This window comes from Hevea brasiliensis, chromosome 4 (assembly GCF_030052815.1).
Source record: "Hevea brasiliensis isolate MT/VB/25A 57/8 chromosome 4, ASM3005281v1, whole genome shotgun sequence".
Lineage (NCBI taxonomy): Eukaryota > Viridiplantae > Streptophyta > Magnoliopsida > Malpighiales > Euphorbiaceae > Hevea > Hevea brasiliensis.
This window is the reverse complement of record NC_079496.1, coordinates 112,386,978-112,445,385: the sequence shown is the minus strand read 5'-3', so window position 1 is coordinate 112,445,385 and position 58,408 is coordinate 112,386,978. Positions and strand designations below refer to the sequence as shown.

The 58,408-nt window shown below is 37.4% G+C and overlaps 5 protein-coding genes across 5 annotated transcripts; 2 read left to right on the top strand and 3 right to left on the bottom strand.

Moving 5' to 3' along the window:
- The first annotated feature begins 35,219 nt into the window (after positions 1-35,219).
- Positions 35,220-36,448, top strand: LOC110639602 (1-aminocyclopropane-1-carboxylate oxidase 1). Its single transcript, XM_021790620.2, has 3 exons — positions 35,220-35,370; positions 35,447-35,670; positions 35,750-36,448. Exons 1-3 carry the CDS (start codon positions 35,269-35,271, stop codon positions 36,342-36,344), a joined length of 921 nt encoding a protein of 306 aa, XP_021646312.2. The 5' UTR covers positions 35,220-35,268; the 3' UTR covers positions 36,345-36,448.
- Positions 36,449-38,991: 2,543 nt separating this feature from the next.
- Positions 38,992-41,150, top strand: LOC110639598 (tetraspanin-2). The gene is made up of 2 exons (XM_058145993.1): positions 38,992-39,698; positions 40,611-41,150. The coding sequence occupies exons 1-2, from the start codon at positions 39,201-39,203 to the stop codon at positions 40,920-40,922; spliced, it is 810 nt and encodes a 269-aa protein (XP_058001976.1). The 5' UTR covers positions 38,992-39,200; the 3' UTR covers positions 40,923-41,150.
- A 134-nt stretch (positions 41,151-41,284) lies between these two features.
- Positions 41,285-45,392, bottom strand: LOC110639597 (uncharacterized). Its single transcript, XM_021790611.2, has 8 exons — positions 45,119-45,392; positions 44,379-44,446; positions 43,744-43,891; positions 43,578-43,658; positions 43,036-43,122; positions 42,824-42,909; positions 42,297-42,417; positions 41,285-41,527 (listed from the first exon to the last, which is right to left on the bottom strand). Exons 1-8 carry the CDS (start codon positions 45,356-45,358, stop codon positions 41,450-41,452), a joined length of 909 nt encoding a protein of 302 aa, XP_021646303.2. The 5' UTR covers positions 45,359-45,392; the 3' UTR covers positions 41,285-41,449.
- A 1,938-nt stretch (positions 45,393-47,330) lies between these two features.
- LOC110639599 (uncharacterized protein At4g29660) lies at positions 47,331-48,667 on the bottom strand. Its single transcript, XM_021790616.2, has 2 exons — positions 48,378-48,667; positions 47,331-47,722 (listed from the first exon to the last, which is right to left on the bottom strand). Exons 1-2 carry the CDS (start codon positions 48,558-48,560, stop codon positions 47,612-47,614), a joined length of 294 nt encoding a protein of 97 aa, XP_021646308.2. The 5' UTR covers positions 48,561-48,667; the 3' UTR covers positions 47,331-47,611.
- A 448-nt stretch (positions 48,668-49,115) lies between these two features.
- LOC110639600 (thioredoxin-like 2, chloroplastic) lies at positions 49,116-57,326 on the bottom strand. Its single transcript, XM_021790618.2, has 4 exons — positions 56,825-57,326; positions 51,510-51,692; positions 50,051-50,215; positions 49,116-49,489 (listed from the first exon to the last, which is right to left on the bottom strand). The coding sequence occupies exons 1-4, from the start codon at positions 57,041-57,043 to the stop codon at positions 49,358-49,360; spliced, it is 699 nt and encodes a 232-aa protein (XP_021646310.2). The 5' UTR covers positions 57,044-57,326; the 3' UTR covers positions 49,116-49,357.
- Between the last annotated feature and the right edge of the window lie 1,082 nt (positions 57,327-58,408).

Here is a 58,408-nt window from a genome sequence, read left to right as displayed (position 1 = left end):
GCAACATTTACATTTTACTATTACATGCAGAGCTTTGGTGTGCTTTAAGCTTGTCGTGTAATGGCTCGACCCACTAGTGATATTGTCCACTTTGGGTCGAAGCCCTCACGGTTTTAAAATGCGTCACTAGGGGTTACGAACCATCAACTTATAAACCCAGCATCTCTCCCGTGTTTTGTCGATGTGGGATTTGCCTAGGGTGTTACAATCCACCCCCCTTATGGGACTCAGCGTCCTCGCTGAGGTTTGCCCCACCATCGCTCAAGGTTGCACGCGGAGCAGCTCTGATACCACAAATGTAACGGCCTGGCCCACTAGTGATATTGTCCGCTCTGGACTGAAGCCCTCACAGTTTTAAAACGTGTTACTAATAGTTACGAACAACCAACTTATAAACCCAGCATCTCTCCCGTGTTTTGCCGATGTGGGATTTGCCTAGGGTGTTGCAATAGCGTCCTCACTGAGGTTTGCCCCACCATCGTTCAAGGTTGCACACGAAGCGACTCTGATACCACAAATGTAATGGCTCGGCCCACTAGTGATATTGTTCGCTCTGGGTCGAAGCCCTCACGGTTTTAAAACGTGTCACTAGGGGTTACGAACCATCAACTTATAAACCCAGCATCTCTCCCGTGTTTTGTCGATGTGGGATTTGCCTAGGGTGTTACATGCCGGGTCTATCTCTTCTTCTGAGAAAGTGATAAAACTGGATGCCTGAATTTGTCCCACTATCTTCTCGAATTGCCCCGGTGTGATGTTGAGGTTTACGAAGGCCTGATCCAGAATTTTCTACAGGGCTTGACGGTGCACCTCTGAGCTTAGAATCATTGACAATAGTGAAATTTGAGCAGGTGTCTTCCTTAACTGTTCGACCACATCGTACTCACTTTGCTTCACTATTTGAAGCAACAGTTGTTCCTGTTCTTTTGGTTCCATAGGTTTTTCTTTCTCCGCTTTCTCAACCTCCTCTTCTGTATTCTCTCATGGCTCTCCCATTTTTACTTTCCCTCTCTTCTTTTCCTTCTCTTCACTTCCGTAACATCTCCCATTTCGGGTTATAAACTCAACTTCTTGCTCAAGTGGGGAGGATTTTGTGGTAGTGACAGGCTGGGGGTTTGATTGGGGAGTAGCATTGCTAGAAGGTCCGGCATAAGTCATCTTGAAGTGTTCATGAGGAGTGAAGCACGGTTTAGGAGGTGCTGAGGGTGAAGCAAGGCTAGGAGCCAGTGTATTGCTCAATGCTCCTTGGGTGAAAACTTGGAAATTATAGTTCCAAGGTACAACATGGGTGTTTGTGACTGGGAGCTGGGGCGGGATTCGGATAATTGTTACTAGTGGTGATGATGCTGGGGTGGAGAAGGTCATTCGGTGATTAGAAGTGGAGGCATTCTGGCCGAATCGGGCTGTATTTACTCCGCCCTCCATTTTCGACCTTGCTTGGCATCTTAAGACTTTGAGGGATAGTAAGTTCTGGACCTCTTGTTTGAACTCTTCACAATTTTACAGCTCGTGGTTAGCTGCTCTTCCATGATAGGGGCATCCCGCATTGTCTTCAGGTTCTAGCGTTTGAGGGTAGAGATAACCTTCCCTTACTGCCGTTGTAAAAATTTCTCCAAAGTGAGGAATCAGTTGATCTACCTCCAGGGTTAACCCTTTTCCTTCCGAATCTATCATATTCACGCTATTGCCCGTACTATGATTGGGCAATGGGTTTGAGGTGACATTGGGGAGGGAGCCATTCCCTTCGATTTTCAATCACCCGTTTCTAATTAGAGCGTGCACCCTTCCCCTGAGTGCCCCACAATTATCAGTAGAGTGCCCCTGTGCCCCTCCATTATACTCACACCGGGCACTGGCATCATACCACTTGGGGTATGGCGGCTGAATTGGGTCAAGGGGAATTGGCACTATTTGATTTATACCGACGAGGTATCGGTATATTTCACTAAGTGGCAGGGGAAGAGGTGGATCAGGATTTCTTTGTGGTCTCGGGTTATTTTGAGGTGGTCTGGGTTGAGTAGGTTGAGGAGGTGGTCTGGGCTGGTAGTTTGTCGATGGTGGATACTATGGGCGTGGATGAGGATAATTTGGGAAAGGGGGTGGAATGTTGGCAATTGTTGGGCCATGAGAAGGTGGATATGGCCAGTAGTTGTTCTGAGGAAGTGGGGAGTGATTGTTCTGCCGGGTGATGGAATGCACATCACCCTCTTTCTTTTTGCCAAAGCTGGCATTTTTCTTCGCAGGATTCTCAGTCATTTCCTACAATCGTCCTAACCGGAGATTAGCTTCAATCCTCTCTCTAGCTTGAATAATGTCTGAGAAGCTGTTGGAGGTGTTCCCAATCATCAGATTGAAATAAGGAGCCTTCAACGTCTCAATGAACAAAGAGCATAGTTTATTGTCAGTCACTGGAGGATACACTTTTGCGGCTTTCTCTCTCCTCCTCCGGGCATATTCTTTTAAACTTTCTCTGTCTCTCTGCACCAGGTTTTGGAGGTCTCTCCTTTTGGGGGCAACGTCGTAGTTGAACTTGTACTGTTTCAGGAAAGCGTCGGCCAAATCTTTCCAGGAGCGCAATTTGCTCCTGTCGAACTGAATACACCATCTCAGGGCTGCCCCGGAGAGACTCTCGTGAAAGAAGTGAACCAGGAGTCTATCGTCTTCCATCAGGGCGGACATTTTGGAAATGTAAGTAGCTAGATGGATGCGAGGATCTGAATTCCCGGTGTATTTGTTGAAGTCCGGGACCTTGAACTTAGGCGGCACCACCACATCTGGCACCAATCTTAATGATGCTACATCAACTGAACCATACATGTTTAGGCCCTCTATCGCTCTTAATCTTTTTTCTAGAGCGGACAGTTTCTCATTTTCTCTTGTTTTATTTTCTCCTCCCACTGCAAGAGATACTCCCCCGGTTGGGAAATGAGGGACAGAATGAACCGGAGGGATCAGGATTGACGGGTATGGTTCGCCATTCGGGACAGCCGGGTAATAGGAGAAGGGTGGGTCATTATTCAGGGGAGCCGGATTAATGGTGATTGTCGGATCCGGGATTGGTGGCTGGAAGGTGAAAGAAGTTGAAGCATGATGAGAATCAACCATTGTAGGAGGTGGGGGAGGTAGTGGTAAGTTGGGCTCTGATGCAAGCTTATTTTGGGACATCTCCCTCATTAGTCTCATGAGCTCTGAGACCTGGTCTTTCAACTCGGACACTTGTCCTTGTAGGTTCTGGACTTGTTCCTGGTCTTCCATTAGCCTTCTTGTTCATGACCTTGTTAAGTACACTTGTTTGGGTTGAACTGCGTGTGTGGTCAGGCTTACTTTGCTTAAAGCAATGTTGATTTTCTGTGGGGAGTAAAAAGGAAGTCTTTTAGTGAATTTTGAATTTTGTTAAAAATTAAAAGGGTCCTGGTTTGGACAAAGGATACGGTGGCATCTAAGAGCCAAAATGAAATCTATAGAAGAATAATTGCATCAATTTTATCATGGCATTGTTTGATAGTCCGACAGTGAATGACTGGATTGAATGCGCATCTATGATACCTGTCCATATGGCGCATCCAATTTTTCGCATAACCCTAGCGAGGGGGTTCCTACGGGAGTCATATTATTCATTCACAATTTTGCTAAACAATGGCCCAAAGTTGTTCCATTAATCGAATAATTCATACATGGCATTCTTTACATTGGCCTAGGCTCAGGGAGACTCTTTATAATGTAATGACATTTCTGAGATATTCATAAAGCCTTTCTTCTTGTCTGGCGGGGTTGAATATCCTCAGGGCATACTCAGATTCAGGTAAGAGTTCTTGTTTCCCCTATGCTATCATTCTCTCCAGCTGGTCAACATTTTCTTTTAGCTGTTGATAGAGAGCGGCTTGTCTTTCTTTTTCCTTCCTTTCTTAGCACATTCTCTCAGGATATCATTGATAAGCTGTGCCTGCTCCTTCAGTTCAAGCTTCTTCTTTTTGCTTTCTTATTTATACTCTTCCTTGAGTATCTCCTGGTATTTCATTTTCTCCTGAAGCTTGCCATCCTGTACTTCTGCTTCTTTTATTGTAGCTTGGAGAGAGATCTTTTCCTTTTCCCACCGCATTTCTTGTTTCTCAAACTCTGTCTTTTTGGCGATTGCTTCTTTCCTTAGCCTTTTTACTTCTCTTCTGAGGATGTGCTATTGGTCCCCCAACTATTTTATTTGTTCTTGTAATTGCCGATTTTCGGTATCCGCCTTTTGTAGAGAGTCGGCCAAACGAGCACTAGCTTCTTCTGAAAGGATGTTTCGACAGGGGTCGCTACCTTCAAATTTGGTTAGATCTGCAGTTAGGTATTCTTGATCCCTGCCGACCCTCCATTTAAGATAATCGCCCGTGACATTTGGACTTTTAGGCGACCTTTCCATCATAGTGATGTTTTCCCAGGATTTGCGAGCTATTTTCAATTCTTCTTCATTATCGAGCTCATGATAGAAATGACCTTGTTGGTATTCTTCAATACCGATTGCAGACTGGGTCGAGCCGAACTGTCTCATTACTAATGCTGGGATGTAACTCGTGTGTCCGGTCACTCCAATTAGAGACACTGAACAATTACCCCCTGTGCTGAACAAAATGGGTTGACGCGATGTCCACAATTTCTTCCAACAGTAGTCATGGCTGTTGAAGCTCAAAATCCGTTCTTACCATTGTAGCTCATCTTTTGGGCTGATTACTAATCTGGTCATCTTCTTGATAAGAGGCTGGTCAAGATACCAAGTTAACCCCTTTGTCTCTACAGGACACATGTGACTGATGATCCAGAGGTGCAACAATTGAGAACAACACTTGATGGACCCCTTGCCTTGTTGTTGACAGTAAGTAAGAGTCAATAAAGTCTCTGCAAGAATTGCCAGTATTGGGTTGACCTTATGTTTTTCTACTGCCCAGAATATCTCCGCAACGCTGCAGGTTATAATTCCCGAAGGCCCAAGAAACAAGATCAGGCCATAGATCCCCAAAGCAAGTGCCAATGAAGCCTGCTCCCATTGTTCATCCTGGATGTATCGATCCAACCACTTCTTGAGGTAAGTCCAATACCAACCATGTGTGTTTCCTTTGACAGTCTCCCTCGCTTTTGCCTCTTCCGGGGGAATCCCCAACATGTGTGTGAACCGTTTCCAGGTCTGCCTATGCTCAAGGTGTAAGTAGATCCGATTCTGTGCCGCATAAGGAATTTCTAACAATGCCTGATATTCTTCCATAGTGGGGGTAGTATCGATATCGTTAAAGGAGAACACCCCATACTTGGGATTCTAAACTGACAGCATGGCCTTTAATGCCAAACCTTGGACTTTGACTCATATCAGGATCGCAATCCTTCCATATTTTTCTTCAAATTGTGCCTTGACATGATCGGGAAGCAACCTCCAACTACTGGATAAGCCCTCGAGACAAGCGCTTTTGACTTCGACTTTGCTTAGGTCCAACGAAGGTAACAAGTTGGCATCTGCCCTGGTACATCACTTCGTGGGGGTACTGAACCATGAGGCGATTTGGACCACGGTTTAGCATGCTGTTCCAGTCTAGGAATTTCTTCTACCGACTGACTCGAGGATGCCATGTTAAAAATGATATTTATTCTTTTACAGACCTTAATTCGGGGATGCCTGCAGGAAAAACTTGTTAGTAGGATAAATTCAGGGAATTTTGAATTATACTATTGGCAGGGTGACACCTATACATTTATCAAAGTAGGAAAGTGTGTAGGTCCCCCTAACAGTATGATCCAAGATTACCCTCAGAATAAGAACATAAGAAAACACAAACAGAATAGGGCGAGAGCAAGTATGTCCCTTTTGTCCTAAAATAAGGAGAGTCCTGGTACCGGATGGGTGCTATCCAATTGGATCCCTTTGATAAAAAGGAATATTTAATTTTTCACTAATTCGGGTTACCTAGGTACATAAGTAAATGAGACAGCCCTTAGTGAGTTGCGTATCAGTTTTTGTTTAGGGGGTTATTTCGCGTACTATGCTATTTTAGTTTGGATTTGAAAGAATCCGGGTAAGAGCTTTTCCCGATCTCTGGGGATAATCTGTTTAAAGTTTAAGTAAAGAATCTCGAATAAGAACTCTCCTTCGATCTTCGCATTAAAATTTGACTGAGAATCGGATAAGAACTCTCCTCCGACCTCTTTAAATAATTATTAAAAAAATTTGGATTGAGAATCGGATAAGAACTCTCCTCCAATCTCTTTAGATTATTATTAAAATTTTGGATTGAGAATTGGATAAGAACTCTCCTCCGACCTCTTTAAATATTAAAAATTTGGATTGAGAATCGGATAAGAACTCTCCTCCGATCTCTTTAGATATTTATTAAAGTTTTGGATTGAAAATCGGATAAGAACTCTCTTCCTATCTCTTTAAGTAATTATTAAAATTTTGGATTGAGAATCGGATAAGAACTCTCCTCCGATCTCTTTTAAATAAGCAATTTTAGAATTTTAATGAAGGATCTCGGATAAGAACTCTCCTTCAATCTCCTTTTGTTTGAATGAGAGTTGGGTAAGGACTTTTCCCGTCCTCTTAAAATTTGATTACAATTACTTATCATAAGAACCTAAGACTAAGGGTTCCAGCATCTGAAGACACCGGGGACCCGAACAAGGCTTTCTCTTAACCCATTGGTACCTTATAGCTAAGGAAAGGATGCTAGACTAAATTTTTCCGATCTCCTTTGTGATCGCCTTACTAGTACTTTTGGCGGCTGATGTCCGATCTCTCTTCGCCTTCTAGCCCAGATCCAATCTTATCTCAATCCTCCATCATACCAGGCTAAATCCTAAGCTTGTTTAACAGTTCGACTACATGACCTTTCCTCCGATTTATTATCCAAACTTTTATTATTCTAAAGAAACTCTCATATCAAAATACGGCTATCAATCTTTATTAAACTACCTCAAAAGAATAACCACCCTCGTGAAACTCTTTAACATGAAAACAAATAAAGAAGCTTGATAGAGCAACGGTTCAGACACTCACCTGTGGGGAGTTGAATCTATCGAGCTAACTATGGAGTCACAAATATGGTAGAGCTGCTCGCTAATAGCCTGGGGACTAATGCTTGCCTTGAAATAAAGGATACCAGGTCAAAATGTAGTCGAACCGAAGTAACAATAACTGGGCTCGAATGAGATTGAGCTTGTAAAATAAGAGTGGATATAAAGATGATGAAAGCAGAACTGAAACTAAGAGAGGGTATCGCAGAGCAATGAACAAACTGAAAATAAAGAGTTTCAGTGTCCAACACTCCTTCAAAGAAAATACTTTAGAAAACTGGATTCTGAAGTTTTTTTCTATTTTGAAAGCTTAAAAATAGTAGAGTGGCAAAACTGAATTAATTTGCAGAGCCTTTCCACTATAATCACCACCCTTTTTTCCGTTGTCGCAATGGGGTTTTGCGGTCGCCTGGACGATCACTCACCGAAGTGGGAAAAAGTGAGGAGTCGCCACCTTAGTTTTGAGGGAAACTAAAGAAAACTATTTGAGAAGTTAAATTAAAAATGAAACCACTTCAAAACAGAGATTCTAAGTTCGGGGTCCGTAAACGGGTGGGGAAGGTGTTAGGCACCCCACCTCGTCCCTTAATAAGGGTAAGTAGATTTAATTCTGCGTCCTTTATAAATTAGTTAGGAGGGCTTAGGCGGCAATGTTAATCCTTTTGGTAGAAGGAATATTTGATTTTTCACTAAATTTGGATCACCCAGATACATAAGTAAATGAGACAACCTTAGTGAACGGGTGTGAGAATCGGATAAGAACTCTCCTCCAATCTCTTTTAAGTTATTTATTAAAATTTTGAGGGGAGACCGGATAAGAACCCTCCTCCGATCTCTTTTAAGTTATTTATTAAATTTTTGAGGAGAGGATAAGAACCCTCCTCCGATCTCCTTTAGAGTTATTTATTAATGTTCCGAGTTGAGACCGGATAAGAACTCTCCTCCGATCCCTATTTAATGTTTATTAGAATTTTGAGTTGAGACCGGATAAGAACTCTCCTCCGATCTCTTTTAAATTAGAATTTTGAGTTGAGACCGGATAAGAACTCTCCTCCGATCTCTTTTAAATTAGAAAGGAGCCTTTACGGGATTTTTCAGATCTCCCGATTTTTGGTGTCCCAAGAACCTAAGGATAAGGATCCTTAAATTTAAAGAGGTTGGGGATAAGATTTCTCGATACCTTTTGGCTAGATGGGGAAAACTAGACTTGATTTACCGACCTTCCATGTATTCATTTTACCAATATCTATTAACATCCGATCTATTCTGTTATGTTTACTTTGGTTCTATTTCGCTTTGTGACATCTTGCCGAATTGCTGTTTACGTCAGCCTAATAGTTTGGCTATCTTCCTGACGTGTTATTCATGTTCTCTCTTTTAAAAGAGACCCCTAAGTTGCAGCTACCTACGTTTACCCAACCATTTACATACTACTAGGAGTTAGAAAAACTTGTTTTTAGAAATGACGGAGATCAATAAAATGAACTGATCACTGAAAAGATGATTTGAGATTGACTTTCTTTGGGATTGCTTGTGCAGAAATGATCTTGAAGAAAATCGCAGATGTGAGAAGAACAAGGAAAATGCGGGAAATAAACGTAGACACTTAATAAAACAGTAGCATGAACTCTTACAACAACATTTTCTTGGGTTCTATTGTACAATATAATCTTGAAGAAAGTTGCAGATTTATTAAGAAAAAAAGTAGTGCGGATAATAAACGTATATATCAGTATGAACTCTTACCTGTGAGGAGCAGGGTCTACTAAAATAGTTACTGGGGTGGCAAATAGGGATAAGACCGTGGTGATTAGCTTTGAGAGTGGTGTTCTTCAGAACTGGAGGGTGCTTAGCTAAAATGCGACCAGATCAAGATGAAAAGAACCGAATAGAATGAAGTTGAGCTTGGACAGAAATGATAAAATGGCAGAAAGTGAGAGTGTGACCAGATAATGAACAAACTGGAAATGTAGAGTTCCAGTATTCAGAATCTTTTCAAGAAAAACACTTCAGAAAACTTGTTTCAAAAGTCTTTTTGATTGACACTTCTAAGTAGCAGAGTAGTAAACCAAATGAAATTTCAGAGTTCCTCTGCTATAATAACAGCCTCTTGTCTATTTTTTCTTGCCCGTCCCTTCCTTGAACAGTTTTTATGCAGGTATTTATAGGAATCGGGTGCTCTTCGTGAAGGGTCAGGATTTATTTTGAGGGAGATGGAGGGTCAAGATTTCGAAGGACATGATCGGAGGTTCAGGAATTAAAGAGAATCAAAATGAATGGTTGAGATCACTCTTCATAATATTTGTCATTTTCTTCTTTCCATCTGACGGTCCAAATTTCCTTGTCCGGAACGATCCGAGGGCTAAGAGCGAAAGACGCTGGTATTGTCGTCTTCTCTCTTGATCTAAGGGTTCCGGGTTTGTCCTTACAAGTGGGATCAACGCCCTGGCACCTGTCAGCATTGCGGGCGATTCTTAGGCGTGCGGTGGAGATCTCGTCTGCAACGCCTTAACTACCTCGGCTCTGATTCTGACGACGGTTATTGGAATTTGTCTTATTCCTTTTGCCTACCGATCCCTCCTCTTTCTGATCTCCTTCACATGTTCTTTCCGACCTTTCATGCTGGTCTCCCACCTTCCGATCTATTATTCCGATCTTTTCCCTTCTTCAGGTCCGGTCTTGTCAAAGTATTAATTGTCCCTCGATTCCCGAAGCGTTCGCTTCGTTTTCTGCTCAGCAATAAATGCTCATTTTCCCCTATATATACTCCTGTTGACAGAGACATTTCTTTCATCTGATTTTCCTCTCTTCCTTTCTTACTTTCCCTGTTCTAGCTGCTCCGGTGGAAGTTCTGGCTATAACTGTGGCTTTGATCTTTTTCCGATGAACTTCTTTACTCACCGACTGAAAATTCACGATCCCGGTGATCGAATGACCTTAACTGACGATGGTGAGAGGCGGATTTGACCGATCTGTATTGCGGACCTTAGTTGTAGCGATCTCGAGTCGCTCAACCGAGTTCATTCGGTTTCTCATCACATTGAGTGTTAACACGGTTTTCCTCCACATTGGGTGTTCGGCAATGGTCGGTTTCGGTGGTATCATCTGTGACGATGTCTCTCATCTTCTTGGGATTCATAGTCACCCCATCCGATTGCACATCTATCCGATGCCAGCAGTAGGTCTCTGGTCAAACACATCTTTTGATTCACCACAAGACTAGGCTTTGACATAGGCTTTTTAGATAGGATGTTCCACCGGTCTCTAGAGATCGCCCAAATGATGTAATCTGAAATGTAATCAGAACTATAGAGATCGCCCAAATGATGTAGTTAGATCTTTATTGTAGTCCGATCCCTAGAGATCGCCCAAATGATGTATTTTATTTTCAATGCAATCCGATCTCTAGAGATCACAGAAATGATGTGATCCAATGTTAGTATAATCCGATCCCTAGAGATCGCCCAAATGATGTAATCCGATCTTTTGAAAATAAAGACTTTATTTTATCGGTTATCATCTTATTATTTTTGCATTGATTATTTTTCCGATCTCTAATGTGGTTATCCGATCTGGTTCTTTACCTGAATGACACTTAACTGATCCTTTATTCAAAATATTTAACTCATTATGCCGATCTCTAATTAACCGATCTCTGAACATTCAGATATTTGAGAGAAGTGTCAGAACAGCTGTCGAGTTCCACCAATCGGTGCGCTGCCTAGAACCTCGCGAGCATTAAATGCTCGGACTAGTATAAATAGGGGTGGGAGGGTTAGCCAGTTGTTCTCTCATTCCATTTTCAATCCCCTGCTCACAACTTCGAAGTTCTCTCGTTTTCTCAAGTTCTTCCGACGCCGATCAGACTCCGGTAAGGGCTTTGATCCTCTTTTTAATTTAAATTCTTTGTTTCTTTTGAAAATGAACGGTGCCGAAGGTCAGAGAGCGGCGAGCCCTCCTTCGATTCAGTTCGTGGTCATCGTCGAAGAAGAGGCGATCGGGCCAAGCGTTCAACAAGAACCTCCTGTGGTCTCCGCTCCAACTCGGGCGGGTCATACCATCGAGGCTCGCACCTTCTTCAAGGAGAGACCCTTCCTATAAACGAGCTTCGTCGGTTCTTCGAGAATCCGATCTGCAATCGTTTGTTCAAGAATACAATATTTGTCTGATTCATATGGTGATCAAGTGCCATGGCGATCTTCGTGTCGATCACTCTTTTGAAGAGAATGACATGGTCATGGTGTACGAGGAACGATTAAAGGCCGGTCCGAGGTTCCTCTAGCCGATTTCTATAAGGAGGTCCTAAAACTTCACCGAGCATCCATTGTTCAAATTCACCCCAACTCGTGGCGGATCTTGGTAGCTTTCCGAGGTCTATGCCGAGCTAAGGGAATCAGACCTACGGCTAAGGTGTTCGCCGAGCTGCACAGACTAACTCGCCGAAAGGATGACGAACATTGGTTCTTTCAGTGAAGCCTCATTGCGGACTCTTTTCCGATCTGCCCTCATCCCTTAAGAATTGGAAGAACCAGGTTCTTCATTACGAGGAGTAAAGATCCGAAATGCTTTGAGGACTTTCCTCGTATTTGGTGGTACCAGGGCCGCTCAAAGCACATTACCACGAGTCAAGAGGAAAGCTTAAGAGTGATGGAGTGAAAAGTCGGGCCGCCAGTCTAAAATTTTCCTGTCCAAATGCGGTGACTGCCGTAATGCACCATTGGACCATGCAATGATCACCGGCCAAGATCGCTAACTTAGCTCTCGACCTCGGCATTGGTATTTTCTATATCTCGGTTCTCGGGACCTTAGCGATCTCACTAACCTCTTTTACGTGCGGTATGGCGGGTGGTGAAGGTTCTAGGAAGCGAAAGAAAGAAAGAGAGATCTCGGAAGATAAAGGAGATGAAGCGTTGAACGACTTCAAACACCAGTCACGAACACAGGGAGATACAAAGAGACCCGCCTCAACCTTTGGATCTGCCGACCAGAAGGCTGTCCGATCACCTCCTAGATCGGAAGAGCAGCCTCCACCTCTCCCAATTGTTCCAGAAATGCAGGGTCCTTCTCAATCTTACGGGAGGACCTCTTCTCGTGGCGCTCGAATCTTGATCGATTCCTTGAAGGATAACCGGATCATAGGGAGAACCCCGATTTTGCCAAAGTCACGGGTCTACCATCTTCTTTCAGGAGGATCAGGACAGGCTATCCCGGAATGGTCTCGATGATATCTTGACTCGATCAATGAGCTTGAATGTGGAGTGTCTGGTGAACCAGACCATGGTTCGGGAAAAGATTCAACGTGCAGGTAAGGAGGTCGGGAAGAAAAATCAGGAATTGGCTTCCCTCCGATCCCAACTCTCATCCGCCGGGATTATATATCTCAAGTCGAGGGACGGGCGAAGTACCATGAAGACAAGCTGGCAGAAAAGTCTCGCGACCTGGCTGAAAGAGAACGGGCTCTCAGAGAAGTCCGGGCACTTGAGGCCAACGGCCGCTCAGTCGCTCAACTTATAGAGGAGCTTAACGCGAAGGATAAGGAGCTTCTGAGAGAGAAAGACAAAGAGCTTAAGGAAAAGATGAAGAGATGGTGTCGGGAATAGCGGAGCCTATGTGAATGCTCATAAGGATCTCTTGGCCGAACTCCAAAGCGCTACCACGAAAGGACTTCTCTGGATGGATGACACGGCTCCGAGGGCGGCAGCGAAGATAGTGAGGAGGAAGCCGAAGGTGAGGGAGAGAGGAGAGTGATCCAAATGTAGATCGGTGGGGTGATCCCCAGAATAACTTGTCTGATTATGACATGAAATGGAATGCCTCTTTGTTCAATGAATGATTGTGATCGGAAAATTTTAAACCATTGTTTGTCTGAGTATTTGATTGTATGAGCACAGTAAAACAAAAACTAAACGTGATTATTAATCTAAGTATGAGAGATCGGAAAGCACTTTAAGCATGAGATCGATAGGGAAGAAATGCTGAACGGAACTTGATTGAAAATTTAACTCGAACACTTAAGATCGGAATCCTCATTAAATCGAACCAAAACTTTAGCTCTTAAACCTTCGGAAAGGAGGTCGGCAATAAAACTGGTAGGAAAAGATCTAGTGCCAGTTCATTTTATTTATCAACAGAGATCAGGAATATACTTGACAGTGTCCTAAATTCGACAACGGGTTTGAGAGGTCGGTAAATGATTTGAGAGATCGGCGAGGCTTTAATGAATGTGAGGACTTAGCATTGATTCAATCCTTTGTGAGGAGAGATCGGAAATGTGACCGCCTATCAAAGAGGGATCGGAAACGTGATTAGCTGTTCAAAGAAGAATTTTTATTGATTCTAGGGGTCGGCCAAAATATGGTGTCGACATCCGTCCTCCCCTTCAACAGTTTTCATGCAGGTATTTATAGGAAACGGGTGCTCCCAATGAAGGGTCAGGATTTTCTTTGAGGGAGATGGAAGGTTTGGATTTTAAAGGACATGATCTGATGCTTGAGAATTAAAGAGAATCAAAATAAACGGCTGAGATCCTTTTCAGAATATTTGTCCTTTCTCTTTTCTAATCTAACGGCTCAAAATTTTCTTTTCAAGGGAGATCCGAGGGCTGGGAATAAAAAGCGCCGGTCTTGTCGTCTTCTTCTTTGATCCAAGGGCTTCGGACTTGTCCTTACAAGTAAGATCAACGGTGGAGATCGAGATGTATAGGACTGCCATGACACATCCTGGCGCCTGTCAGTAATGTGGGCGATTCTGCAAATGAGGGGTACGGTGGAGATTTGATCTCGTCTGCAACGCTTTAACTACCGCGGCTCTGATTATTACGACAGTTATTGGAAGTTGTCTTATTCTCTTTGCTTTCCAATCTCCCATCCGTTCCAATCTTTCGAATACGATCCCTTTTAGATCTCTCATGCCGGGCTCCTCTCCCGATCTCTCCCATTCCAGGCTCTTCCACTCTACCCAGGCTGGTTCAGTCAAAGCATTTATTCCTTCGATTACCGAGGCATCCGCTTCATTTTTTGCTAGCAATAAATGCTCAGACCCCCCTATATATATGCCTCAATCGGGGAATTTCTTTCACATTTCATTCCTTCCTCCTTCCATTTCTCTCTTCTTTCGTTAAAATTCCTCCGGTGACATTCTGGCCATGGTGACTGTTTTTGATCTTTTTTCGACTATTCTCTTAGCTCCCCGGCAGAAAATCTATGACCCCGGTGATCGAAAAATTAAGATAACCATATTTGATGACAGTGAGAGAATCAGACTAATTTACCAATCCAGATTGAGAATATCGATCGTGTCGATCTCGAGTCGGTCGATCGATATAACCGGCGAACCAATTTCGGGCAAGAAGACTGCTAATTTCCCTCTTATCATTGGTGATTGCCCTTCGACATTTACTTGGCTCCTCACCACATCTAGTGTCCCGACAGCGACTCGGTTCCGAGCGATAACATTGACAATGACCTCTCCTATCACCATGAGAGTCATAGTCACCCCATCTGAGCTGTACATCTATCCGATGTCGATGGTTGGTTTCCTGATCAAACACATCTTTTGATTCAGCCACGAGACTAGGCTTTGACATAGGCCTTTGCTAGGTAGGATGTTCTGTCGATCTCTAGAGATCGCCCAAATGATGTAATCTGACCTTTAATGTAATCCGATCTCTTGAGATCGCCCAAATGATGTAATCTGACCTTTAATGTAATCTGATCTCTTGAGATCGCCCCAAATGATGTAATATGACCTTTTGGAAATGAAATCTTATTTTGTCAATTTTCATTTTATTATTATTGCATTGGTTATTTTCCGATCTCTCATGTGTTTATCCGATCCGATTCCTAACTGAATAGCCCTTAGACGATCTGTAATTCTAAACACCTGCCTTAATTCGCCGATCTTTAACTAGCCGATCTTCCCTTATTTAATTATGGGGTTTCTAGAATATTCGTGCGACGTGTCAGAAAAGTTGGCGAATCCCGCTAATCGATGCGCCGCTTGGGACACCGTGAGCATTAAATGCTCAGACGGGTATAAATAGGGGATGGGTCAGCCAGTTGCTTCCTTATGTCATTTTCAGCATCTCGCGAGCGATTCCAAAATTCTCTCATTTTTTCCAAGTTCTTCCGACACCGATCACACTCCGGTAAGGGTTTTAATCATTCTTTTAGTTAAATTTTCTCTTTTCTTTGAAAATGAGCGGCGCCGAGGGTTAGAGAGCGGCGAGCCCCCCTTCCATTCATGTCTCGTGGTCGTCAGATGAAGTTGAAGTGGTCGGACCAAGCGGACGATCTGAACCTCCTACAACCTCCGTTTCAGCCCGTGGTCAAGTGGCACCCTCAAGGCAAACGCATTCTTCAAGGAGAGAAAACCTTCCCGTGGACGAGCTGCCGTCAATCCTTCAAGAAATCGACCTGCAGTCGTTTAGCCAAGAATATAACCTTCAGACCGATTCATACGAACTTATCAGGTGTCATGGCGATCTCCGAGCCAATCACTTCTTTGAAGAAAATGATATGATCATGGTATACGAAGAGCAATTAAAAGCCGGATTGCGGTTCCCTTTTGATGACTTCTTTAAGGAAGTTTTGAAATTCTACTAAGTATGCATAGCTCAAGTACACCCGAACTCATGGCGGATCCTGGTAGCCTTCAGAGGCCTCTGCCGAGCTAAGGGACTCAGTCTTATAGCGAAGGTGTTCACCAAGCTACATAGGCTAACTCGTCAAAAGGACGATGAGTACTGGTTCTTTCAGGCGAAATTGCATTGTGGGCTCTTTACCGACCTGCCCTCCTCCATGAAGAATTGGAAGAACCGCTTCTTTATTCTGAGGAGTAAGATTCTGAATGGTTTTGAGGGTTTCCTGCATAGCTGGATGCATCTGGGCCCATCACTTCCGAAGCATATCGCCCTGAGTAGGGAAGAGGGTGCAATGGTGATGGAGTTAAAAGATCAGGTGGCCAATCAGAAGTTCTCCTGTCTAGATGCGGTAACGGCCGAACTGCATCATTGGATGATGCGGTTGGTTACCGGGGAAGAACGCGGGCTTCAGCTCTCTGACCTTGGCTTCGGTACTTTCTATATCTCTGATCTCTGGGCCTTAGCGAACTCACTGACTTTTCCTTTGTGCAGGTATAGCAAGGAGAGCCGAAAGCGAAAGAGAGAGGTCTCCAGAAAAGTGGGGAGATGAAACGCGCCGAGGCTTCTCAGACGCCCAGGCATGATTCATTGGAGATGCAAGGAGGCTCATCTCGGCCCTCAGGACCGCCGGTTCCTGAAATAGAAGTGGTTCAGTCTCCTCCTCGACATGAAGAGCCGCCACCACCTCCACCAGTTGCTCCGAGTGCGGAAGGGGGTCCTTCTCAACCCACTTCAAGGACCCATTCCCGTGGCGCTCAGGTCCTGATCCACTCCCTGGAGAAGAACCGAACTGTTCGAGAGAATCCGGGTTTGGCTAAGGTTTTGGGAGCCTCCATCTGCCTTCAGGAGGATCGGAACAGGCTGACCCCTAACAGTCTCAACGATATCCTGACCCAGAAAATGAGCCCGAGCATGGAGAGTTTGGTGAACCAACATATCATCAGAGACAAGGCTCATCATTTGAGGCAAGAGATACTGAAGGCGGGCCAGGAGGCAGCTTCCGTCCGAGCCCAACTTTCATCCGCTCAAAACTACATAGCTAAAATTGAGGGGCAGATGAAGTTCTATGAGGATAAACTGGCTGAGCGGGCTCATGCTCTTGAAGAGGCTCGGGCGCTCTGAGCTGCTGATGTTGCTCGCCTCACTGAAGAACTTAGAGCAAAAGAAGAAGAGGCAGTAACGAGGGAGGCCGGTGCTTATGTGAATGCCCATGGGGATCTTTTGGCCGAGCTCAAGAAGCGTTATCCCGAGGAGGACTTTTCCTGGATGATGGACCTGGCTCCCCAAGACGAAGAGGATAGTGAGGAGGAGGCTGAGGGTGATAGAGAGGGTGAGCAAAATGTAAAACAGGCTAGGGGTGATCCTCCAGCCGAATGACTTGTATATATTTTTACTTTGAAATGAAATGAAGTTCTTTCTTTTGTTCAATGACTTGATGAGATCGGAAAGTATCTAAATTGCACAAACGCCTGACTGTCTGAACCAATTAGAACATCAAACTTATAAGTGATTATTAGTCCAAGTATAATAGGTCAAAAAAATATTGTAAGCATAAGATCGGCCGAGAACAAACACTGAACGGGACTTGAGATTATTAAAATTGGAAACCTGATTTGAACACTTAAGATCGGAAGCATCATTAAAGCGGATTGAAACCTTAACTTTATAAAATGATTATCCACAAAATTTAAAAAGGGAGATCGAAAATAAGACTGGATGGCACAAAGACCCAATGTTGGTTTGATTTCGTTTGACGAGAGGTCGAAAATGTGATTGACTGGCAAGGAGACTTGATAATTGGTTTGAGAGATCGGTAATGTGATTGACTGGCAAGAAGACTTGGTGTCGGTTTGATCCCTATGAAGAGAGATCAGAAATGAACTGAACGATATGGAGACTCGGTGCTTGGGATCGATTTCAAAGTCTGTTGATTTCAGAGATCGGCCAAAATATGGTGTCGACAAGAGGAAAAGAATGATAGATAATAACACATAGGCTTTAGGTTAGACTTCTGAGATGGTAAGAAGGTAGTTAAAGGTTCATTATGAATGTCAGGCAAACATTTTTAGTGTGATCAATAGAATCACTTTGCAGTGAAGCAATAACGATAGAACAACAATAGGGTAGAATGAAAAGTGATAAGTATGGGTGGTTATAAATCACTAGAAAGTTCAAGGATCAAATTAATGACCATAGATAAGGGTGGAATTAGTGTTGGAAGAATCTATTAGTGAGAGAAATCTTTCAGGATTTAACAAAAGTTAAGGGCACAATATAAATAATGATAGATATGAATCATAGGTCGAGTATAAGTAAAGTTAATAAATTATAAAATATTATGCCAAGAAGGACAATGGTACGGTAAAGGGTTGTAACGATCGGGCTCCAACCACTAGATGAATTGTCCACTTTGGCCATAAGCCTCACGGTTTTGTCCCATAGGTCGAATGGAGAACTTTCCAGGAGGCCGCCCATGCTAGGATTTCTCTCGAGTGAGCACACTTAACCCTGGAGTTCTTCCAACTCTCCAGGCCATTCCACTAAAAGGCGCCTTTAGTGATTAGTTCCCCTATCTTATATATCATTACTTTTTGAACCCAAGACCATCTCCGTGCTTTGTCGATGTGGGATTTGCCTAAGGGGCCTTTCTCCCCCCCCCCCCCCCTTTCAGGACTCAGCGTCCTTGCTGAGGTTTGCCCTACCCTCGCCCAAGAGGACACGCGAGCGGCTCTGATACCAATTGTAACGATCGGGCTCCAACCACTAGAGGAATTGTTCGCTTTGGCCATAAGCCTCACGGTTTTGTCCCATGGGTGAATGGAGAACTTCCTAGGAGGTCACCCATCCTAGGATTTCTCTCAAGCGAGCACGTTTAACCCTGGAGTTCTTCCAACTCTCCAGGCCATTCCATCGAAAGGCGCCTCTAGTGATTAGTTCCCTCATCTTATATATCATTACTTTTTGAACCCAAGACCATCTCCGTGCTTTACCGATGTGGGATTTGCCTAAGAGACCTTTGGACAATTCCTCTAGTGGTTGGATCCCTATCGTTACAAGGGTTTATGCAGATGATACCTTATGGGTAGAGCACAATTGTGCTAGGAGATGATGAAATTTGAAGAGAAAGACCAAAAAACATAGGTTAAACATTATTATATGGACAATCGGGCATAGTTGAATATAAGAGAATATTTTTCTTTCTTTTCAAGTTTAACTCGTGCTTTTGGTTCTAGAGGGTTATATAAGGAACAAAGACTGAGTCAAGGAGACCTAGTTATTTGAGAGTTTGGTAGGCACCAATTCATATACAATTTCCTGATATGAGAATGACAGTAAGTGCATACCTAGTGTTAAGTATGAAAGGACGATCAGAGTAATGACAGAAGTTAAATTGAGTTAGCTACTAAGGCTTGCAACTGTCTTAAACTATGAGCTAGAGGAGATACTAATTGTGGATGAGTTTCAATAGATGAAATTGTTGCTAATGGGAAAAGTTGAGGCTGAAGTTTGGAAAGCTATGGGCAGTATATGTGATTATATTAAGGAGAATGAACACGTGAAGTATCTTGTTTAGAATTAAGGCATGACACACATTTCCCATAGCCGTGTTAGTTCAGATGGAACTTATAGTTTCTGGGGCTCCTATCCATCCAGGATGAGCAATTTCCTACTAAGGCTGGTAGGGAATGATAATGTTCTGATAGTTAAGTTGGAAAAGGGGATACAAAAAGAAATTTCTATGGTTAATCACAAGTGTTACATAAGGTAAAAAATGTGCTATTAGGAGTAAATCGTAAGATTAGAATTCCCGAAATAATGGAACTAGCAATCAAGATAAGACTAAGAAATAAAATGAAAGTTAAAGTTGATGATGGGATGGACATCCTTGAAGGAAAAAGGTGTAAGGGTGAAATAGGACTAAGATTAAAGAATAAGTGCAGCAGGTTGAAAAGATATCAACAATAGTAGAAATAGGAAAAGGAAGTGGATAAGATCCAAAGGACAGGGAAAAAGCTCGATAGAGCTAATTATAATGATAAGGATAAGAAGGAATAGGTATGCTAGGAACACACTAAGAGATGTTTGAAACAAGTTGTTATGAGATGATAGACTAAAAGAATAGTGGAGCTTCGATCTAAGTGCTAATGTGTCAAAAGTAGGCCACATACTAAGAAGCTTTAGGAAGAAGTCTAAATATTTCCATTCCAGAGAAGGAGTGGGAAACGATAAAGTTGCACTAATTAGGTTGTCAGGGAACACAAACACTTTTGTCACCTAGAAGGAGAGACCCAGTTCACTTTCCAATGTTGATAAATGATACACTTGGCCCTTGGAGGAAACTCTACCTGACTAGTTACATAAGATGGACAGAGGTTAGTCTAAGTACTTTAGTAATGACATAAATAGATTGGAAATTTGAAGTATCATGAAAGTGAGAAGATGCATTGGTACTAATCATTAAGGTCAAAGGACAAGTAAAGTTTTAGAATAAAGATGCCTATGATAGGTGCTACAGAAAACATCTTATAGAATATTATAAGATAAGGAACATAAGTCATGTTCTTGGGAAACAGAATTGTTGAAAAAGGAAGAATAAAGACAAAAATCACTAAGAGGCGTGTTAGGAAGCAACATAAGAGAGATAACCACCAAGTTGATTGAAGTTATGAGACATCAAGTCAAGAGCAGTGAGGTATAGCGAATACTTGAAATGTCAGAAAAATGGTCAATGAATAGTTACAATATAAGAGCCCTCTAGGAAAAGATGATGACAGTTTAGACACTATAGTAGAATCAGAGAGCAATAGAATGTCATTTATAATATATGAAGAGTTTGAAGAATAAATGTTTTACCAATCTCTGCATAGTTAGAGGAGTAATGATTGCACTTGTTCTAATAATCTTCTTTTCCTTATCTCTTGATTATTCAAAAATTCGAGGAAGAATTTTTCTTAAGAGGGGAAGAATGTAACAACCCGAACTCTACATTACTCAATTTTTGTCTTGTATTGGGTTAGAATAAAATTCATAAAATATTTGTGGATGATAAAAAAATTTTGATTCCTTTTGCAATAGCCTTATATTATTAATAGCTAAGGACCGTGGAGCAAAATTTTAGAATTTTTAGAGCTTGTTTGAGTGGATTTTTACAAAATGTCAATTATAAGGACTAAAATGTAATTTTTAAGACTGTGAGTATTGGCTGGTTTGGAGGGCCCAGGAGGGGTCATATAATGATGATGAGATATTGGTTGAGTTTAGAAGTGTTATTTGAACCATTTTCGCAGGTTGGGTAGGTCCCAGGTATAGGGGAAACTCTGCCGGATTTCCGGCATGAATTAGACTGTTTGTTGTCTCTTTAGAGTTTTATTTTGACTTAGTATTAATAAATTTATAATTTAATTATTTAGGTGATCAATGTCAGCTATTTTCCTCCATCCAGCAGCCACAATAGTCATCGGTGTACTGTGAGTAAAATATTAATTTTAATTATAATTTCGACATTATTAGATGTTCAAGCATGCCCATGTATCACTTATAAATATGTATCTATGAAATTAAATACTAGGCACGTTTTATATTGCATTCATAATTGATGAAGTGCTATGGGTGTTATTTGTGGTAATTTGGAGCAATATGTGTTCATTGGCGTGTGTGTGGTATGGTATTATATATGGACAGGACGGGTAGACACGGCTTGAGAGTCACTCACTGGGACCCGGTCCTTTATGGATAAGTCGGGGTAGACACAGCTTGAGAGACACTCGCTGGGACCCCGCACTTGGTTTATTAGGCGAAAGTGTAGCTTGAAAGACACTCGCTGGCAGATGTTAGACTAAGAGGGCTGTATAGGGGATCAGCTCCCATATATATATTGTTTGACAGTGTTAGGTGTGTAAGTGCTTCAAATTGCCTTTTTACTGTTATGATGTGAATTATATGAAAATTATGATGATGTTGCATTTCATTCCACAGGGTGCATTAGCTTTAGATAACTATAGAAATTATACTTAAAATTGGTATTTTACTCTCTGAGTCGAACGCTCACTCCTGTTCACCTATTTTTCAAGGCTACAGGAGGAGTTCTTTTACAGAGCAATCTATTTTCTTCCTTGCAAGTTTCACGTCGGTTATTTAATTATTTTTATTATTTTTTTTTATAAATTTGAAATCTAGAACGCCGCATGTGTTAGCAGCAGTATAGACCATATTAGGAATTGTGTTAATTTAAATTTTTTAGATTAATAAATAAATATTTGTATGATACTTAAATAATTTGTAAATAATGTAACCCGGTTGAGCTGGGCTCCCCTAATTTTAGTTTCTGATAATTACTGGGTTAAGTTGGCCCGAAATAAATTATAACAATTTAATTTAAATGATTTTATATGCATATTGGGCCTAAATTGTGGGCCTGATCATGAGTTTGAGAATAATAAAGCTTACTACGGGTCTCGGGGGCTTTATGCCGGCCTAGGTTCTAGTGCCGATCCGGCCCATAAGTTGGGTCGTGACAAAAATAATGAGAGAATTGTGTTAGACTTCATTTTGATAATTTTGTTTAATAATTTAAATATTAAAGAATAAAAATTAGTGAATATGGCTTTATTGATAATGAAAAAAATGATTTTTTTCAAAAGAGATAATATAAATTTTAAATCAATGACTATTTTAATAAAATAAAACCTCGTAGACTGAATTATTTTATATTGAAAATGTTGTTTATGTCATTTTAATTATTTTTATTATAATTAATGGTAAATTAGATGAACGAACTAATATGTATGTATTATAAAAAATTAGAATTAATTATTTAATTTGAAAAAAATAAAAAATAAAATATTAATTTTTTTAGATTATATTTTAATTTATTATAAAATTACCATTATACCCTTAAAAAATTCTTAAATTTCAAGGGCCGATGCCTCCGTATGTGCATTATGCAATGGGATAGAAGTTGGCATGTTGGTGATGGGGAAGGAGAACCGAAGAAGGAACAAAGAGAGGGGTATACATGGGAGAAAAGGCAAATCTTTTGTTTTCTTCTGTGATAAGTCAAATTAAGATGCGATTTTTACTGTAAAATATTACAAAATTATTTGTTTTTATTGCATTATATATATATATATATATATATAGGAGGATAGAGATCGGATCAGGATGGATCAAAGGAGAGGATCACTTCCATTCATGTCCCTATAAAATCAAAATCATGCAGGAACATTCCACGTGAAAAGTAATGACAAGATTTCCATTGTTTCATTCAATTCCAATGGATTTCCAGTTTATGCAGATATTAGGTCAATGTGATTAACTGCTGCGGCTAAGCAGAGGAGGAAGGCTGTCCCGGCTCACCTGACAAATTTCATTACAATTTTTAATATATTTGACTCAATACAAGTTTGGAAAAGACCAAAAACACCCTAAGTCGTATCGAAAATCCGGCAGAGTCTCCTTATACTTAGGACCTACCCAACCTGTAAAATGATTCAAAATGCACTTCTCTATCCACAAGTCACACATCCACAACTCAATCACATCACATGGCTCCCTCTGGGCCCACCCAAATAGTCAACAATCACAATTTAGAAAATTATAATTTAGTCCCTATAATTACCTCTTTTTGCAAAAACTACCCAATTGAGCTCTAAAAATTATAAAATCCTTAGCAATATTATTAAGTTAATGCAAAAGGAATTATATTTTTCTAACCTACCATGAATATTTCATAGATTTTTAATCGAAATCAGGCACTAGATAATTAAGAAAAATGAGAGTTCAGGTTTACCTATGCCAATTTCGACCCTAAAGACGCATCTAGGACGTATGAAAATGATGGGGTAGCCTATACTCTCAACCCGGTTTTGAAGCTTTCTCGGTAGTCTGTATGCTCAGCCCGAAATTGCAGACCCAAGCAACCATCGAATTTTCAAGAATTGAATGTACCTACGTGAAGCCCACAATACGGGGGTTAGTATATAATTTTTACGAAATTTTCTGAACTCATTTAATGCTCGGAAAAACACTGTGAAATTTCGTGGGATCCACAGGAAAACGATGTCAGAAAAATTTGAAATGTGTATTTCCGCGAAGCTCTCGATGAGTGGAGCACTCTGGCACTCTCGGATTTTTGGTGGATTTTACAGTTTTCGAGAAATCTAGCCCAAAAGTCAAAATGGGCTAAAACTTTTCGAGCAAAAATTGGACAAACTGCTCAATGGATTTTTATGTTCTTGGTGTCTATGAAAAGCTCTCGAGGTGTAGATGTGTTTTGGGATAAGACTCGGTCTGATTGATGGCCGGATTGGCCAGAATCGGCCCGGGAATTCGAAGCATCGCGCGCTCATAGGGGAGGAGTTTGGCGTGATTTTCCGGCGGCCTGGAGGCTTGCCGGCGGCAGGGGAAGGGTAAGGGAGGTCGGCGACGACGCGGGGAGGAAGAAGAAAAAGATAGAGCCGGTCCGATTCTATCGGTTCGACTCGATTCGATTCGATTCGATTTGACTGATCCGATTCAGGATATCTGAAATTGAATTTTTACTCTGTTCTGGGATAAAAAAAAAAAAGAGGCCTAAAAATTTCAAATAAATTCTAGAAAACTCATAAAAATTTGTAGAGTCTAAATATATTTTTAGTTTTGCCACATGATCTTTAAGTAAATTTTTTAAAAATCACCAAAGTTTTATATTTTTGAAAAATCGAACTCGATTTAAAAATTTTGAAAAATTTCAAATAATTTTCCCAAAATTTAAATAAAATAAAATATTAATAGTTACCCATAAAATAATAAATTTAAAAATTAGGGGTGTTACATTCTTCCCTCCTTACAGAAAATTCGTCATCAAATTTTTTACACAAAGCAGAATGAAAGAATAGAATTACACATTGAACAAATAAAGGTACGTGCTATGCATGTCTCGCTCTGACTCCCAGGTGCATTCTTCTACTGATTGGCTCCTCCACAACACCTTAATCATAGGGATCTGTTTCGACCTTAGTTGCCTCACTTAGTAGTCCACTATGGCTACTGGCTGGTCCTCAAACGTTAAGTCTTCTTTCAGCTCCACTCTATCTGGTTGTAGCACATGAGAGGGATCTAGTATGTATTTTCTGAGCATGGGATGTGAAATACAGGATGAACATAAGAAAAGTTGGGTGGTAACTCCAACCAATAGGCAACTGCTCTAACTCTATCAGTAACCTCATAAGGTCCAATATACTGAGGTGCCAACTTGCCATTTTTTTCAAATCTCATGACTCTCTTCATCGGATAAACCTTCAGGAATACGTAATCGCCTACTGCAAACTCTACATCCCTCCGTCTGGGATCTGCATAACTCTTCTGCCTACTGAAAGCTGTTTTCAATCGTTCCCTGATTAAAAGAACCATCTCTAAAGTGTACTGCACTAGGTCTATATCATGCGCCTTTGCTTCTCCCATTTTCATCTAACACATAACAGACCTACACTTTCTGCCATATAGCGCCTCATAGGGTGCCATTCCGATACTGGAATGATAACTGTTATTGTAGAAAAACTCCACCAAGGGTAGCTGATCATCCCATTGACCTCCAAAATCTAGAACACACATATGAAGCATATCTTCCAGTGTTTGAATTATCCTTTTAGACTGCCTATTTGTTTGAGGGTGAAAAGCAGTACTAAAGTTAAACTGCGTGCTAAGTGCCTCTTGCAGCTTTGTCCAAAACCTAAAAGTGAACTAGGGCCCTGTGTCAGATATTATGGAAGTAGAAACTCCATCCAATCTGATTATTTCTCGAACATAGAGCCTAGCATATTATGCAACAGAATAGGTGGTTCTCACAGGCAAGAAATGAGCTGATTTAGTCAAATGATCTATAATTACCCATATCGAATCATATCCCCACGTGGTACGAGGCAACCCAGTTATAAAATCCATAGTGATCATTTCCCACTTCCATTCTGGGATAGAGAGCTATTGCAGCTTCTCTGATGACCTCTGGTATTCAAACTTCACCTTCTGACAAGTCAAGCACTTAGACACAAAGTCTGCAATCTCTCTCTTCATGCCATTCCACTATTAGCTATCTTTCACATCATGGTACATCTTGGTGGAGCCTGGGTGGAAATTGTACAATGTATAGTGTGCCTCTTACATGATTTCATTCCTGAGATTATCCACGTCGGGCACACTTATCCTAGAACCTTGCATAAGAGCACCATCATTGGCAAATCCAAACTCACCACCTTCACCCTACTGTACTTTTTTTTATAATTTTCATCAATTGCAGGTCTCTGTGCTGGAAAACTCTAATTCTATCTATAGGTCTGGTCTCACTGAAAAATGGGCCAATAATTCCCCCTCATCTAAAATATCTAAGATCAGATCTTGATCCATCAACTCATGTATTTCTTGAATCAACGGTCTCTTCTCCGCTGATATGTGCGCTAAGTTGCCAGAAGATTTTCTGCTCAAAGCATCTACTACTACATTGGCCTTTCTAGGATGGTACTGGATGGTACAATCATAATCCTTCAGAAGCTCTATCAATCTCCTCTATCTCAAATTTAAATCTCTCTGTTGGAAGATGTACTTCAAACTCTTATGATCGGTGTATATCTCGCACACTTCACCATACAGGTAGTGTCTCCAGATCTTTAGTGCAAAGACTACAGCCGCCATTTTCAAATCATGGGTAGGGTAATTTTGCTCATGCCTCTTTAGTTGTCTTGAAGCATAAGCCACTACTTTTCCATGCTGCATCAAAACACACCCTAAACCAACTCTGGAGGCATCACAGTACACGATATATCCTTCACCACTCATCGGTAATGTCAACACAGGGGCTGTAGTTAGACATTCCTTAAGCTTCTGGAAGCTCTCCTCACAATCATCTGTTCAAATGAATGGAATATTTTTCTGCGTTAACTTAGTTAGGAGAGCTGCTATCCTAGAGAAATTCTGTACAAAATGCCTATAGTAGCCAGTTAAGCTCAGAAAACTTTGCACCTCAATGACTGTTGTAGGACTAAGCCAATCAATTATCACCTCAATTTTCTTGGGATCCACTTGAATACCTTCACTAGAAATCATGTGTCCAAAGAATGAGATGTTTTTTAGCCAAAATTCACATTTTGAAAATTTGGCATATAGCTGGTGCTCCCTCAAAGTCTGCAACACCATCCTTAAATGCCACACATGTTTTTCCTCGGTCCGAGAGTATACTAAAATGTCATCTATGAGTACGATGATAAAACGGTCCAGGAATGGCCTGAACACCCTATTCATCAAGTTCGTGAAGGCCGCTGGTGTATTAGTGAGTCCAAAAGACATCACTAAGAACTCATAATGACCATATCTTGTTATGAATGCTGTCTTGGACACATCCTCATTCCTGATTCTCAACTGATGGTAGCCTGATCGTAGGTCTATTTTAGAAAAGAATCTAGCCCCTTGGAGCTGATCAAACAGATCATCGATTTGAGAAAGTGGATACTTATTCTTCACAGTCACCTTGTTCAGTTGTCTATAATCAATACACAACCTTAAGGAACCATCTTTCTTTCTCACAAATAGAACAGGAGCGCCCTAGGGGGAGATACTTGGACGGATAAAACCTTTATCTAGAAGCTCTTGTAGTTGCTCCTTCAGTTCCTTCAATTCTGCTGGGGCTATTCTGTAAAGCGGCATTGATATGGGGTTTGTACTCAGCACAACATCAGTGCAGAACTCTATATCCCTTCCTGGTGGTAACCCTGGAAGTTCCTCAGGGAAGACATCGATAAATTCTTTGACAACAGGAACATTCTCAATGTTAATACCTTCTACAGATGTATCTCTCACTAATGCCAAATACCCTTGACACCCTTGCCTCAACATTTTTCTAGCGCTAATTACTGACACCAAGTTATATGGAGCCACGCTCCTGTCACCATCAAAGCTAAACTCTTCCACACTAGGTATATGAAAGTATACCCTTTTGTTTATGCAGTCTAAAGTGGCATAATGAGTTGCCAACCAATCCATTCCTAAAATTACATCGAAATCCATTACTGGTAGAGGAACCAAGTTTGCTGGGAGGACCTTCCAACCACTATCACTGGACTACCCAGAAAAATCATATCCACATTTATGTTGTCACTAAGAGGGGTAGATACAGACAAGGGGCATTCTAAAGTTGTAGGGTTCCTACCCAATCTCATGGAAAAAATAGGGGAGACAAATGAGTGTGTAGCACCCGGATCTATCAAAACACGAGCCTCATAGGAATAGACTAGAAGAATACCTGCCACAACTGCATTGGAAGCCTGAGCATCCTGGTGGGTCAAGGTGAAAACCCAAGCTTGACCCCTACCCTGTATTGCAGAACCCTGAAATTGACTTCTAACTCTTGACCTACCTCCAAATCCACGTCCTCCTTGTCCTCGGCCCTGTTGGCCACTGAATTGACTGCCTGCCATGCTGGAAGTACTAGGATGTAATTGACGAGGAACATTTGCAACAGAGCCCTGTGACCCCATCTGTGGCTCGCTGAACACGGGACATTCTCTAGCAAAGTGACACTGCTAGCTACACCAAAAACATACTTCTAAACCCATCATACAAGGTCCTGAATGTCCTCTTCCACACTGCGTGCAAGGTGCCAAGGAGGATCTTGAACCAGACCCGGAACTGCTTTAACCCGAACTATGACCACTGCTGGATTAGTACCTTGGTCTGAATCCTCAAGATCTATGTTTAAAACCACCCTTTTGGTTGTTTTTTACTCCTTCTACAGTAATTTTGGCCTCCACTATCCATGGTACCCATGTAGGGAACACTTGAAAAACCCTATGCTCTATTCTTTTTTGCCCTTCTACTGTCATCTCCTGTATAGCTAATTTCAATTGTCGTGCTTGATTAATTACCACATCAAAAGACTGATCAGACATCATGGCCAAGTTTGCATACCTCTTGTCGAGCCCCTTTAGGAACCTCTTTACCTTCATACTTTCTGTAACCACTGTTGTAGGAGCATACCTACTCAGTTCCAAAAATTCTATAGCATATTCATCTATTGATCTATCATTCTGCCTTAAGGCCTCAAAGGCCCACTGTTTTTATCTTTAAAGCTTTCTGTCACGAACCTGTTGATGAACAGTTTCACAAACTAGGTCCAAGATAATCCCTCAATATGAGGTAGTTTGTAGTCTGTCATCCACTGCCTTGGCACTGGCCCTAATACATGCTACACACACTCTATAAGTTTCTTATCAATCAACTGCAACTCCATCTTTGTCTCTTTATAGGAGTCCAAAAATCGATAGGCATCATCTGACATATCATAAGTACTAGGCACCAACTTCTTGAAATTAATTATTTGTTTGTAAGGTTCTCCTCTTAGTGCGGTGGGCTGCTGCTGTTGTGGAGGGTGGACCATATATTATGTCATCATATCTATGGTTCTCTGTAATCTAGCCAGGGTAGTTGCCATTGGGTTCATGGGACCCTGGGCCACAAACGACTGTTCCTGAACTGGTGGCGGCTGCTCTCCTACTTGAGCAGCTCTAGGTCTCCTGCCCTGCCTCCTTGGGGTAGGCACCTCATCCTGTGCTGACACCTCATCTGGCACATCCCGTTCTGGTTCAGTGGCAGCTCTTCTACTTCTATGCATTTTCCTGAAATTCAACAACATTAGCCCACAAAAATTCAAAATGGCATATTACACAGCTCTATAGACTCATATTTACACACAATTATATAAAGCAGAAACTAGAAGCAAAGATGATAATGCAAGGGCGAATGGGGACCCTATTCTCCGCATGTGACTCCTATTAGACTCTTCCCAAAACTTTAAATATATACTCCCTATGAATCTGGAGCCTAAACTCTGATACCACATTTGTCACGACCCAACCTATGGGCCGGATTGCCACTAGAACTTAGGCCAGCCTAAAGCCTCCAAGACTCGTAGTAAGCCTAACTATTCCTCAACCCAATCTTAAGGCCCATTTGGGCCCAAATTCAAAAATTCAAGTGGACAGAGTTTGACCATAAAATGGACCATACAATGGGGAGTTTTTTACCCTCCCGACCTGTAAACATAGTATGTAATAGTTTAGAGAGCTCAGCTCACCCTCCATATAATCATAACGCCATAAACTCAATTGGGAGCTCAGCTCCCTCATTCAATCCCATCAACATACATCTAACAATTTTACAGATCCAACACTGCAATTATAACACAGACCCAAATCAATTAAGTACTTCTAACACATGCAGAATTCTAGGAGTTAGTAAAATTATACAAACATCATAAATATTAATGGATGACCTACGAGGGAGAGAGGCAGGTTAGAACTCAACAAGAAATCTTCTGTATCCTAGAAAAATAAGGTGAACAGGAGTGAGCGTTCGACTCAGAGAGTAAAATACCAATTTTAACTACTATTTCTATAGCTACCTAAAGCTAATGCATCCTAAAAAGTGGAATGCAATACTATCAAAATTTTCATACACATCACATCATAACTGCAAAAAGGTAATTTGGAGTACTCACACACCCGATAATGTTCAAACAATACATATATGGGAGCTTATCCATCCCCTATACAGCTAGCTTTCTTAATCCAACCTCTGCCAGCGAGTGTCTCTCAAGCCGTGCCTACCTCGACTTATCCATAAAGGACCGAGTCCCAGTGAATGTCCCTCATGCCGCGTCTACCCGTCCTATCCATATCCAATACCACACACCACACACACACCAACGCACGCACACTACTCCAAATTACTATAAACAACAACTATGGCACTTCATCAATTAAGAATATATTATAAAACGTGCCTAGTGTTTAACTACATAGATACATATTTATAAGTGATGCATGGGTATGCTTGAACATATAATAATATTGAAATTATAATTAATATTAATATTTTACTCACAGACTTGAATCGAGGTCACTACGACAGCTGAGCGGAGGAGGAAGGCTGTCCCGGCATACCTGACAAATTTCATTGCAATTTTTAATATATTTAACTCAATATAAGTTTGAAAAAGACCAAAAACACTATAAGTCGTGCTGAAAATCTAGCAGAGTCTCCCCTATATCATGGCTAGAGTCTCCCCTATATCTATGACCTATCCAACTTGCAAAAGGATTTAAAATGCACTTTTATATCCACAAGTCACACATCCACAACTCAATTACATCACATGGCCCCTCCTGGGCCCACCCAAATAGTCAACAGCCACAATTTAAAAAATTATAATTTAGTCTCTATAATTACTCCTTTCTGCGAAAACTACCCAATTGAGCTCTAAAAATTCTAAAATTTTGCCCCGCGGTCCTTAGCTATATTATTAAGTTAATGCAAAAAGAATTATATTTTTCTAACCTACCATGAATATTTTAGATATTTTTAATCGAAATCAAGCACTAGATAATTAAGAAAAATGAGGGTTCAGGTTTACCTATGCCAATTCCGACCCTAGAGACGCATCCAGGACGTCTGAAAATGATAGGGTAGCCTATACTCTCAACCCGGTTCTGAAGCTTTCCCGGTAGTCTGTCTGCCCAACCTGAAATTGCAGACCCAAGCAATCATTAAATTTTCGTGAATTGAATATACTTACATAAAGCTCACAACACGGGGGGTTAGTATATAATTTTTACGGAATTTTCTAAACTCATTTAATACTTGGAAAAACACAGCAAAGTTTCACAGGACCCACCGAAAAATGGTGTCAGAAAAATTTGAAATGGGTATTGCCGCGAAACTCTCAACGAGTGGAGCACTCCGGCACTCTCGGATTTTTAGTGGGGTTTACGGTTTTCGAAAAATCTAGCCCAAAAATCAAAATGAGTTAAAACTTCCCGAGCAAAAATTGGACAAATCGCTCAATAGATTTTTGTGTTTTTGGTGTCTATGGAAAGCTCTCGAGGTGTAGATGTGTTTTGGGACAAGAATTAGTCCGATTGGTGGCTGGATTGGCCAGAATAGGCCCGGAAAGTAGAAGCGTCGCACGTGCATAGGGGAGGAGTTTGGCACGGTTTTCCGATGGCCTAGAGGCCTGCCGACGGGCCGCTGGGGCGATGTCGGAACGGCGTGAGGAGGAAGAAGAAAATGATAGGGCCAGTCCGATTAGATCGATCTGACCCGATTCGGTTTGATTCGGCTAGTCCGATTCAGGATATCCGAAATTGAATTTTTAATCTGCCCTGGGATAAAAAAAAAAGGCCCAAAAATTTCAAAAATATTTCAAAAAACTTAAAAAAATTCGTAGAGTCTAAATATATTTTTAGTTTTGCCACATGGTCTTCAAATAAATTTTTTAAAAATCACCAAAATTTTATATTTTCGAAAACTCGAACACGATTTCAAAAATTCGAAAAATTTCAAATAATTTTTCCAAAATTTAAATAAAATAAAATATTAATAGTTACCCATAAAATAATAAATTTAAAAATTAGGGGTGTTACACCGATCCTCTATGGATTAGATTTAGGAAATAGAAGTATAGGATGGGTTGGAGGCCTAGATCATCTTCAATATCCATGAGATCGAAATGTGGTAAATCAGTAACAAGGGAGATTAGCTCTCTTGATATGAGATCGGAATGATAAGGAATAATGTAGCTCCAAAACATACGATTGAAATCAAGCACACTAATGAAGGTGCATGCCACTACATACAAATAAGGAATTGACAAAAGATTTAACTGTGATTTACATTGATTGCTTCTGACTCTGCATAAATAGGTTTCAAAGTTGTACCTGCATACGTTTATACGCTATTTGATTAATTTTGTTTCCTTGTCATTATCGATAAACCCCATTACTGACTTGAACATCAGAGTGACTATTAGATATCAGAGTGACTATCAGATAGCCTCCGAGACTCGCATTGTTCTTTGATTTTTGACAATCTAGGCATCTGATATTCATCATTCATAGATCCAAAGAATCATAGCAACATTAACGAATCCAGAGAATCACAGCAAACATCATCATTAATTAATAAAGGAGACATTGTCCAATGAGCAATTAAAATTGATAAATTAAGCTTTATACTATGCATTATTTTTCATAATGGCTCGACTATGGGAAGGGTAGTTGAGTGAAGATATAAGAATTCTGTATTTGGTTGGTTAGAGTTCCTCAGCTGCTCAGCCATTTTCCGGCAAAAGAAAGATATACAAACATTTGAGCACACAGAAAAAGAGAGATTAGCAGTTGACTTTTGCATCCAAACTCATGTATGATGTATTCATAATTAGAAAATGATAATCAAACTAAAAGATGACATTAATTAATGAGTTTTTATTTAATAATGTTAAAAATCTAAAACCCAATTCAATTTTTTTATATTCAATTATCTTCTTCCCTTTCCCAAGCTAAAGATATATTTAATATTTTAGGGTATTCTATAATTTAATTTTTTAATATAACAAAATTATAATTTAATTTATTTATTTTTAATGAAAAATAAGTTAATTGATGAATTAGATGAATGTTTCAATTAATAAAATAGTCATTCTGTTAAAATTCATCATTAATTTACCATAAATTAAAATGGTCAATACAAATCTAAATAACTAAATTATTATAAATATTAAAATTGTATAAACTAAACTATTACAAAAAGTAAAATGTAACAAAATAAATTATTAAAGCTTTCAATCCACTAAAGATAATTTATAATTAAATGATTTATTTATTAAAAAAATATTTTGAGATTAATTTATTTTTTCTTAAAAATAAAAAGTTAAATTAAAATTATATCTCGGAAACTCAATTATAAATTAATATTCTAATGACAAAAAGTTCATATCGCATGAAGGATTTTAAAGGTAACCTTGCTTTTTCTCCTACAAGGTAAAGTCTAAGTTATTGACAACGCCTTTTTTGAACTGAAGATTACGTTGTCCGATACTTCAGATTCTGTGACCCTTTAATATGTCAATAGGATAAGAAACTCAGCTGGCGTATTGCTTAGCTAGAAAATTCCTGCGTGTACCGTAATCCGTTTACTCAATTCAACCTTGCAATATTCTTTTTATCTTATTGGGAATTAGTAATGAATTATATTTTTCGGAAAAAAATATTAACACTTTATTTTAATTGAGTACAGCATAGTTAATTACTATATTATATTATATTATATTATATAATTTTTATTGTTAATATATTTGAAAAGATAATATACTATAAGATAATTTAATAATATTTTTTTATTTTATTAAATAATATGATATGATAAAATAAATATAAAAATTATTAAAATATTTTTTATAATTTTAAATATATAAATAATTTAAAGATAATTATTTAAATAAAATATTAATTTCTAAATAATATTATTATAAAAATAGTTAAATACTCATTTTATTTTTTACTTAATTATTAGATATACCTTCTAAATATATGTTAATTTATTTTAATTAATGAAAAAATACTAATAATGTAGAATGTAAGTATATAAATTGTACAAGAATAAAATGAGAATATAAAATTTTTAAATCATCCCAACCCATCAAATTGGTAATTTGAAAATCTGTGGTAAAATGATGAAACCAACAATCTTCAAAAATAAAGAGAAAAGCCATACCATACATTATGAAAACAAGGCAAATTATAATGATTCAAACGGAGGATAAAGCGCATTAGAGGTAGAGATATCTAAGAGTAAAGTGATAATTGGAATTAAAAATTAAATTGGTAATCATAAGTCGATTATTTGACATAATTTTCAATTTAATTAAAATAAATTAATAAAAAAATATTTCTAAAATGGAACATAATGAAACTTGTTCAGATTTATATTCAAAATTGCCAACATTAAACAAGAAGTATAAAACAAATACGGCATATCCCTGTCCAGAGCAATAAAAAAAATTGATAAATCACATGATTGCTCAGTTTGTTTCTACTTTCTATACTAGTTTGTGTCCTTCAGAAATCCTTTAAAAGACAGCAATCTAGGATCAAAAGTTGCAAGAAACCCAAGCAGCAAGAATACAAACTTCTTCATTTGGAAAAAGAATCAACTTTGGATCGGAAAATTCATTTTCGATAACTAACATAGGACAAGCAGCCAATAATGGACAAAGATGAAGCAGACGCAGACCACTACCAATATCTCAGTGGAACAATTTAATTTCCAGGGAAAATCGCCCACTGGTAGCCTTTGTGGGATCCCATCCCACGGTTTCCCTTTGGCTGTTTTGAGATCAATAATGCCTCCATTGCCCACAGATTTGCCCAAACTAATAATGATTAGAAGGTGAGAATTACAAGGGGCCGGATCGACCCTATTTGGAAAGTCTAACGCTTGGTTTGCAAGTCATCTTATTGACTCGTTTAGATCATCAGAAATAAGTTAAAAATGAACAACATCACATGGTAGTTATCATGAATTGAACATAATGCGTTTAATAATCTTCACAGTTTCCAACCATTTCAAACTATGGTTAACTTACAACTTAACTAACTATTACACTGATTAATACAATATTAATTAACAGATTATCAGATCCCCATTATGCCCTCAGGTCTTAAGCCTATATATACTTCTCTAACTTGCCTATTTTTTACAATCTAAACTAGAAAGAAGAGAAGGAGAAGATGGAGATACCAGTGATTGATTTTAGTGAATTCAATGGTGAGAACAGGAGCAAAATGATGGGACTTCTGCATGAAGCTTGTGAGAAATGGGGTTTCTTTCAGGTACAAATAATGAGAGTCTCTTTATATAAAATCAAATTAATGCTTTATTTATTCTAATATTACTGAATGTATGCAGGTTGAGAACCATGGAATTGATAAGGAATTGATGGAGAAAGTAAAGCAGTTGGTGAATTCTCACTATGAAGTAAACTTGAAGGAAAGCTTCTATGAATCAGCACTAGCTAAAAGCTTGAATAATGGTGATAATACATCTGATATAGACTGGGAGAGCACTTACTTCATTTGGCACCGTCCAAAGTCCAACATCAATGAAATCCCAAACCTGCCACAGGATTTTTGGTAAGTCATGGGATGCTGAAACTACTTAAACTTTTACCTTATTATACTACGTTGACTCATAAATAACTTATACATTCAGCAAATCAATGGATGAGTACATAACTCGACTGATAAAGCTAGCAGAGAAGATTTCTGAGCTCATATCTGAGAACCTTGGTTTGGAGAAAGATCATATAAAGGACGCATTCAAAGGAGGTAGAGGTCCTTCTGTGGGAACAAAAGTGGCCAAGTACCCACAATGTCCTCAGCCAGAGCTTGTGAGAGGACTTAGAGAGCACACAGATGCTGGGGGGATCATACTTTTGCTCCAAGATGATCAAGTCCCAGGTCTTGAATTCTTCAAGGATGGAGAATGGGTAGAGATCCCACCATCCAAGAACAACAGAATTTTCATCAATACTGGTGATCAACTGGAAGTGTTGAGCAATGGAAGGTATAAAAGTGCTTTGCACCGTGTCATGGCTGACAAGAATGGAAGTAGACTCTCCATTGCCACCTTCTACAATCCTGCAGGCGATGCCATTATTTCTCCAGCACCCAAACTTTTGTACCCTAACAGCTACAGTTTTCAAGATTACCTAAAGCTTTATTCCACCACAAAGTTCATGGATAAGGGCCCCAGATTCGAATCCATGAAGAAAATGGCCAATGGGCACAACGGTCTCTATGTCTAAAAGTACAATAACTAGTACTCCTATACAGGGGTTCTCTGCCATTCTGTAATAGTATTTCTACATAAGAAATGGCAATTTTACTCTAATTGCCAATTTTAGTTGGATTCTCAAGCTCCAATAATTCTTCCTTATTGTCTTCTAATTCATTTTTGGTAGCATCATTAAAAATAAAATGACAAAAAACATCAGATACAGCTATTATATCAGCAAAAACATTTACCCGATGTTAATTAGTTTACAATCAGTCTAGTGGTTCTGAATCTTACCCGATGGTCTGCTTCGATAATAAAAAGAGAGGGTATGGTCTGCTCAACTGCATCTGCCAATAAGACCTTATGAGACTTCAGAAACTTCAAATAGAGGGGCGCAATAGTCGATTCAGTTCCAAACTCAATATGCAAAATCGAAAATTTGAAATATAAAATTATATAAATGGAACTAAATTGAATAAAAATTGAAACTGAATCAATCGATTTTATTTATTCGATTTGGTTCATCCATTTGAGTCACTCTGCAGCTAATTTCAAGTTTTCAACCAATTCATCGGTTTTTTCAGTAGACAGCAACCAGGACAAATTTCAACCAGTTTCATTAACAATCAGCAACTACACAAAGTCACAATTCACAAACAATCGCAAAACTGAATCAATCTTAATGGTAAGCCACAGGAGATTCCACAAGCACAGCCGTCGCCCATCGATGTTCATAGCACAACACGGCATGCAAGCCTATTACAGCCGTCGCACAACACGGATATGGAGGTAAACCCACCCATTAACAGCAGCCATTGAAGAACCAGAAATGGAGAATAACAATAGTAATAACAATAATAAGAAGAAGAAGGGGAGACGAGCCCATTACAGCCGTCGAACAGCACAGATCTGGAGGTGAACCCACCCAGTATCAGTGGCCATTGACGAACCAGAAGTGAAGAAGAATCGGGTAAATAGCTCCAATAAAGAAGCGGGAAAATGTTTGGCTACTGAAGAAGAAGAAGAAGAATGGGCTTTGTTTGGGACTTAGGGAATTTGAAGAGAAGCTCGGCTGGGCCTAATTGGACATAAGAAGAGAAGAAGCTGGGACTAATTGGGAATTACATAAGTTTATTTAATTCTTTAAAATTTTGATTTAAAATAATCTTTTTATTTAAATTTATTATTAATTTAATTATTTTTTATTTTAATTTAAAATAATTACATTATTTAATTTTTATTGATTAAGAAATGATGTATTTATATAAATAATTATTTATTCTTAAATATAAAATATAAAAATATGATTAATTAGACAATAATATATTTTTAATTTACAAAATAATTAACAAATAAATAATATACATTCCTAAATTTTTAAAAATTTTCATATTATGGTACATAGTTTTTTAAAAGAATAATTTTATTTAAAGTGACATTCTCAATAAATCTTTCAGTAATTTTTTAAAAATTATAAAAGAATAATTTAATATAATTTATTTTAATAATTATCATCTAAAGTTATAATTTATAAATATCTTTAAAAAATTATATTTTGATTTATTTTTTATTTTATATAAATTATTATTTATATTTATTAATAGTATTAATGAATAATTATTTTTTATTTAAAAATATATTTTAAATTGTTCAATAAATAATTATTTATATTTTTATAAATAATTTATATTTAAGAAAATTTTATATTTAATTTTAAATATTATATATTATAATAAAGTATTACAATTAAAAAATATATAACTATTTATTTTTAAAATAAATAATTATTTTTCAATTAACCACGTAATATCTTCATTTGTAATATTTTATTAATAAAATAAAATTTAAAAAATATAATTATTTTAAATTAAAAGTAGAATTATTGCCCAGCTCCTCCACTTTTGGTCTTGGGGATTCGAGTGGGATATGGCTTTATAGCTTTTTTATGACGAAACGCGTCACTTTCAAGGTCGAGACGTGGACGGCCACCGCCACATAGCATTGCTGCGGTGGAAGCCTCGGGTCACGCGCTTACCGTCACACCCGCAAGCTGAAATATAATTATTGTCCTCTTTTTATTATTATTTTTAGAGTAATTATTATTATTATTATTGAATTTTACATAAATTTTATTTTAATTAAGTCATTTATAAAATAAATATAAATTAATTAATTTAAATTTATAAAAATTTAAAAATTTTAAATAATTATATACTTAATTAAAATAATTATATGTGATTAATAAATAATTAATATATTTAAAAATAATTTATAAATATATTTATTATTAAAATAATTAAAAAATATTAAATAAAATATAAGATAAAATTTTAAAAATTAAATAAAAATATTATACTTATAAATTTAAAAATATTATAAATAAATATATAAATTTAATTTATAAATTAATTTAATCAACTTATTTTATAAATCTTCTAAATAAATTCTCCATTCTCTAAACCTTGCAAAGTTGAAAATTGAAATGCAAATTACAATTAAAAACGAATAAAATTATTTCTTTAAATTTCACTTTATGACATCATAAAAGGAATCAATTTATATAAGATGGAATTAAATTAATGTCTTGGTAAATGTGAAATTTATTAAGGAAGAAGGGATGATTTCTTTTATAATAATGAAAGTGGGAAAATTTGTTAATAAGAATGGATGGGAATGGGATGATACAAAGAAAGTCAACAAGAAGGTAATAATATAGTCAAGAAACTCTCCAAACAAATCCTCAGCCACAACTCTCAACGCATGCCACATGCCTTTCTTGGTTCCTATCTTTCTTTCACCCAAGTTGAAACACTTCTTCTTGTTGTGGTCCGAGTCCTAGAGCTCAAGACTCAGTTACTCTACTCGATTTCTCTCTTCATCCACCATGGGAGTAGCCAATAACATCACAGCAGTTCTAAACTTTGTAGCCTTCCTCTGCTCAATTCCCATAATTGCCTCTGGTATCTGGCTTGCCTCCAAACCCGACAACGAGTGCATCCACTACTTCCGTTGGCCTGTCGTCCTGCTTGGAATCCTCGTTCTCCTTGTCTCCCTTGCAGGCTTTGTTGGTGCTTACTGGTATAAGGAAACACTCCTCGCATTTTACCTCTGCTGCATGGCCATTCTCATCGGACTTCTCTTGATCCTTCTGGTTTTCGCTTTTGTTGTCACGCGCGCAGATGGTGGGTATGATGTCCCTGGAAGGGGTTATAAAGAGTATAGGCTTGAAGGATTCTCTTCTTGGCTCAGAAATCATGTGGTGAATTCTAAGAATTGGGTCAAGATTAGGAATTGTCTGGCAGAGAGTGATGTTTGTTCTAAGCTGAGTCAGAATTATCTCACTGCTGATCAGTTCTTCATGTCCCATATATCCCCTCTTCAGGTAACTTGTTTTTCTTTCTTCAATTTACCAATTCAAATCTAAGATTTCTTGCCATCCTTTCTGAACTTCACTATAAGGATACAAAATCCATTTCGTATTCAAGATAGATTTTATGCTCATTCAAATATCCCACACTCCCACTTAGATGAAACTTGAAAATGGGCACAATTTCATGGGAATTGAATCTAAAAGTTAGAAGTTTGAGCAACTTTTTTCTGTGTTTTTATTCTTTGGTTAAACTCTCACATTTGAGGTTCATTAATTGTTAGCCAATTCTCTTCCCCCTGTGCTTTTCTTTGAGATGGGGAAAGAGTTTAAGCCTTATTAGGGTGGTTGTTACACGAAGCTGCTGGTGTGATAGGACAGAGCTAGCTAGGTGGGAAGGTGCAAGGCGGTTCAAGTCAGGACCCATTTTTCCCTTAAAAAACAATTAGTGGGCCCATTTTGGGATTATGATTGTTGAATTACGCTTAAATTGGATCTGTGCTGTGTGGTCCATATAACTAGATAAGGAACTTTTAAAATTTTCAGATCTTTAATCATAATCAGCGTGACTTGATAAATTAATGATGTATTAGAAAGAAACAGTGACAGGCCATGCTGCGTGGGGCATTCTTGATGCTCTAATGATAACGAAAACGGTTCTTGGAAATGAACCCAAGAAAGTTTGTGCCTTTAGATTACCTACCAACTCATGGAATTTAGATCAAGTAAAGTAATCCTTTGCAAGGTTTGTCCTTATTGCAGAAGATAAAAATGGACATTATGGCCTTGTATGGTTGCCAGCTGTGTCAAGTATTAGTGTCTGGTGAGACAGTTTGGTGGTGGGATGCTTTCTTTGCTTTGCTTTTGTTTTCCCTTTTTCTTCCTTGTTCTTGTTTTAATTTATTTGCTGTAAACTTTATGTTACAGTCAGGGTGTTGTAAGCCCCCAACAGTTTGTGGCTACAATTATGTGAACCCAACACTGTGGTTAAACCCAGCAAACCCAACATCAGATCCAGACTGCTACTTGTGGAACAATGACCAGAGCCAGCTCTGCTACAATTGTAATTCTTGCAAAGCTGGTTTGTTAGGGAATCTTAGGAAAGAATGGAGGAAAGCCAATATTATTCTCATTGTGGCAGTTGTTGTCCTTATATGGGTCTATCTAATTGCCTGCAGCGCCTTCAAGAATGCTCAAACAGAAGACCTTTTTCGCAGATACAAGCAGGGTTGGGCTTGATCTTGCCAAAAACACCCCCATTCCTCGCATTGTTGGGTCTGTGGTTGTCTTGCTCTCTTTGATATTTATCCTGTTGTGTACGTGTCTGTGTCTGTGTCATTAGTGTATATATCCTTGTTATCTAGAATTGTATGGACTGACAGTGAACACTCGTTGGGGAACCAGTTTTTGATTACTTGTGAAAATGATAATAGAATTGGAATCTCAATTATCAGCTTTTCACGAGAATTGGATTCTTCTATTTCAATGGTTGTGGCAGCATCTTGGAATCAACATTTATGTTTTTATATCTGTCCATTTGTTTGTTGTCAGTGTCTTTACACATGCACACGGTGTTTATGAAATAAAGGCACCGACATCACTGGCCTGCAAAGCAGTACCTTTTCATTTTCCAAATCTTCTAAAAGCTATTAATATCTTATGGTTGTAAATTAATTTCACATGATTTATTGTCTACAATAATGGAAAAAACATAGATAGATACCCACAAAATTTAGGGCATTGATAGTCAACCCGTCCGCTTGAGCTTAAGCTGTAGATGCCTTTCTAGAGTAAACAATGTACATGGGATCAGATCGTCCAGGGTTGGGAGATATGTCCACAGCCTGTAGGCAGATGCAAATAAGTCAGGCAACTCCACAGTACCACCAACATAAGGATACACCATGGAAAGAACCAAAAAAGGATTGCTCCTCATGACACTCTCACAGAAAAAGAACGCTTTCATTAAATAAAGTGGAAATTACCGAAAAAAAATCTTAAACTTCTAAAATTTTTGCAATTCTATCCTAAACTAAAAAAATTATCAATTAAACTCTGTGTTCTTTATATTTGTCTAATTACAATGACTTAACAAAAATGCCATGTGAGTCGTCTTTCACTCCAATTAACTCAATTTAAGCCCTAATTAAGTCTAATTAAATGTCCAAATTCTCAATTTACAAATAAAAAAAAAAACAGTTTGTTTTTTACATCAATTGGCAACATTTTGAGTTGCATGCTGGGTGAGGACTAATATCTGACTGCATATGTTGGCCTGGTCAAGCTCTTCACCAAATGCATCCCTTCCTGCTCTCCCATCTCTTCCACCTCTTCCTTTGGACTGATCTTCCAATCATTTTATTTTTTATTATTTCAATTAATTAGACTTAACTAGGCTTAGTTGGGTTAATTAGTGGGTGAAGGATGTTTGAAGTGGCGTTTCGATTAGCTCATTAATGGCCTTGTTGATGGTAGAATGTAATTGGACAAATATAAAAAATATAGAGTCTAATTGGTAATTTTGTTTTAACTTTAGGGTAGAATTGCAAAAATTTTTTAAGTTCAGGTTTTCTTTCTTTCCTTAAAATAAAACCAAAAAAGGAAATTGCTTACCTGAGGAGGTTCAAATCCTCCAGCATAATGGAAATATGATCCAACAATCAAAGCGTGGTCAGCATCTCCAGTTGATGTCCATATAGAGATTGCTTTTGTCCAAAAGCAACGATTAGAAAAGCTGACATACAAAGGCAATTCCCCAAGTTAGAAATGGTAGGATAAGGGGAGTTGGGGGTAGGAGGTATCTGAGGAGGAGAATGAGTTCAATATAATTTCTGCATTTAGTGTTCCTCAATTCAACCAAACCTGAATTCTCAACTCCACATTCCTCTTCTAATAACCAAAAAATGCCCTACAAGCTATAGTGTAGTTCTTTTTTACTTTGTTTGATTGACATTTGTGTGGTTCGAATTCTGTTTTAAGCATTTTGAAAATGATAACTAAATATTTTTGTTGAAATCTTTTGAAAGGTCAAGGAATTGCTTCATGGAAACAACCATACATTAAACAGATGACAAGAGGTTGGCAATGAAAAATAATTTCTTCTAATAAATTGCAAGTGGACAAAAGTTCTCAGTTCTCACCTCATTATAGCCTGCCCGCCAGGCTTAAGTATCCGGCGCATCTCCTTGAAAATATCAAGAGGCTTTGTTAGGTAATCCACACTGACCTGCAAAAAGTTTCAGAAAGAGTGAAAAAGGGGAAGTCTAACCATGCTGCACTATACTTATATTCAAATCTTAATTTTTATAAACAACAATCAAATATCCAAGAGTGGGGAAAAAAATGCACATACCACATTAGTTATGACATCAAAGGAATTATCTTCAAATGGAAGTTCAGGATTCAAATTTAAGTCTTGAACTATGTACTCAGTCAGAACCTATAGGAAAAATAACTCAATCAACATATTGTTTTGATCAATAGAAATATCATACGTAAAGATGCAATGAGAATTTGTTGAGTAGCGACTACCACTCTGGGCAGAAAAGTAAAAAAAGAAAAGAAAAAAAAAGATGACTTTTCAATTACTATATTCTTTCTCTCATTGTCAGCACATAACATCACAATATAAAGGACTAGGACTCCATTGTTGAAGTCATAAGCCCTCAACAGGGTGAAAAAAAAATAATATGGGAATCATTTTTATAATGCTCATAAAACCAGTTGCAATTATGCAATAAGATCCTTAATCAACAGTTATCATATTCTACTGTAATAGCAAAAATATGCAGTAACTGGCAACAATTTGCAGTCTTGGAAAGTATATTTTAAGGTCATTGTTTAAAAATAATTGGCTAAGAAAATAACTAAAAACGTACAAGAATCGGATCTTACTGGATTCTGCTTGAGTTCATCTTCGTTCATGCCCAGTCCAACTATTCTATCTTGCTTGTATCCTTGTGGAAAATGACTGACCTACATATAAATGCCAGGAACTTGACTCTGTTAACACAAATATTCAACAAATAATGAGGCAGGAAACAAATTAGAAAAGTCTTACCCAACTGCTACACATGTCCAAAATGCTAACTCCTGGAGTATTGCTGGGGGGGAAAACCTCTGAGTAGTACTTTGTCAGTGCAGCAATGGCTGGGTCATCAATGTGCGTCACAAATCGAGGAGCTTCATAGAACAATGAGTCTGGTGACCTTAAATTGTCAATTTTTGAATTTTAGATTTAAAAATTACAAAATCAGTTCTCAAGATGAATATAGGGTGATTGAAAATCAAACAGATTGAAGCTGCTTGGAGTTGGAGAAACTAAACAACAGTTAGCTAAAACAAACTCTACTCAGTTCAACTGCACCATTAAGTCTGATTTTAACAGATTATGCCATAACATATGCAACAATATATTCCCCTCGAGGATAAATTATAGCATGGGAAGCTGAAGGGACAAAACTGATAATTCTTTAAGTGAAGCAATTGTAATCAACCTAACCCAAGATTGTCCTAAATTTGCTTCTTTTAACCATAACAATTCAGTGAAAACAATGCACATCAACTTTCAGTAGACGGTCGTGAACTAAAGGCATCCATGTATACAACAAAGTCATAGGCCAAGAAAAAACCTAAAGGAAAATATAATGAACATAGAATTTAATGAAAACATAAAATGTAGAATAGAGCATTTACTCATCAAACCGCTGGAAATCCTCCTCCTTGAAGGGAAACTGCTCTGGCCATTCAACATTCTTCAACGCCTATGAAGTTGAAGGAAAGATAGAAAATTGAAAATGACATTTAGCATCCAAAATAAGCACATTTTTAAGTAAGAAACGGGATTCATCACAATTTCTAAAGAAGATCAGGAATCCAGAGTAAACATGAAATCAATTAAAGGGAAAATACTCCAGGATATACAGTAAACAAAGCAGGTTCTTTTACAAACAAGTTCTTCCTGTTAGCTGCTTATAGTATCTTTTCCATATTGAAGGAGTGATAAAATCAGTTTCTTTGCATATTTGCAAAACAGCTTTCTAGCCGCATTTGATCAAAATTTCCGACAGAATGGAAATATATTTTTCAACTAAAAGAAAAGGAAGTACAATAGAGTTATGGATTAACCTGAAGATCGCTATCCAATCACTCAATCTATCAAATTCCTTGGAAGTTAGAATCAAACCAACCACAGATTGACTAGTTATTCCACTTAAGGTAATTGGAGATTGTAAACAACCACTGGAAACCTTGGCTTCTACCCATTATGAAAAAAACTCGAAATTGGAGCAATCCACAAGCTAAAACAACACAATCAATCAAAATCCTTAAACCCCATCGCATTAAAAAATTCAAAGTCCAAGAAAACCCAGAAACCAAATTCAAGAAAAGAATCGTAAATGAATATGAAGGCATAAATAAGGCTGAAAACTCACCTCTTCAACAACACCCTTTTGCCTTGCAGAAGCAATGAAATATTTGCTTCCACCAGCAGAAGCCTTACTCATAAACTGTAACCAAATTGAAGCTCCCAGTCCAAGTGCCCTCCTACGAGGTACTCTAAATCCACTGTTCCATTTCCTATTTGCTTTTGCGGTGAGACGAGAGAAAGAAGGATAAACAGTAGCAAGAATAGGTAGCCTCGGCTGCAGTTTGAGACATATAAGATTGGCCATCTTCGATATTTCACTCGCATTATATATATATATATATATATATATATATATATATATATATATAATGGGAGAATGGGTTATGGTTCTCTCGCTTTCAGATGACACCGTTTGTATGGCTCGCATTCGCCACTCGGTTTTGCTTTTGTGAAGCACGAGCCGTTTGCGTGGCGGTGGCGACTTTCTCTTGTTAAAATTTAAAAATATATAAATATTAATTATATTTTTATTAATTATTTAACTATATCTATCTACTATTAAATTATTAATTATATACAAAATATATATTTAAATATTAAACACATTATTATATCATTAAAATTTAAAAACTATATATATAATAATATTATTTACTATTATAAATTACTAATTTTTATACTTAAGATTTAATTTTTATATATATTTATTTTAAATAAAAATAGTTTTATATACATATAAATACCTACTATTACTTTAATCATATCAATAATGTTAATATTTACCTATATATTGCTCTCTATTTATTTATTTATTTATTTTAAAAACATATATCGCTCTATATTTATTAATAATATGTACTAAATACTAAATATTATTTTTTATTAAAATATCAAATAATATTATATATTATTTAAATTTCAACTTTTAAATGTCTATTTAGTATTAAAATTAGAGAGATAAAACTACTTGAACGAAAAAGCATAATTGTAGATATTATTGAAAAAATAATTGAAAAAATTATTTTAAAATTTATTAAATTTAATTTTAAATTATTTTTTAATATTTTTTAACTAAAATATTTAAAAAAAATTTTAAAAGCAGTTTCAATAACAACTCAAGCCCGATCAGTGTGGCAGATGAAGAATGAAGAAGACACAGCATTTTTAAAAGCCAGTGTGTCCCCATTATCTCTAATTTGTGATCTGCCAACCGATGAAGATCCAAACCCTTCTTCATCTTGCACAAATATGAAATCATCAGTATTTTTAAATGCCCAGTAAACCAGAATAACCACCACCCTAAGAAGAAGGCAACAATGATTTTATCTGTTACATTTTTAGCCATTAACAAGATTATCATCACGATTTCATCATGGGCTACAATGCCAAGAACCACCAGGAGATCATCGCGTAGAAAATAAAGTAACAGCCATGCAGCCATCATGATTATGAACGTGATCAGTGAAACAGGGACAGGGTGCCATAGCAAGGTGAGGAACAGGATGAACTGTTTGATAATTACGTTGTTATAGCAAAAGAATGTCACGTTTGTTCAACAGATTCACTAAATGTAGCAGGAATGTTGAAAGATGATAACTAGATCATTTCCCACCATGGTCTTACTGTGCCAAAGCTCGATTCTGTTTACCAATTCGTGCAATTCAGCTGGTATTGTTCCATATGTTGGCATTTCCTGATAAGCTATAAGATACAGATAGGGGAAAAAGAAGACCTGAGGAAACGCCAATGAGGTGGGAGAAGAGAGTGGACATAACGGTTCTTTAAAGGTAACGAAAGAGAGTGAAATAATGAAATTTACAGCAGAATGTCACTCATAGATACAGGATGATGATGGAGTAAAATGCCTTTATAGTGTATTAGAAGCACAAGATTCTGTTTCTTATTGAGACAAACAAACAAAACTAACAAAGATCTCTAATTTATACAATCGTTTCCTAGTAAAAATCATTTTCACAAAGAGAATGTTTCCCTTTGAGATAAATGACTGAATCGGAATGTTAAACAAGTTAGGCGATACCAAACTGCCAAATTTCAGAACATAGGATGATGATTATGCAATTTCTTAACAATTACACGAGTGAACATATAAAAGAAAGAACGTTCAACCCTGAACATATCAAAATAAAAACCCCAACTAATCTCATGGATCTCGCTATCTAAAAGGTAAAATATTAAAGCACTCTCTTCATTCTACATCTGAAAAAACAGAAAAACAGGGAACAGGCGTTGTGCAGGGATTTTAATGGATGTCATGATTTGATATCTGTGATGCAAAGTGATATATTTTTGGTTAATGAAAACACCACGGTTTTCCAAATACAAACATATCAAAGGGGGCTAAACAAGCTTCTTGTTCAATTATGCACTGGGCAACCAAAAGCACCATCACCATGACAAGGTTGTTCTAATTATTTTTTCAAGCAATGGTATACTTAATTGATAAAATCTATCAAACCTGTGCCACCTGCACGATAGAACAAAAAGGGGGAGAAAATGGAAGGAACTCCAGAAAAAAGTAAAATGATTGCAGCGGTTTTCACTGATTGGGTGGCAGAACCTCTCCTCTAAGCACCTTCCAAGGACCAGAGTAGAACTTTGGCTTCATGAGAGGAACTGCTTCACCTGGATGATCTTCCCAGTACTTCTCCTGCTCAATACCGCAAGAACAATTCTTCACTTAGATCCCAGAAACTTGCAGCCCCAAACAAGGAACACAAGAATTCAAATGACTTTTAGACCACCAAAATTAAGACAATCCCATTTAGTTGGATTATGTGATAGAAATGATGTTTGCATCCAATGTGTAGACAGATAAGAAAAGGTGGTTGATGAGGGCTCACAAAAACCCAATAAAATCCATGAGTGAGAAAAAATAAACTATGATGATTAAGAACAAGACATTCATAACTCAAAGAGAAAAAATGATCAGCCAACAAGCTTTGGTGGTTTTAGCAAAGCTCACAGAACTAGGGCTTTTTTTCTTCCTTCCTTTTAGAACCTACACGCAATATTTTGGAAGCAGGGGCAGATTTTTAAGACTGAGCTTCTTATAATTCAAGATGAAACATGTTAATCTTCTATCACGGAAACAAACAACAGCCATTGGAGTTCTTAACAACCATAGCATAAAAAATTGATAAAAACCCATAAAACAAATTTAGCTATATCCTTATCTACCAGCTTGTCCACGAAGAACCCCAGGATGTAATACTAAGCAAATAATTCTAACAGCCAAAGCCAGAATTGAAACATAGTAAAAACTAACGAAAAAGCTGATGGGAAAATAGTGACGGGAGTGTTACCTTGTAGAGTTGCTCAGTGATGGCAGCGCCAATGACCCCGGTGTAGAAAGCGGCTACATAAATAGTGACCAGAGGAGTAAACGATTTGGGTTTCTTGTATGGCTCTATCATATCCCAAAGAATCGTTCTTTCCCACTTGGTGTATAGATAGTCCGCGTATTTTCTCCATAGATAGCTCGCCATTTCTGCTCCCTCTGCTAGCTCTTCCTGCTCATCCGCGAATTGGGAATTCACTGTTTGCAAGGTTAAAGGATAACTCAGCCAATATTGACTATTTTAACTTTCATAAATTTAATTTATGAACTTAAATATATTTAATATCAATAGTTAATTTTCATTTTATTTATTAATTTTAATTTATTATTAAAAAATTTTTAACATATAATAATAAAATTTTAAATTAAAATGTTTCATTAAATTATAATGTAATGTTTATAAATATAGTGTTAATATTTTCCAATAGAATTTTATAAAATAAATTATTATGATAATACTGATATTTTTTAATAGGTATAAATTAAATTAATTTTTAAATATTATTCATCATAAATTCTGTTAATATTGAAAAATTTTAATATTATTTTTTTCATATTATTTTAAATATTTTTTCTTTTCTTCCTCACTTGATCACGGAATTTAACAAAACATAACCGATCCGAGTCCGAGAAAAAGAAAGAGAAACCTCATAGAGATAACTTGAACTAGTTGTGATAAACTTTGTCAAACATAACATGCCAGTACAAAAGCAATGAGGACGTGAAATTTCATTTCCACTGGAGTTTTTTAAGTTACAACATCACCGGCCGAAGAAGAATGACAAAGAATGAAAGTAGGATGACAACTTTTGCTTAGATTCTTCTAAAAAAGAGTGAAAATATACAGAATAGCAGTGGATACCTAACAACTGAGTTTCATTAGGCAACCAACATACAGCATGACTCATGTTATATAGACAAATGCTTAAATCAAGAGTAATATGTTCATGCTGATCCTGCTGACTTGTCTGTTGGAGTTGACACAGATTCAAGAGTAAGTTCTCCAACTCCTTTCGGTGGATCATTGCTGCATTGGGCTGTGCTATGCATTGCAATGGCATCTTTTATTTTTTGAAACTGCAGATAGTTTGGACAAGAACCACATGTAAATAGCAGTCAATATCAGTAGCAAACAGAAATTGATCATCTTATCTAACTGTACGCCTCAACTGTCTAAAGGTTTTAATAGTTGTCAATTAATTGAAATGCACTCAAACCTTACGCCACGACAAATTTCTCAAAAAAATAATTAAAAAAAAAATGCTATTGCAAAATCCTTTCTTGATTGCATGGGTTTTAATACTCCTTTCAATTGCAGCTATCAGAGCTTGCATTAGCGCGAGCGTTTCAAATTTTCAATTTAATTAGGGGTTGTGAGATAAATACACAGATTCTGACAATCAATTCAATCTCAACAAACTGGATTTCACACCTCCCCCACTTCAAGGCGAAGCAATCAATACAGGAGAAAGGGAAAAGATTTTGCATTTTCTGATGGTGATATATATTTTTTTTTCTCCCAAAACCAATATACATGGAGAAGTGTTGCTTTTACGGTTTAGAAACAGGTTTTGAGAATTGACAAATGAAGATGAATATCAAATGTTTGAAAAAAAAATAGCAGCAGAAAATGCCAACCTTAGCGAGCGAACATGAAAAGGATTCCAATTGTCCAAGAGCACCACGATAGAAGTGGAAGTAAGGAAGCACTTTAACATTCAAACTTTTGCACATGGGCTTGTTTTCATCAAAATTCACTTTGAGGAATAAAATATCAGGATGTTCTTCAGCTGTCCTGCAGAGCTGTCCAACCCATCACAAGAAAAAATCAGCAAGAGACACTAGGAAAACTTTCAAGCAGTACAACATTTAACTGTTTTCTTACATTTCTCTTTTCTCTTGACAAATAGCACTTCCTTTTCAGGTTTCTGGAAACACCCACCCACCACCAAAAAAGGGCCCAGCCAGGAGTGGGGTGATGTCCATTACAACATCATGCATTAATATCATGCCAATATGAACAATAAAATGTATAAACAAGATCAGTCCATGATATCCTGAACCACACTCATTCTGTTTCACATTAACATTAACTCTCTGAGCTTATTTGCATGCTATAATCATATAATAGAAAGAACACCAAATATGCCTTTCTAATCCATTCAAAACCACCCAATCAATTTCAATAAAAAAAAATCAGCAATGGAAATAAACAAAGGTCTAAAGAATTGGTGATCCAGTGCTTTATAATATTATTTCTAATCAAAGGTTGTCAAAGAAGAATAAAACAGAAAAAAAAAAAGGGACAATGCAGTGGCTATCATCATCACATTTAGAATTTTCAAATATATCCTGCAACTGCTCCTTAGATAGTGTACATCCATGTGGATAGAACAAATATTCTAATTTACTTTAAGGTACTTACTCACAAGGGATGAATTCGCATACAGAATCACCATTAACAAAACCTCATAATCTCTGTTTTATCCACCCTGGAGTAGTCTGTGATTAAGTTGTGGATTCATCTCTCATCAAGTAATTTAATGTGGATAATGTTATACAAAATTTCAGCAAAAACTCAGCAATTCACATAACTGTACATCATTGCATATTTAAAGAGGAATGAGAAGTGGTGTCTTTCTTGCTGACTGGATTCTGTATAATTCTAGATATGAAGCACTAGCAGGATTGTATACTTTAAGTTTATAATAACCTAAATCACAAGCAGGCTAATAGCATTGTTGGCCTGCAGCAAGGCATTCTCAAAACAAAATGAGCTCTAAAAGCTGGTCAGCACAGAGATAGAAGTGTCAGTGACTTCTATTACTGTGATGTCCTTGTTACATAATACGACACCATGTGGCAATGACTAACTAGATCCCACGAGGGGCTAATTAAGGTGAACTCAGGTGCTTTTTCCCTCCCTAGGAGTGGGGTTTTGGAAGAAATACCACAGAAGACTTTATTAAAAACATAAAGCAAAGCTCTTTTTTATTATTTTTTTTTTTGGGTCAAAGTTAATGCATGAAATACAATAAAAAAAATGAAAAAGTAGAAAAAATAAAGAATGAAATGTCAAGTAACAAAGCATAATTACCTTGGGAAATAATGCCCTGCAAGAAGCACACCAAGTTCCATAAAATTCAACAATAACTAATCTGTCTCCTGCTTGACTTAAGGCACCCAAAAATTCTTGTGTAGAATGAATGTCAATCATATTTGGTCCTACATTCTTTTCCCACCATTTTGGCTGGTCAGTTTCAGCAATGGTTGCATGCACCTGCATAAAGTATTGAAGTTTAAGGATTATTAGCTATGGCCCACAGGGAAATCAACCAACATAAATTTATAGGCCAAGAAGCAAAACATAATAAAAAAAAATAATTTTAAATAATATCAAGCAATTCAAGTAACCTTTGAGAAAGCAACAATAATACTAAAGTACAATTTATGCATATGAAAAAAATTATTGTCTCAAACTTTGTTCTGACCATCTAAAGGATCAACAAAAGAACTTCATTGAAATATTCACCAATAAGAAACCAAAAGATTAAAACAATGAAATACCTAAAAGTACAAATTATGATTCTAGACAAAAGCAAATGCATTTCATTTTCATGAATAGTTATAAATAATGATTTGTTATAAGCAAAAATAATCCAAACTAAAGAATTTGACATGAAGAAATCATACTTATTGAGCCATAAGTCTTACTTTCCGAAGCACGTGTGTATACAGACATACAACTTGCTTTAAGGATATTTTGGTAGAAGATTACAAAATTATGATTAAATATTACCTTATAAGTTTTAACCTTTAAAGAGGTAATTACTAACTTAGTCCCCAAGGTTAGCATTCATAAATATTAATAAGGTGAAAAGTTAATCTAGTCTTTTTAGATATTCAAACAATATTAATGAAAATTAAAAGTTACAACTCAACTCAACTCAACTCAACTCAACTAAGCCTTTATCCCAAAAATTTGGGGTCGGCTATATAGATTTTCTTTCTCCACTCTAAACGATTTTGGATTAAATTCTCGGAAATATATAATGCTTCTAGGTCATGTTGTACTACTCTCCTCCAGGTCAGTTTAGGTCTACCCCTTCATTTTTTTCTATCATCTAACCTAATATGCTCTACTTGTCTAATTGGAGCCTCCGTATGTCTATATTTCACATGACCAAACCACCTCAATCTCTCTTCTCTCAACTTATCCTCAATTGACACCACTCCTACCTTTTCTCTAATACTCTTGTTACGGACTTTATCTAGTCTAGTATGGCCACTCATCCACCTTAACATTCTCATCTCCGCAACTCTTATCTTAGACACATACGACTCTTTTAATGCCCAACACTCACTACCATATAACATGGCCGGTCGTATGATTGTACGGTAAAATTTCCTTTTCAACTTATTGGGAATCTTGCGATCACATAAAACTGCCGTGGCACATCTCCACTTCAACTATCCGGCTTTAATCCTATGACTAACATCCTCTTCACATCCCCCATCTACTTGAAAGACTGAGCCGAGATACTTAAAGTGATTATTTTGGGACAATACCACTCCATCCAAACTAACTCCTTCCCTATCACCAATTCGGCCTTCACTGAACTTGCAATGCATGTATTCTGTTTTCGTTCTACTTAACTTAAAACCCTTTGACTCTAAAGTACTTCTCCAAAGCTCTAGCTTTCTATTGACTCTTTCTCGCGTCTCATTTATCAGAACTATATCATCCGCAGACATCATGCACCAAGGGATACTCTCTTGTATATGTTTCGTCAATTCATCTAAAACTAATATAAAAAGGTAAGGGCTTACAGCCGAACCTTGGTGTAATCCAACTGAGATAGGAAAATCACTTGTGTCCCCTCCCACTGTGCGCACAATAGTAGTTGCTCCTTCATACATATCTTTTAACACTTGTATGTACCTAAAGATACTCTCTTTTGTTCTAACACTTTCCATAAGACATCTCTTAGAACACTATAAGAAGTCTTCTCCAAATCGATAAAAATCATGTGTAGATCTTTCTTCACATCTCTATATTTCTCCATCAAGCTTCTAATGAGAAAGATCGCTTCCATTGTTGAACGACCAGGCATGAAGCCAAATTAATTGGGAGAGATAGAAGTGTCATGACGTAGTCGATGTTCCACAACTCTCTCCCACAGCTTTATAGTATGGCTCATGAGTTTAATTCCCGTATAGTTTGAACAACTCTGTATGTCTTCCTTATTTTTAAAAAATGGTACTAAAATACTTCTCCTCCATTCATCAGGCATTTTCTTTGAGTTTAGAATCTTATTAAACAATTTAGTTAACCATGCTACTCCCACATCTCCCAAATACTTCCACACTTTAATTAGTATTCCATCAGGTCCACGGACTTTACCTACTTTCATTCTCTTAAGTGTTTCCTTTACTTCTAAAGATTTAATCCTTCTAGTATAATTTACATTCTTTTTTATTGCTCTATAGTCTATATTTACGCTATTACCATTTTGACTATTATTAAAAAGATCATCAAAATAATTTCTCTATCTTTCTTTAATGTCCTTGTCTTTCACCAACATTTTTCCTTCTTTATCTTTAATGCACCTAACTTGATTGAGATCTTGACATTTCTTTTCTCTCCTCCTTACTAATTTATAAATATCTTTCTTCCTTTCTTTAGTTCTAAGTTTCTCATACAACTTTTCAAAGGCTGCACTCTTGCTTGACTAACTGCAGTTTTATCTCTTTCTTTGCTATCTTGTACTGTTCATATGCCTCATTATTATTACATTTAGGTAATTTCTTATACCATTCCCTCTTTTTCTTCACTGCCTTTTGTACTTCTTCATTCCACTACCATCTCTCTTTTGAGGGTGGTCCATATCCTTTAGACTCTCCAAGTACTTTTCTAGCTATTTCTCTAATCTTTGATGCCATCTGTATCCACATATCATTGACCTCCACATCCAACTTCCATGCTTCGGACTCTAGAAGCTCATTTTTTAACTTCACTTGCTTTACTTCTTTCAACTCCTACCACTTTGTTCGAGCTACATTATTTCTTCTACCCTTGCTTGAATTGTTCTTAAACTTGACATCCAAGACCACTAATCAATGTTGGCTTGTTAAAGCCTTTCCCGGAATGACCTTACAATCATTGCATGGAGCTCTATTTGTCTTCCTGGTCAAGAGGAAATCAATTGGGCTTCTATGTTGCCCACTTTTGAAAGTCACTAAATGTCACTCTCTTTTTATAAGGTAGGTATTTGCTAGTATCAGGTCGTATGCCATAGCAAAATCCAGGATGCTTTTTCCCTTCTTATTTCGACTGTCAAAACCCAAACCTCCATGAACATTCTCATAACCTTGCCTAGCACTTTCTACACGTCCATTCAAATCTCCACCGATGAAAACATTCTCTTCATTTGGTATGCTTTGCATTAGATCATCCAAATCTTCCCAAAATCTTTGTTCACTCTCACTATCTAGTCCTATTTGTGAGGCATAAGCACTAACTATATTTATTATTTCTCCTTCTAGTACTAGCTTTACTAGTATAATTCTATCTCCTACTCTTTTCACAGCTATTACAGTATCTTTCAATGTCTTGTCTATGATTATGCCCACTCCGTTCATGTTTCTCTCCTTTATGGTAAAACACAGTTTGTACCCTGAATTACCCACTTCCTTGCTTTTCTCTCCTACCCATTTAGTCTCCTGAATGCAAGCAATATTCACCCTTCTCCTTTCAAGATATCCACAAGTTCCATTAATTTTCCTATAAGTGATCCAACATTCCAAGTACCAACCCTGATTCTCCTTATATCCTATTCTTTCCTAATTGATCTCCTTCTATGATATCTTCTATTGTTCTCTATGCTTATCTTGTGTTCTGTTCCACTATCTGTTCTACTATCTGTCCTATGGACTAACTTCTTTACCCACATCCGTCCATGATATGGGAACCCTTGCTCATTTAACACCACACCCGGGTGCCGGCATGGCACATCGCTTTTGGTGAACACCCTACACCCTTGTATACTACACCCAGGCTCCGATGTAGCGCGTCGTAAGTAGAAGACGCCCCAACGTTTATATCATTTGAATCCATATCATTTGAATCCATATCATAAGGCGTGACGAAATTTTTACGCTGGTTGTCACTTACCGCAACCCTCCTCCTTTATCCGAACTTGGGACCGGCTAAGCACAAACTACTTAGGCGAAGTTAAGATTAAAAGTTACAAATGTAATAATTATCTCTTGTTAACCTCGTATCAAACACACCCTAAGGATACAACGAGACACAATAAAAACCAAATGGCCAAAAGCCTTTTTAGGCCTTGACAATTACTCTTAGAGTCAAGTAAGCTTTTGTCAATTTTGTTGATCCATTTAAACTCCTAACAATTACTCTTAGAGTCAAATAGGCCCTTGTCAAGTTAGTTGATCCATTTAAACCCCTGAAAATTACTTTTAGAGTCAGAATATTAGAAAATTTAGATCAAAAGGTTTTAATCTCTATCACATGACTTACACGTGATGGACCGACGTCCATTTCTATTACATAGCTAAGAGCTAAACTCTCTACTACTCTCTCACTCTCTCTCTATATATTTTGAAGCTCCAAATCTATGGTAGTATGAAAAAGCTTTGCATTGATTAGAGATATTGACACGATCTTAATTTTACCAATAGAAGACAAATGATTGAAAATATGAATGTTGTGTACAATGTTATATGCCCCGTGCTGGATGCAGAAGAAGAGTTTCATGCAGAAAAGAGTTTCAGGCGCCATGCTAACTAACGTTTAATGAAGCACACGTTGCGTCAAAGAGTAAATTGACAATGATTTATTTGGCCTAAAGAGTAACTGTCACGGCTTAAAAGGTTAACTAAATTGACAAGGACTTTGCCAAACCAAATAAAGTGAGTCAAATATTAAGCCTATCCATAAGAATCAAGTAAATCTGGAAAATTGTATGGTTAAACCTGTCCAATGGCCCCAACAAAATTGCTTAGTATAAGGCAAAGCCAATGCAAATATTGAAGCATTCCACATTATTTCCACTGATTTGCCACAGAAATACTGTTAAAGAACTACCGCAAAAGGGATAAAATATCGGCAGCGTTCAACTACCAAAGCAGGAAAAGTCTCATGCTAATCCAACAAACTCGATTAGCATAAAAAAAACATCAATATACGAATCCTAAATATGAACAATAACACAATGAAAATAAAACGATTATAGGAGATGGGTATTCAAAAATTCACTCACAGCACAAAGAATCACAAAAAAATGGGATATTGACAAAACAATCTAACAGTTTAAACAAAAGGGTCCTCGTAATTTTCACTCAAATTCTGAAGAAACAAAGCGCTCAATAGAGGGCCAAAATGGGTACCTTAAAAGAAAGCAATTGCTTCCTGAGCGTGGGAGCAAAGCTAGAAACACCACCAGCAGAAGAATATACCAAAGGGTAAATCCTCTTATCTGAATTGTTGGCTGGGAGAGGCGGTTGGAGAGGAGGTTGGAGAGAATTCAAGGTAGAGGCGAAGGAGGTGAGCAAAGAAGAAGAGAAACGAGGTGAGTAAAAAGATGGTATTCGTAAAACGTCAGCCATTTAGAGATTGATTTAGAGAAGGGGGATCGCAGAGTAGCAGAAGAGATTGAACTACATGGGCTCAAAAGCAAAGAAGAAATGCCATAAAAGGAAGGAGAGGAAGTGAGGTCAGAAGGAGTCCCTTTGAGTGCGTGAATAAGACCAGTACCTCGCGGCCTACTCTACCTTCGACGTGTTTGTGTGAACCAGATCGTGCGAAGGAGATACTATTGGTTTTTCCGCTGATTCAACTGCAGCTGTGGTTATTTCTTTCTCTAGCGGTTGGCCGGTTGCGCGCCAATATTTAGGGCATGTTTGGATTACCTGTCGGATACAATTGATAGTTGATAACCGATAGCTGATGATAGCTGTTTTATATTAAGTGTTTGATAAAATTATATTTAGCTGTTGTTGTTAATATGTGAAATGACTAATAAGGTTATATATCATATAATTTATTTTATTATTTAAATAAATATAAAATTATAAATTTATTATATTATATTATTTATTTTATTATTAAATTAAATATATAATTATTAAATTAATATATTATATTATTTAAATATATATATATAATTATTAATCTTTTATATTATATCATTTATTTTATTATTAAAATAAGAAAATAATTATTTTTTTAAGATAATTAAATAATTTTAAAAATATAGATAAAATAATAAAATAATTATTATTGTTAATAGAAAAATTTATAATTAATTTTAAGTTTTTGGATATAAATAAATATTTTATATTTTATATTATTAATAAAAAATATTTTAACAAAGTTGAAATACATTAATTAAAATATTAAAATTATAAATAAAAAAATAAAAATATTAATAATATTAATTTTCAAGTTAAATAAAAAAGAATAATATGGTCAAAATAAAAAATAAAACCATATCAGCTATCAGCTCTAAAAAATAGAGCTGATACAAACTGCAGCTGATGGGTATCATATCAGTTGCCCATCAGCTATCAACTCTATTTTTTTTAGTTTACCAAACATCACAATTTACCTGTTTGGGTATCTATCAGCTATCAGCTGAACCCAACAGGTAAACCAAACACCCCCTTAGGTTCTGTTTGAGGTTTGGCGTTGGCTTTGGAATGGCTTTAATGGAATTTTATTTGTTCTAACTTTTAATATTTTTTCTTTTATAATTTCAAGCAATTTTATAATCCATTATTCATATCTATATCAAATTATCCAATTATCTAAATGAAAAAAAAAATAAATAGATTAAAAAATTAAAATAATAAATTCAATGTTTAAACTAATTAAAAATAGAAAAGAGTTTTGTTCAAAAATAATATAAACAAGTTGGTGTTATCCACTTATCAAAAAATAGATATTTGAAACTTACAAGTGTTTTAGATTAT

Bases quoted from the DNA above. Each gene is read 5' to 3' on its own strand.
- LOC110639602 (XM_021790620.2), top strand. From the start codon at position 35,269: ATGGAGATACCAGTGATTGATTTTAGTGAATTCAATGGTGAGAACAGG. The intron at 35,371-35,446 runs GTACAAATAATG...GAATGTATGCAG, and splicing joins AGAAATGGGGTTTCTTTCAG to GTTGAGAACCATGGAATTGA. The intron at 35,671-35,749 runs GTAAGTCATGGG...TTATACATTCAG, and splicing joins AACCTGCCACAGGATTTTTG to CAAATCAATGGATGAGTACA.
- LOC110639599 (XM_021790616.2), bottom strand. From the start codon at position 48,560: ATGGCGAGCTATCTATGGAGAAAATACGCGGACTATCTATACACCAAG. The intron at 47,723-48,377 runs GTAACACTCCCG...GGTATTGAGCAG, and splicing joins TCACTGAGCAACTCTACAAG to GAGAAGTACTGGGAAGATCA.
- LOC110639598 (XM_058145993.1), top strand. From the start codon at position 39,201: ATGGGAGTAGCCAATAACATCACAGCAGTTCTAAACTTTGTAGCCTTC. The intron at 39,699-40,610 runs GTAACTTGTTTT...TTTATGTTACAG, and splicing joins CCCATATATCCCCTCTTCAG to TCAGGGTGTTGTAAGCCCCC.
- LOC110639600 (XM_021790618.2), bottom strand. From the start codon at position 57,043: ATGGCTGACGTTTTACGAATACCATCTTTTTACTCACCTCGTTTCTCT. The intron at 51,693-56,824 runs GTACCCATTTTG...TACTTTATGCAG, and splicing joins AGCAATTGCTTTCTTTTAAG to GTGCATGCAACCATTGCTGA. The intron at 50,216-51,509 runs GTAATTATGCTT...TGGGTTGGACAG, and splicing joins GCAGGGCATTATTTCCCAAG to CTCTGCAGGACAGCTGAAGA.
- LOC110639597 (XM_021790611.2), bottom strand. From the start codon at position 45,358: ATGGCCAATCTTATATGTCTCAAACTGCAGCCGAGGCTACCTATTCTT. The intron at 43,123-43,577 runs GTAAGATCCGAT...TTTTTCCTATAG, and splicing joins ATGAACTCAAGCAGAATCCA to GTTCTGACTGAGTACATAGT. The intron at 42,910-43,035 runs GTATGTGCATTT...AACTTTTTGCAG, and splicing joins TTGATGTCATAACTAATGTG to GTCAGTGTGGATTACCTAAC.